This window comes from Xenopus laevis, chromosome 4L (genome assembly GCF_017654675.1).
Source record: "Xenopus laevis strain J_2021 chromosome 4L, Xenopus_laevis_v10.1, whole genome shotgun sequence".
Lineage (NCBI taxonomy): Eukaryota > Metazoa > Chordata > Amphibia > Anura > Pipidae > Xenopus > Xenopus laevis.
This window is the reverse complement of record NC_054377.1, coordinates 6,998,750-7,069,641: the sequence shown is the minus strand read 5'-3', so window position 1 is coordinate 7,069,641 and position 70,892 is coordinate 6,998,750. Positions and strand designations below refer to the sequence as shown.

General features: G+C 44.3%; 4 protein-coding genes across 6 annotated transcripts in view; 1 reads left to right on the top strand and 3 right to left on the bottom strand.

Moving 5' to 3' along the window:
• The window catches only part of LOC108713749 (synaptotagmin-13), a 9,660-nt gene extending 3,865 nt beyond the window's left edge, over positions 1 to 5,795 (bottom strand). Inside the window, exons 1-3 of one of the 2 annotated variants that reach the window (XM_018257304.2) lie at positions 5,415 to 5,795; positions 389 to 584; positions 95 to 232 (exon numbers count right to left, since the gene is read on the bottom strand). In XM_018257304.2, coding sequence (XP_018112793.1) covers positions 95 to 232; positions 389 to 584; positions 5,415 to 5,591 — 511 coding nt within the window. In that variant the 5' untranslated portion in view covers positions 5,592 to 5,795. The remainder of the gene's footprint in view (positions 1 to 94; positions 233 to 388; positions 585 to 5,414) is intronic. The other variant, XM_018257305.2, reaches the window with a different exon arrangement.
• Positions 5,796 to 12,038: 6,243 nt separating this feature from the next.
• Positions 12,039 to 21,427, bottom strand: accsl2.L (astacin like gene 2 L homeolog). Its single transcript, XM_018257019.2, has 13 exons — positions 21,163 to 21,427; positions 19,407 to 19,431; positions 19,066 to 19,146; positions 18,824 to 18,958; positions 17,899 to 18,016; positions 17,335 to 17,513; positions 17,110 to 17,191; positions 15,333 to 15,460; positions 15,018 to 15,133; positions 13,692 to 13,923; positions 13,099 to 13,217; positions 12,528 to 12,750; positions 12,039 to 12,118 (listed from the first exon to the last, which is right to left on the bottom strand). The coding sequence occupies exons 1-13, from the start codon at positions 21,229 to 21,231 to the stop codon at positions 12,105 to 12,107; spliced, it is 1,521 nt and encodes a 506-aa protein (XP_018112508.2). The 5' UTR covers positions 21,232 to 21,427; the 3' UTR covers positions 12,039 to 12,104.
• Positions 21,428 to 22,942: 1,515 nt separating this feature from the next.
• Positions 22,943 to 26,942, top strand: LOC121402899. Of its 2 annotated transcripts, none has more exons than XM_041589749.1 (3): positions 22,943 to 23,628; positions 25,877 to 26,044; positions 26,759 to 26,942. In XM_041589749.1, the coding sequence occupies exons 1-3, from the start codon at positions 23,436 to 23,438 to the stop codon at positions 26,800 to 26,802; spliced, it is 405 nt and encodes a 134-aa protein (XP_041445683.1). In that variant the 5' UTR covers positions 22,943 to 23,435; the 3' UTR covers positions 26,803 to 26,942. The 2 variants fall into 2 exon arrangements, with proteins under 2 accessions (XP_041445683.1, XP_041445682.1); XM_041589748.1 differs by having other exon boundaries at positions 22,944 to 23,628; positions 26,609 to 26,942.
• Positions 26,883 to 52,175, bottom strand: accs.L (1-aminocyclopropane-1-carboxylate synthase homolog (inactive) L homeolog). Its single transcript, XM_018257302.2, has 15 exons — positions 50,434 to 52,175; positions 37,300 to 37,823; positions 36,523 to 36,582; positions 34,936 to 35,006; positions 34,742 to 34,811; positions 34,461 to 34,527; positions 34,075 to 34,172; positions 32,307 to 32,384; positions 31,944 to 32,044; positions 30,675 to 30,764; positions 30,435 to 30,480; positions 30,172 to 30,313; positions 29,795 to 29,937; positions 29,158 to 29,311; positions 26,883 to 29,042 (listed from the first exon to the last, which is right to left on the bottom strand). The coding sequence occupies exons 1-15, from the start codon at positions 51,059 to 51,061 to the stop codon at positions 28,759 to 28,761; spliced, it is 2,556 nt and encodes an 851-aa protein (XP_018112791.1). The 5' UTR covers positions 51,062 to 52,175; the 3' UTR covers positions 26,883 to 28,758.
• Between the last annotated feature and the right edge of the window lie 18,717 nt (positions 52,176 to 70,892).

The following is a 70,892-nucleotide window of genomic DNA, read 5'->3' as shown; positions in this document are numbered from 1 at the left end:
ATACTTTAGGAGCTTGGATCTTCTAGATCTACATCATGTAGCATCATGCCTATTGAGGCTTCTGAATATTCCAAAGTATCCCTCACCAACTTACCTTCTAATAAAGACACACGCAGTTCTCTCCTCTGGTGGTCGTATCCCAGGGAGTAGTGAAGCTTTGGCATGGGGTTCAAGCTTTGGTTGAGCTTCTCCAGATATTCATTCTCAGGGGCCAGAGATTCTTCGCGCTTCTCTACAACAGATATAGAGAGACACACAGTCTTATACAAAGGCTAAGGCCCCCCCAATCCCACCCGCGTGGTCTGCCCATTCTATAGCTATAGTACTGTCTTTAAATGAGATGCCTCAGATAAAGGGTTGGTTTGGGAAATATCTATTTTTGTGATACCTGAATTTATCTTCTCTGAAATGGTTTCCACCTTTCTCTGTGGTTCCGTCTCCCCCGACTCTTCATCCTCTTTTGCCTTCAGTGTGTTTTCCTCATCACCCCCTACACTGGGGCAGGGCTTTTTGCTTCTGTAGATGTAGGGAAAGTGCAGTTTGGCTTGAGGATGGACCAGCTCAGTGCACTTGTATATACTCATCTGTCGGGGAGAGATGAAGGCCCCAGAGACTTTTTAGAATTCACCCCATTCAAGATATTAATTCCTCCATGTCTAAGGCTAGATGTATTTACAGTGAGAATGGAAACAGCAGTCCTGTCCTGCTTTATGGCAGCTGAGATTCTAGCTATCTGTATAACAGAACATTCTGTCCCAGTGGCTGCACAGATCCTATCTGATCCCCATTGTAAGCAGCAGTCCTGTCCTGCTTTATGGCAGTTGAGATTCTAGCTATCTGTATAACAGAGCATTTATTATGGTATAAGGAGTACAGCAGAGCAGTTCTGGAAACCCAATATTTACTTACATTAATGAGAAACAGTACCATCGCTGCATTGAACAAAGGTTCATATTTACAAGACGTGCTACTGACTTGATTCAGGAAATGAAAAAAAGATAAAGACAGGGATGGAAAAAACAAATCTGTTTCCATGAGAGGAATTTATGTGCCACAAAGTGGCCCTTGAAGGTCCCCTGAGTGTTTCCTATAATGAATTTCTGATTGACAGACAGAGAACTCCCATATCAATGAGCTGCGAGTCCTAATTTGCTCCATAGAAGGAAATTGGTTATTGCTGATATAGAGGGGAGGGGGGGTATTTGACCAAATCTGGCCCATGACTTGCCAACATTATAATGGGCACAATCGTCCAGTATTTTGTGCCACTTTTCACCAGTTACAATTATAGATGGAACATTGCACAGAGCTCACTATCCATGTCCCTTATTGGGAACAGCAGGGCTCTGAAAGGGTTAAAGCACGGCTGATCCAATGAGGTTTCATTCCAAACGCCCCTGCATCTTGTCTGTAGTCAATACGGCCACAGCTGCTGGGCCTGCAGTCCCCTGGGCAACAACCTCCCATTCCTTCAATGATGTACTCAACCCAACTTCAGTGGTCCCCAACGTTTTTTTGGCCCAGGGACTGGTGTAAAGGAAATTTTTTTTGCAAGGACCGAGAGGGGGGGTTGAGGGTCGGGGGGGTTGGGAGGGGGTCAGGGGGGTCAGCGGCAACTGCACATCCAATTCGGGCACTCTGGCGTTAATTGCAGGCAAGTCTCGTCGTCCCAGTTCACGACTGTCCGCGGCCCAGAACTGGTGGGGGACCCCTGTTTTAGGGTAACTACCCCCTACAGGCCTGGACTGAGAATTAAAATAGGCCCTGGCATTTCAGGTACATAGAGGCCCACTCAGCCAATACAGAGGCCCAACCAGCCCCAACCAGCCCACTAAATAGTGACTTTCTATGGCTCCTTATAGCAGCCCCTCTGGCATTTGCCACAGATTGCCAGTCCGGGCCTGACCCCCTAGATTTTACATGAGGTCCAGCGCAGAGAAGCGAATACCATTGCTAATCAGCAACACAACTGTACAAAGACGACCTGGAAGTACTGGTTCTGTAATGTAATTTCACCTCCACCCCCATTGTGTCTGCAGAGAAAATCTTAATTAACTGAAACACTTCCCCCCCCCGTTTGTGCTGGAAAAACAAGCAGAGCAAACGGCACAAACCTAATTCAGCAGGATCAGCCTGAGCTTTATTATTCCAAACCCCACAGCAAGGAGTTGGGGTGCATTCCCCAGAATCAATGCCCCTCGCTATCTTGTTTCTATCTCCTTAGAATCCCCCCCCATAAAGCTCAGCCATTGCCCCCCCCAAAATCTCCAGTGTCAGCTTTCCAGACTAAAATGGGTTAAAATCGTATTGAACGAGGGGAGCTACATGTTCATTTCAACTATTCGCAACCATCACGGAATGCGTTGCTTGGAAACTGTTCTGTCTGAAGGACCCCCACTCTGAGAGCCCTTTGAAGTGATGTCCTGGGACCCCCTGATTGCCGGATTCTGGGGGCCCTTGAGCAGCCGATGTCTGCGCTATAATTCATGGCTGCTCTTTGTCTGACTCATTCCAGTCCTCCCGGGCCCCGACCCACATTCGCTTTTTCCACGGGAGCCGCACGAGAAACGTATCTGTATTTACTGATTCTGCTGGCAGAGGAAATTCTTTTTTAAAGTGACACGAGAAAAATTGAACGGTGGCAATTTCCCCTTTAAAAAGGGTCTAAAAAAATCGACATTTGCCCCTAAAACTACAAATTGTGGAGCTGGTTCTACTAGTGTGGCCCCAGGCAGGGGCCAAGCCTAAAGGTCAATTGGGGTGAGATTTTTTCTTTTTTAGCAAACACCTCTCTGGCCAATGGGTTTCTTAAAGTTATTGGCCATAGGGTTTCCAGTTTTGACCTGGACAGCCTGGTTTTTTGAAGGACTTCCATAAAAACTGCCTTCTCCAAATTAGGAAAACCGGGCAGGATTCCCTATGATTTATGCGGGAATCACTGATCATAGCCTCGCCCTGATGTCACAGACCCACCCCATTGCATCATTGCCACCTTTCCCCCCCAACAAACTCTGGGGGGAGGTGGGGCTGTGAAGCGGCAGGGGGCGGGGCAGTGATGTAGAAAGGCACAGCCATGACTCAGTGGGGGCGGAACCGTGAAGTCAGGGGCGGGGCTATGATGTTGCGATTGCCAATTGGCTGATTGCTGCGTCAATCCTAGGAAATCCTGCCCAGTTTTCCTAAACTGGAAAATCGGGCAGCTAGTTTTGACCCGAACAGCCGTTCAAAAGACTAGGCTGTCTGGGTCAAAACCAAACAGGTGGCAACCCTACCAAAAGGTGGCAACCCTAGTCATCACCTTTAAATTAACTAGTTAGTATGATGTAGAGAGGGATATTCTGAAACAATTTGCAGTTGGTTTTCATTTTTTATTGTTTGTGGTTTTTGACTTATTCAGCAGCTCTCCAGTTTGTAATTTCAGCCATCTGGTTGCTAGGGTCCAGATGACCCTAGCAACCATGCATTGATTTGAATAAGAGACTGGAATAGGAATAGGAGAGGCCTGAATAGAAAGAGGTACAATAAAAAGTAGCAATAACAATACATTTGTAGCCTTACAGAGCATTTGTTTTTCCAGTGGGGTCAGTGACCCCCCATTTAAAAGATGGAAAGAGTCAGAAGAAGAAGGCAGCTAATTCCAAAACTATAAAAAAAAAAAAATGAAGACCAGTTGAAAAGATTCTTAGAATCAGTTATTCTATTACATAATATAAGTTAACTTAAAGGTGAACCAACCCTTAAAATATAAATTGGCTTAATATATCTCAGAATAAGCGTCTTCACTAAGGGGCACATTTACTATTGGTCGAATATCGAGGGTTAATTAACCCTCGAAGTTAAATCCTTTGACTTCGAATATCGAAGTCGAAGGATTTAGCGCAAATAGTTCGATCGAACGATCGAAGGAAAAATTTGAATCCATCGATCGAACGATTTTCCTTCAATCCCAAATTGCCTAGAAAGCCTATGGGGACCTTCCCCATAGGCTAACATTGGTGCTCGGTAGGTTTTAGATGGCGAAGTAGGTGGTCGAAGTTTTTTTTTAAAGAGACAGTACTTCAAATATCGAATAGTCAAACAATTTTTAGTTCGAATCGTTCGATTCGAAGTCGTAGTCGAAGATCGAAGTAGCCAATTCGATGGTCGAAGTAGCCAAAAAAAATACTTGAAATTCGAAGTATTTCTTATTCTAATCCTTCACTCGAGCTAAGTAAATGTGCCCCTAAATGTAGGGCAGCTTGGGAAGGGGAACCCAAATTATCTAAAAAGTTCATAAACCACAAATTGCAAATTGTCTTAAAGTTTCTCTGTCTATTATATACATGGGGGGAGGTCGGATCATGTTGCTCCCGTCCCATGCCAACAATTGAACCATAACAGGGGCCAATACAGATGGAGACGACCACATTAACTGCCCCTAACCAATAGGATCTGCCTGATAGACGTGTCTCTGTCCCTGGGCAGATACCGGTGGGTAGGCGGGTCAGATCGGATCAGAATGGAGGCAATACGGGTGGTTGGATCTCAGTACCGTATTAACGAATAGATGTGCCCGTGATCCCAAGGGATTTTTTACCCTGCCCTTCTGACTTTCTGCCAGATATTGATCGGGGAAGCCCATCGGCCCACGGCCAATAAGCTACAGCTTTTATCGGCCTGTGTATGGGGGCCTTAAGATGCCGCCACATACTGTAGCTGCACTTATTCATATGGGAGGGAGTTGCCATAGTGGAGTACATTACAGTATGAGGGTATTGATCTTATTCCTTCCTTGTATGTAAGTGGGTGATGTAATACAAAAACAAAAATTATAAATATATAATATACGACCCATGTGGATCTCCAAAACGCACATCTAGAAAATCTGGGAAGGATTGCACACTCCCTTTAGGAAAATGAAATCATATATTTATTACAGAGGAGAAACAAAAAATATCCAAAAACTACAAAAATGAAAAGTGAGCCCAACGCGTTTCGACCGTAGTGGTTTTCCTCAGGGGCACAAATAACAAAAAAGCAACAAAAAAGCAACAAAGAAAAAAGGCTTTTTTGTTATTTGTGCCCCTGAGGAAAACCACTACGGTCGAAACGCGTTGGGCTCACTTTTCATTTTTGTAGTTTTTGGATATTTTTTGTTTCTCCTCTGTAATAAATATATGATTTCATTTTCCTAAAGGGAGTGTGCAATCCTTCCCTGGTGATGTAATACAAGACATTTTGCCTTTAAAGGTCCCTAACAATGATTTAAGTTTCTACTGAACCCTGAAGGGGCAGGGGTTTGTTTAGACAGAAGATACAAGACATACAGCTGGGGGTAGGGGGACGAATAAATATGTGCTGCAGATTTTAGTGAATAAGTCCCATTCTGTTGCCCCCCACAGAGCAATGGCAGGAACACAAGAAGCTTCACGTACCTGTTGTCCTGATTGGAGGAGATTGGCCATTGTCACCGCAGTTCTATCCCCACCTGCCCAGGTGTATTTCTTCCTCCTCATCCAGCTGAATAGCAGAATTAAACTGCATAAAGCCAAGAAGATCCCAAGAACGGCCCCCACTGTGGCCCCCACTGCTATCATGGGCATGGGCAACATTGTAGGGACGGGGGGCAATGTGGAAGTTTATATGTCTGTGCCAAGGCTCCAGGTGAGGTGGCCACTGGCCATGGCTCTGCACCTGCTCAGGTATCTTGTATGTGCCAATGGGAGGCAACCGGGCACAGATGGGCAGAGAGAGCTGGAGTAGGTCTTCTCTATACAGCAGCTGTCAATGAATTGGGCTAGTGCTCTCTCTCTCTCTCTGACTCTCTCTCTCTGACTGTCTCTCTCTAGTTCTCTCTCTCTCTCCAGGAGAAAGGGGAGGAGCTCTATAGACGTCAGGTAACCTGCTCTTCTGTATCTTCCAGCCTCGGGCTCCTTCTCTTTAGCATATCCCAGCGGGACTGGAAATTCTGCTTCATTAGTCGCATCTGGAATGTCAGGGACGAATGAACGGTCTCTTATCCTTCGGGATCTGCACAGCCCGACCCACACTCTCATATCTGAGACTCTACTTGTCACGACTGAAATGTAAAGGGGAACCCAGGAACGGTTTTATTGCCACATAATAAAAGAAAATGTCATTCTGAGCAACTTCCCAATATACATTCATTAACGGCTTTTACGGTATCTGTCTGTCCTTGTCTGTGCTCCAGTTCTGACTCCTGAAACAATGTAGCAGAAGTCAGGTCTCTTCCAGCTGTCTTATACTAACTACATTGTTTCTGGAGTCATAACCAGCAGAGCAGCGAATTTAAAGAGCCTCACTTTTTGCGTTATTTGGGGGCCTCTGGCTGGACAGTGTACCCACTTGATGGTCATCAATGCATGCTGGGAAATGTAGTCTAGGAATATTAGGGGTAGAGAAAATCTTAAAGCCACGTTACTCAACTACAATATCCCCCCCACCCCCCAGCTGTCAAGGGTCCATGGCCCACTTCATACCAAAGGAGAACACCCCCTGTTCATGTGATCAGCTGTGAAAGCACTAAAGGGGTTGTTCACCTTTAAATTAACTGTTAGTATGATGTAAATAATGATATTCTGAGACAATTTGCAATTGGTTTTCATTTTCTATTATTTGGGGTTTTTGAGTTATTTAGCTTTTTATTCAGCAGCTCTGCAGTTTGCAGTAGCCATCTTGTTGCTAGGGTCCAAATTGCCCTAGCAACCATGAGTTGATTTGAATAAGAGACTGGAATATGAATAGGAGAGGCCTGAATAGAAAGATGAGTAATAGAAAGATGAATAATAATGAGTTTTTAGATGGGGGTCAGTGACCCCATGTGAAAGCTGGAAAGAGTCAGAAGAAAAAGGCAAATAAAAACTATAAAAAAATAAATAAATAAAGAAGACTAATTTAAAAGTTGCTTAGAATTTACTATTCTATAACATACTAAAAAGTTAATGTAAAGGTGAACCACTCCTATAAGCACTATATCTGCCCATGGAGAATTCTCCATTATATTTACAATTGGGAGAGATGATAGACAGACAGACAGACAGACAGATACCTGTACTTACAAATATTTGCCATATCTCTCCTACATCCTAACATTCAGCTCATTCTACAGCCCAGTTGGAAGTTGTCTGACCATTGCAAACTACAACTCCCATCAGCCTAGATGAGTATCACTCATGTATTATAAGGGATAATGTACCCCCTACTGTAAATGATAAGGATATTAGAAGTCACTGAGGGGTTGTTCTGTGACCATATAAAGACACAAGGCAGCAGGCTGAGTTATACAGGGAACTCTGAGTATCACTCATGTATTATAAGGGATAATGTACCCCCTACTGTAAATGATAAGGATATTAGAAGTCACTGAGGGGTTGTTCTGTGACCATATAAAGGCACAAGGCTGCAGGCTCAGTTATACAGGGAACTCTGAGTATCACTCATGTATTATAAGGGATAATGTACCCCCTACTGTAAATGATAAGGATATTAGAAGTCACTGAGGGGTTGTTCTGTGACCATATAAAGGCACAAGGCTGCAGGCTGAGTTATACAGGGAACTCTGAGTATCACTCATGTATTATAAAGGATAATGTACCCCCTACTGTAAATAATAAGGATATTAGAAGTCACTGAGGGGTTGTTCTGTGACCATATAAAGGCACAAGGCTGCAGGCTGAGTTATACAGGGAACTCTGAGTATCACTCATGTATTATAAGGGATAATGTACCCCCTACTGTAAATGATAAGGATATTAGAAGTCACTGAGGGGTTGTTCTGTGACCATATAAAGGCACAAGGCTGCAGGCTGAGTTATACAGGGAACTCTGAGTATCACTCATGTATTATAAGGGATAATGTACCCCCTACTGTAAATGATAAGGATATTAGAAGTCACTGAGGGGTTGTTCTGTGACCATATAAAGGCACAAGGCTGCAGGCTGAGTTATACAGGGAACTCTGAGTATCACTCATGTATTATAAGGGTATAATGTACCCCCTACTGTAAATGATAAGGATATTAGAAGTCACTGAGGGGTTGTTCTGTGACCATATAAAAGCTCAGGGTATTTTATAACATTCTGACAATAACTGTATCATAGAAGCTTGTTTTATCTATTGGATTATGCAGTCCTTTAACTCAAAGACCCTTCAAGTGACACTATTACCTGTGCTGTACGATGTTTTGAAGCCGGTAGCACTAAGAGCAGCATCTGTGACAAATTCTACCCGCATCACGTTTCCAGACACCACTAAAGATGGCAACTAATGGCTGCCGTATGCCTGGTCTAGTAGCAAAGGGGAAGACCTACTGACCCCGTCAAACACACGGATGTAGTCAGCAGTGCAGCCTGGGGTGGACTGAGCATCACAGAACCTGGAAAGATATAACAGTTATTCTGACAATTTTCATCCAGGTGATAAGATTTATCAGGTTCTCCAATCAAATACAGCCTTCTTTTAATTTTATTCCTAAGCAGAAGAACATCAGCCTCTTTCTTTCTCCTGACAACTTCCTTGACTACTTGCTGGTCAGACTGGTGGGAAACTGACCAGCAGGTGGCGCTGTTGTAACAAAATTCATTCATATTAACAGCACATGTATCCCTTAATATCTTGGAATTAAAAATAAATAAATAATGAATGTACATTGCAAAAGTGCTTAGAATAGTCCCCTCATCAATTTTACATTCACTTATTTTTAATGTTTTCTGTTCTGTTCAGTCGTGAGATGTGGGGCTGAAACCTAATACAGAATGTGCTGATCTGATGCTTTAAACAAGATGCCATCAGATTAGGTCAGATCCCAACAGCAGCCAATGGAGACCCCACAGGAGAGGACTTCATCATCATCATCATCATCATCAGGCCATTGTAGGCCTCAACCAACAGTATTTTTCTCCCATCTTCTTCTGTTTCTCTCCCCTTTTCCTTGACTCTCCAATTTTTATTTTCTATTCTCCCCCTTCACCCTCCCACATGCCTACATACATACAGTAGCTTCTCAATAGCCGAGCAGCCATAAAGTGATTCCTACTGTACAAAGCCCCATCATCCCTATTTTCCCCTATAAGAAACGTTTATGTCCTGTAATAAACTCAAAGATTGCACTTGGTCTCCTATCCCACTTCAGCTCTCCAGTTTGCAGGTTAAGCAGTCTGGTTGCTAAGGTCCAGATAACCCTAACAACTATGCACTGATTTGAATAAGAGATGAGAAAACTTAAAGCTGGAAAGAGTCAGAAGAAAACGGCAAATAATTAAAAAGAACCATAAAAAAAAAATGGGCCCCTCGCTGCCTTGCTCTGTATACGTTACATTCTGTAGCTTTACGTGCTGGTGTCTATATTTCCTTACACTAACCCACAGACTTTAATAATCAGTTCCAGCCTTGAGCAGCCGGTAATAAAGTCTGTAACGGGGTAATTATCTCTTATATGTCACAGCCCCACAATTAGCAATTTCTCAGCATTAACAGAAGGCCGTGCAACATGAACAGAGACAACTGAATTGCATCTCCATCTGAGCAAAGAGAATTCAAGAAGAAATCACACAGGAGACATTAGCGTTTTTAGATCTTGCATTGTATTGGTGGGTGGAATTGTAAAATATAAACAATTTCATCCAAATTTATTTGCAGAAATGATTCCAGTTTTATTGTGTGAAGACTGTTTCTTCCTGATTTTGATACTGTTTTCTGTAGGGTACACAGTGATGTAACTGCAGTCTCCTCTAGGGTAATATTCTTACAGCTCAATAAGTAGTATAATACACATGAAGCCTAATATTGTACAATATCAGTAGTGGGATAATAGTCTCTGGGAAGGGAGTGTGACTGTGGGATAGCAGGTATAGTAGGGAGAGATGGTGTCTATAGTAACAGTGGGATAATAGTCTCTGGGAAGGGAGTGTGACTGTGGGATAGCAGGTATAGTAGGGAGAGATGGTGCCTATAGTAACAGTGGATAATAGTCTCTGGGAAGGGAGTGTGACTGTGGGATAGCAGGTATAGTAGGGAGAGATGGTGTCTATAGTAACAGTGGGTAATAGTCTCTGGGAAGGGAGTGTGACTGTGGGATAGCAGGTATAGTAGGGAGAGATGGTGTCTATAGTAACAGTGGATAATAGTCTCTGGGAAGGGAGTATGACCGTGGGATAGCAGGTATAGTAGGGAGAGATGGTGCCTATAGTAACAGTGGATAATAGTCTCTGGGAAGGGAGTGTGACTGTGGGATAGCAGGTATAGTAGGGAGAGATGGTGTCTATAGTAACAGTGGATAATAGTCTCTGGGAAGGGAGTATGACCGTGGGATAGCAGGTATAGTAGGGAGAGATGGTGCCTATAGTAACAGTGGATAATAGTCTCTGGGAAGGGAGTATGACCGTGGGATAGCAGGTATAGTAGGAAGAGATGGTGCCTATAGTAACAGTGGGATAATAGTCTCTGGGAAGGGAGTAGGACTGTGGGATAGCAGGTATAGTAGGGAGAGATGGTGCCTATAGTAACAGTGGATAATAGTCTCTGGGAAGGGAGTGTGACTGTGGGATAGCAGGTATAGTAAGGAGAGATGGTGTCTATAGTAACAGTGGATAATAGTCTCTGGGAAGGGAGTGTGACTGTGGGATAGCAGGTATAGTAGGGAGAGATGGTGCCTATAGTAACAGTGGGATAATAGTCTCTGGGAAGGGAGTGTGACTGTGGGATAGCAGGTATAGTAGGGAGAGATGGTGTCTATAGTAACAGTGGATAATAGTCTGTGGGAAGGGAGTGTGACTGTGGGATAGCAGGTATAGTAGGGAGAGATGGTGTTTATAGTAACAGTGGATAATAGTCTCTGGGAAGGGAGTGTGACTGTGGGATAGCAGGTATAGTAGGGAGAGATGGTGTCTATAGTAACAGTGGATAATAGTCTGTGGGAAGGGAGTGTGACTGTGGGATAGCAGGTATAGTAGGGAGAGATGGTGTCTATAGTAACAGTGGATAATAGTCTCTGGGAAGGGAGTGTGACTGTGGGATAGCAGGTATAGTAGGGAGAGATGGTGTCTATAGTAACAGTGGATAATAGTCTCTGGGAAGGGAGTGTGACTGTGGGATAGCAGGTATAGTAGGGAGAGATGGTGCCTATAGTAACAGTGGATAATAGTCTCTGGGAAGGGAGTGTGACTGTGGGATAGCAGGTATAGTAGGGAGAGATGGTGCCTATAGTAACAGTGGATAATAGTCTCTGGGAAGGGAGTGTGACTGTGGGATAGCAGGTATAGTAGGGAGAGATGGTGTCTATAGTAACAGTGGATAATAGTCTCTGGGAAGGGAGTGTGACTGTGGGATAGCAGGTATAGTAGGGAGAGATGGTACCTATAGTAACAGTGGATAATAGTCTCTGGGAAGGGAGTGTGACTGTGGGATAGCAGGTATAGTAGGGAGAGATGGTGTCTATAGTAACAGTGGGATAATAGTCTCTGGGAAGGGAGTGTGACTGTGGGATAGCAGGTATAGTAGGGAGAGATGGTACCTATAGTAACAGTGGATAATAGTCTCTGGGAAGGGAGTGTGACTGTGGGATAGCAGGTATAGTAGGGAGAGATGGTACCTATAGTAACAGTGGATAATAGTCTCTGGGAAGGGAGTGTGACTGTGGGATAGCAGGTATAGTAGGGAGAGATGGTGCCTATAGTAACAGTGGATAATAGTCTCTGGGAAGGGAGTGTGACTGTGGGATAGCAGGTATAGTAGGGAGAGATGGTGCCTATAGTAACAGTGGATAATAGTCTCTGGGAAGGGAGTGTGACTGTGGGATAGCAGGTATAGTAGGGAAAGATGGTGTCTATAGTAACAGTGGATAATAGTCTCTGGGAAGGGAGTGTGACTGTGGGATAGCAGGTATAGTAGGGAGAGATGGGGCCTATAGTAACAATGGATAATAGTCTCTGGGAAGGGAGTGTGACTGTGGGATAGCAGGTATAGTAGGGAGAGATGGTGCCTATAGTAGCAATGGCATGGCCCCCAGATACATCAGGTGAGCACCAACAAGTATCAGTTGTGAGGCTGGTAAAGAATCAAGAATCCGATCTCCACAAGTGTCATTGGTCACTGCAGAACTGCACATTTATACTGCTGGTACTGAAATATAAAAAACACACAGAATGTTAGGGACTCTTCTGTATGAAAAAGGTATTTATTATCTGTTCTATTGTGGGTATACTGGCTGTGTACATATGGGAGTATATTGGAGCAGAAGGGAATGAAAGGGACAACTCCCTTTTTAATTTGATTGGTACAGCCTCCAGAATTCTAGTTCAAAGACCCAGGAACACACCAAATTCTAACTTTAGGGGCACTATGCATTTATATTACGCAACCAGGGCCAAAACCATGCACTATAATACTTTTATTAAAAAAAAACTTCAGTTTTAAAGATGGGTGGCACATTTATTACTCAACAGACAAGATTCGATGGGTGGCGCTATGGTATTTATATTGGCATTGGAAAGAGTGGACAGGATTATCAGGGTGACAGTCAGGCCCTCACCAAAATGATAGTCGGCGCTGTAGCCCAGATCGTTCATCCAGTGGTCACTGCGGAACTGCAGAAGAAGGACGTTGCCTGTGGACACGATGGTGGGGATTTTGGTATCCGAGCAGAACCTGCCCAATTCTGGTGAGCTGGGCCGGCTGCCATCATTGATTAGGAGATAATCATAGGAGCAGGAGAAGGAGTATTCCACTACGAAGACCATGAAGTTCAGAACAATCTAAAAAAGACAAAAATTAAGACTGACACTATTGGGTCAAGATTTTCTCCAAGAGTTGACACGGTTCTGATTCAATTCTGGGAAAGTTTAGGTTACACATTAAACCATGGTTTCAGTAAGCCACTTTTTCATATGCCCCACCTTCTCTTTTCGATTGTCCCATCATAGAGGAATCGAGGTTCTGCCAACCATTGTTGACATAACCTTGATAATCTTGGGTGTCACATAGATACAACCACATGAAATATTCAATTCATTGCATTCATTGTATACAGAGTCCCGCCTGCTGGAATCCCATTGGCCAATGAACCTAGACCAATGGGCAGTATCACAATTGCATTTTCCTACCTGATATCCTGGGGGCGCCCAAATCGTTGTCATGCAATGCACCAAGTTGGTGTACGGATTCGGATAACCCGGGGAGGTCACTGTCCCATTGTCATTTATATAGGTTCCACCACAATCCACTTAAAGAAAGAAGAAATATATACCAAATAAATATATATATTGTGCTGAGGCATTCAATATTATGTATAGGGAAGATGTAGACATTAGGAGAAGATGGAGACTGCAGGTCTGAGGTCAACTTGGAGATAGTAGGGCAAGATAGAGAGCAGATTTCTGGAGATCCAGTGGAGGTAGATTTATTCACATGAAGCTTAATGATAACATTTCACACCTACATGTGTAGCCTAAGACCTTCCTCGTTGAGGTATCTGCCATCAATTGCAGCAGGTCCAGACCCACCACTGATGGAGACATTTGGACAGGATGGAGACCAAAGAATACGATGGAGAAGGTAGCATAAGGTTATCAACAGTAGGACATGGAAATGCAGGAGATGAAAGTAGGATAAACGGTAGACGCAATGGCAAGAGGAGGCCAGTCAGGGGGAGCAGTAGGAAAAGGGCGAAGCAGAAAGCCATGACCAACGTGGGTACCTGAGCTGTAGAATGCACTGAATTCTATTTCTGATGCTCTTAAACCTCTCTCATGAACAAATTCCACCAGCAAGACTCCACCAGATGCCACCAGCAGAGGTAACTCCAGGCTGCCGCATGCCCTCTCCACCAACACTGGTGAGGATCTGCTGGGACCGTCATACACCATGATATAATTATCCGAACAGCCACCAGACGGCGAAAGGTTGAAAGCGTCAAAGTGCAACAAGGCCTACAAAAAGAAGTAAATAAAAACAGTTTAAGTTTGTTCATAGTCTGTACAGAGAGATCCCATAAAAACTATGGCAGCAGAGGTATTCCCCTGTACTAAGCACAATTCAGCAGGAACAGCCCCTAAGTTTGCTCATAGTCTGTACAGAGAGATCCCATTAAAACTATGGCAGCATAGGTATTCCCCTGTACTAAGCACAATTCAGCAGGAACAGCCCCTAAGTTTGCTCATAGTCTGTACAGAGAGAGCCCATAAAACTATGGCAGCATGGGTATTCCCCTGTACTAAGCACAATTCAGCAGGAACAGTCCCCTAAGTTTGCTCATAGTCTGTACAGAGAGATACCATAAAACTATGGCAGCATAGGTATTCCCTGTACTAAGCACAATTCAGCAGGAACAGTCCCTAAGTTTGCTCATAGTCTGTACAGAGAGAGCCCATAAAACTATGGCAGCATGGGTATTCCCCTGTACTAAGCACAATTCAGCAGGAACAGTCCCCTAAATTTGGTCATAGTCTGTACAGAGAGATCCCATAAAACTATGGCAGCATATGTATTCCCTTGTACTAAGCAAAATTCAGCAGGAACAGTCCCCTAAGTTTGGTCATAGTCTGTACAGAGAGATCCCATAAAAACTATGGCAGCATAGGTATTCCCTGTACTAAGCACAATTCAGCAGGAACAGCCCCCTAAGTTTGCTCATAGTCTGTACAGAGAGATACCATAAAACTATGGCAGCATAGGTATTCCCTGTACTAAGCACAATTCAGCAGGAACAGTCCCTAAGTTTGCTCATAGTCTGTACAGAGAGAGCCCATAAAACTATGGCAGCATAGGTATTCCCTGTACTAAGCACAATTCAGCAGGAACAGCCCCTAAGTTTGGTCATAGTCTGTACAGAGAGATCCCATAAAACTATGGCAGCATATGTATTCCCTTGTACTAAGCAAAATTCAGCAGGAACAGTCCCCTAAGTTTGCTCATAGTCTGTACAGAGAGATCCCATAAAAACTATGGCAGCATAGGTATTCCACAAAATAAATGATCAATATAAGAGTATATAGTGTCTTTGTTTAATTCATGGACACAGCACCTTATTTTTATTGACTCGTATAAGCCAGAGGCAGTTTGTTTCAGAGGGATGATCAGACACAAAGCTGTGAGAATCCAAAGATCCATTTACGCCTGTAAGTAGGTAAGTGCACAGCTCTGAAAAAGAAAACAATTACGTTACTGGACTGGGTAGACTGAGTGACCCCCTTTAATTACTCATTCGCTCTGTCTGTCCATATGTACTCAACGAACAGTCCAACTAACATCTTTATTCTGCTCTGTACCTATGGTGATACCTAGATATTAGAATATTTCTGCATATAACAGAGGCAGCTCCGCAATGCAGCCCACTTACTGCAGCCGTAAAGCTCTTTGACCTTGGAAACATCCAGCTGGCTCAGTCCATATCTCTGCCCAATATTAACAGTCGGATCAGGCTTGGGTCTGAGACTTGGCTGCCCGGATGTGTTGGAGAAAGCATACCTGCCAATGAATAAAGTACCTTGTTAACAACCAGCGAGTACCAGATCCACAAGATTATAGAACAAGAGCCTGTTTACCATTAAAGGCTAAGTAAAATTGATGAGAGTGCTATTCTAAGCACTTACATTCATTATTTATTTTCTTTTTAGTCCAAGATATTAAGGCAGTGATCCCCAACCAGTAGCTCGTGAGCAACATGTTGCTCTCCAACCCCTTGGATGTTGCTCCCAGTGGCCTCAAAGCAGGTTCTTATTTTTGAATTCCAGGCTTGGGGGTACGTTTTGCTTGTATAAAAACCAGATGTACTGCCAAACAGAGAATCAATGTAGGTTGACAGTCCACATAGGGGTTACAAAATGGCCTATTACAGCCCTTATTTGGCACCCCAGGAACATTTTTCATGCTAGTGTTGCTCCCCAACTTCTCTTACTTCTGAATGTTGCTCACGGGTTCTAAAGGTTGGGGATCCCTGTATTAAGGGATACATGTGCTGTTAATATGTATGAATTTTGTTCCAACAGCTCCACCTGCTGGTCAGTTTCCCACCAGTCTGACCAGCAAGTAGTCAAGGAAGTTGTCAGGAGAAAGAAAGAGGCTGCTCTGATGTTCTTCTGCTTAGGAAAGATTTGAGAAAGGTTTCTAATTTTATTCCTAAGCAGAAGAACTTGGTGTTACCCACCATGATACAATAAAGACACCTCTTTATACGTATCACAGTTGGAGCGCTGGTGGCTGAGCACACGGAGCTCATAGAGCTGATTGGGGAGACTGATTTAGTGGGGTGAATTCTCAATTTATTTCCAATATACTTTATTTTAAAATTGTGTACCATTTTTATAAGAAACCTGACTGTATGCAGTGAGATTCTCCCTTCATTTACTGCTGTGGATAGGAATTGTCAGACGGTCCCTAACTGCTCTGCAGGGAAACAATCATACTTATGAACAGCAGGGGGAGCCCTCGCCTTACGTCCCAGCCATGCAGAACTCAAGCAGCTTTGTTTGTTTCCCTGTAGAGCAGTCGGCGACTGTGTAGAGATTTGTATTGGATTTTATTTTTGCCTTTACATCCCCTTTACTGTTTCCAACTCCAGCTGCAGGGACAAAGATCATGGAGCCAGATTTAAACAGATAAACTGGGATTCTATTTGGAGGATTATTTTGCTGCAGCCACTGGTTCTGCAGATTTGGAGAAAGTTTGTATTAAACAATTCAAAAAACATAAAATCCACATTAGATCACATGACAACACAGGACCCAGTGCAGTCTGTATATTCTGATTATTAATCAGTATTGCTGTATCGGCTTCTGACAGATATTATTTGACTTGTGCTGTTTTGATCATTTATGACGATCCCTAAGCAGCCCAGACCACACTGAGCATGTGCACAGTCTTGGTCTTGCAAAGATGTATAACAAAGTTACAAGATGGTGACCCCCTGTGGCCAACTTTGAAAGCATAAATCATTTGTTTGATTAGGCTTGTGGTGCAGTAAGTTCATGTTTATGTTTAGTATACAAAATACAGTATTTCTAGCCGTATTCTATTTTAGACTTTACTTCTCCTTTAACTCCGCCAATAGGATTTTCTTCTCAAATTAAAACAAAGGTGTAGTTAGCCTTTAATGAATGAGCTGTATCTCCTCTTACCACCCATAATGCATCACAGAAGAGTAGTCATAGGAGAAATCTAGATTATCAGTGTCGACCATCTCAAAGCTGCTCCAGTCGGCTGCACAAACAAAGAACATGAGGGGTGAAAGCCAAAATGTTTTTTTTTTTTTAGATATTCTTCATTCAAATGCTCTCTGGTTGCCAATATCTCTGACCTTAGCAACCAGCTACAGTGATTAGAAGATACAGGGCAATACATACATTCCTGGATATACTGCCACAGGACATCGATGTAGGTGTCTCGGTCACTCCGGCTCTGCTCGTGGTAAAAGCCCAGAGCGTGATCCACCTCATGCTGAATGACCCCCCTAGACAGGCAGCCGCTGCTCATCAGTGATAGGGGCTGAGCCCCTCCGAACCTCCCGATGTAAGACCAGCACCTGAGATTGGAGAGAGAGAGAGATGGAGCATGCAGGGCATTAATTCCTTGCATATCATCGAGGGATTTGGTCACTTGTTCTTAGGGTTGCCAACTTGTCTGGTTTTGAACAGTATCATAAATGATTGCTAATGGATGAGATGGGTCTCCAAAGGCCAGGCTCTTAACCAGAAGCTAAATATCTCTCTATTGAGTTTTGATGAATGTCTGGGTAATACTTGACAAAGAAGTTCTATAAAGGTCTCAAGAGGAAGGAACCCGCCATATGGCTTGACATAATGAGAACTTCCAAAAACAGGCACTTGGATGCCACCACTTTCCTATGGGACAAAATCACAAACAACCTGTTCTGTCTTCACATTCTTTTGAACCCCAGCGGAACTAACCCAATGTCAGAGACGATGTCCAAGAAGTCTTCTTCTGTGGAGCGTTCCACGAGGTGGACACAGGTCAGGGTGTTGAACTCCAGCAGGGCGTCCCTGATGAAACTCTTCTCACTGTCACCTGGTAAGTCCCCAAAAAAAAAACAAAGTAGTTGATCACAGTTCCAAGTATTGGTTTATGAGTCAAAGGTAAAATGGGTATTAGGCCATGTAATACAATTGACCCACTTCGACATGGTCTATGTCCTACTTTATTAAATAAGGGCCTCCAGAGACCTACGTTCTTTTCTCCATCTCCAAGCCCAATGTTCAACTGGAACAGTCGTCAGATCCAAAGAAACTCTAGTTTTTATATGTTAATTTGACTTTAAGCCTACCTTCTGGTGTTTTAAGACCAGATAAACCTCAAATGTCCCTTCTTCACCTGCAGGGTGTCTCTGATGAAACTCTTCTCACTGTCACCTGGTAAGTCCCAAAAAAGCCAAAGTAGTTGATCCCAGTTGCAGGTATTGGTATATGTGTGAAAGGTAAAATGGGTATTAGGCCATGCAACACAATGGACCCACTTCAACATGGTCTATGTCCTACTTTATTAAATAAGGGCCTCCAGAGACCAAAGTTATTTTTTCCATTTCCAAGCCCAATACTCAACGGGAACAGTCACCAGATCCAAAGAAACTTTATTTTTTATATGTTACTTTGACTTTAAGCCAACTTTCTGGTGTTTTAAGACCAGATAAACCTCAAATGTCCCTTCTTGACCCAGTATTGAAGGTAACTGCTCTTATCTAGCATATATACTCATTAGTCAGAATTGCTGCCACCTCAATACTCAGTGCTGTGCCTTTGCCAAGCAGCTGACTGTGCTTTCTCACACTGACCTTCACCAATGCCCATTAGGGACACCTGTGACCGGTTCCACACTTACTGTAAGCAGAGGAGAGCCGGTAGGGGACCCTGACGGCGCCATCAGCTGATTTGGGCCAAAGACAGCTGGTACATTTGGTTGCACTGCGCCAACTCTCCGTGGCAATGTCTCCTTGCCACAGATTCTTGGTGGTGCCTGTTGGGGGAGACACAAAGTTAAATAGAGTGTAAGTTCCTCAACCTTGGAATTTACCAAGTTGGTTTAAGAACAATGCTAGACTAAACTGTAATTGCTCATTTTACCATTATTGGACTTAAGAATTTGGGAGAACACATCCTCATGGTGAGCGCCTTCATCTTCAGAGGCTGACTGCTCAGAGGCCACTAAAAAACAAATAAGGGCCATAAGGAGTATTCCATGAAGGAGAGAAAGAATCTTATAGAATTTTAAAGGTGGGTGTCTGAGTTCCAACCCAAATGGCTTAAAGTACCGGAGGTAGGAAAACAGAAAAATCACATTAAAATGCTCAGTAAGATATCCATGGGGGGTTCATTATAGAACAATTGCAGTGCCCACTTTAGAACCCATTTCCGTTCCTCAAGAAAAGTGAGACATCTGGGAATATTTTCGGTTTTCAACATACCGTCTACGCAATCCTTGTTCAACAGCTGCAAAAAAAATAATAAAAAAAGTGATCAAGGTGAATATAAGGAATGGATACAAAATAATCACAAACCCTACGTGTACCATAGGTATAAATAGATGAATCTAAAGAGGCAGCGTGCCAACTGATACACCTTCTGGGATTTAATCCAACTGCACAAACAGCGCCCATGTTAAACAGATTCTATATACAACATATAGAGTATATTTATATATAGAACAGCCAGATTATATATATATCAATTTGCTTTTGTGACTAGGCCGCCCCAAATAGGTTATTGACCCCGTAAATGTGTACTGACGACGGTTCAAGGAGAACCGAAATGCGTAGATGTGGGGGAATTTGCGAAAGTTTCAATAAATTCACTTGCTGTTAAATCTATGAGTGCTCCTAAATATTTTCTATTTTGTATATATATATATATAGATAGATATAGATATATATATATATATATATCTATATATATATATATATAGATATATATCTATATATATATATATATATATAGATATATATCTATATATACCGGTATATATATATATATTTTTTTTACAGGGTCAATAACCTGTTTGGGGCGGCCTATACACAACTCAATATTGTATTGCACAATTGGATATATATATATTATTATAAGCAGAGAATATTCTTCTTTAGAGGGGAAATAAACCTTCCCTAAAACTCTGCCAGTTTCACCCCCTAGCTCTCCACTTGCATTAGCCCCGCTGAGACTCTCTATGGATAGGGAAGCACATCTAATCTACCCCAGTGTTTAACACCAGCAGTAAGAGTCAGCTCTTGGGGTAGGACTACATGGAAGTTTTCGGTGCGATCCGACGCGCTGCAACAAGTCGCATGTGACAGAAATAAGGTAAGAGATAGAATTGTCGCATGGTGTCGCAGCGTTGATCCGACGCGACACGAATGTCGGATGCAGACGCTGCAAGCTGCAAAAATTCTATCTCTTACCTTATTTTTGTTGCAGCGCGTCGGAAACGCCCATGAAGTCCTACCCTTAGGGTCACCAAGCCCCACCTGGTCCGATCCAGAGTAGACTTAGGGCTCTTACTCATGAGCGTTTTTACCTGCGCTCCCCAGCATTCCGTTTTTCGGCGTTCAGCCGCAAAGGAGCGCAGGAATAGACGCATTTCATTATTTAAAATGGGGCTGTACTCACACAGGCGCATGTAGGCGCCGAACGCAGGTTGAGACGCAACATGCTGCATTTTTCCTGCGTTCGGCGCCTACACGCGCCTGTGTGAGTACAGCCCCATTTTAAATAATGAAATGCGTCTATTCCTGCGCTCCCCTGCGGCTGAACGCCGAAAAACGGAACGCAGGGGAGCGCAGGTAAAAACGCTCATGAGTAAGAGCCCTAATTCTTACACCACTCCCTTAAAACTGGGCCATATAAAACCCTGATCCTGCATGGCTAATTAACAGGTAATTTAGATGAATGCTGCCAGCTGTACTGGCTTTTGAGCCGCCCTGCAAAATGCATCTAAATTGATTTCTAATAAGGCATTCAGCATGTGACTCTGTCATACAGAGGGGCAGCAGCTTAATGTGCTTTCCTTTCCCCCTGACTCACAGAAAGAATATGGTGTATACAAGCCACTATACTTTGACACAATTAAAAAAATACATGAGAAGTTTAACTGAAGGGGTCAGTGACCCTACTAATAAAAAAAAAAGCCTTTCTACCCTAGGAACCCAAAGTGGGGGAAACATGACCTACCGGAGCAGGAGAAGTGCAAGTCACCAGGAGGCAGGACCATAGAAACCATTTGTATAAAACGCTGGCCATGGCTATTGACTGACCCAGAAGCTGCCATATGCCTCTCCCCCGACCCACATCTGACACTTTTATACCAGTCCCCGGTTCCAGTTTCCATGAATATGTGACGTTTTGTGTTGACGTTGACAATCGCAGCCAAATTCTTGTTTGCACGTTGTGTACTGATATGAGTCTATATATAGAAAACGTTGTATTTGGGCTTCTATTCCTGCTGTATCTTCATTTTCACTGATTCTATAGGGTGGCATTTATTGCTATACGCGGGGCCTTCACAATACAAAGACACTGGAGCTTATGAGGGACAACTGATTGGCTGTTCATCTTTAATGGAAAAAATTTAAGTGTTTTTAAAGTAATGAAAATATCATGTAGTATTTCCCTGCACTTGTAAAACTGTTGCGTTTTGACTTCTCAAAACTTAGCCAAAGACTCATGTAGGTTATAGGAGGTCCCCCATAGGCTAAAACAGCAATTCGGCAGGTTTAAAGTGGCGAAGTTTTTTAAAGAGACAGTACTTCGATTATCGAATGGTCGAATTTTCAAACATTTTTCTATTCGAATCGAATTTTGGCCTATTATATGGTGGAAGTACCCAAAAATTACTTTTAAATTCAACGTTTTTTTCATTAGAAATTTCACTTCGACCCATTGTAAATGTGCCCCTAAAAGTTAAGGTAAAGGTGAACCACCTCTTTAAGCAATGACTTACTCCAAACTTTTGCACAAGCCACAGTAAGGGCTCTTACAGACGAACGTTTTTACCTGCGCTCCCCTGCGTTCCGTTTTTCTGCGTTCAGCCGCAGGGGAGCGCAGGAATAGACGCATTACATTTTTTCCAATGGGGCTGTACTCACACAGGCGCGTTTAGGCACCGAACGCAGGTTGAGACGCAACATGCTGCATTTTTCCTGCGTTCGGCGCCTACACGCGCCTGTGCGAGTACAGCCCCATTGGAAAAAATGTATTGCGACTATTCCTACGCTCCCCTGCGGCTCAACGCAAAAAAAACGGAACGCAGGGGAGCGCAGGTAAAAACGCTCGTCTGTAAGAGCCCTAACAATTTGGTCAGATGCAAAGTTGGGGCAAAAGCTCACAGTGACCCAGGCAAGCCCCGGTAGCCTATGTTCCTTATAATAAAAGGAGCATAAGAATATGGAAACAGGGGCATAAAAAAAGGGGTTGTTCCCCTTTAAATGAACTTTTAGTATGATGCTGAGAGTGATATTGAAAGTTGCTTAGAATTGTCCATTCTATAACATACTAAAAGTTAACTTAATGGTGAACCACCACTTTTGCACACGCCACAGTAACAATTTGGTTAGATGCAAACCCGGGGCAAAAGCTCACAGCGACCCAGGCAAGCCATGTTTCTAATAATAAGGGGTGCATAATAATAATAATAATAATAATAATGATGATGATGAAGAATATTAATGTCCCAGGAGGTAGAGGGGCCCCATGAGGCCCTAATTCATATACAATTGCAGTAAATATTTGTAAAACACGTCAACCTCTAGATATTTCGGGGGCCCGAAAACGAATTTGCTTCTATATCGAATTCCAGAAGATGGAATAAAAAGGCACTGGTTCCCACCGCAGATTCCCAGTCCTGTGACCCACAGAATATAAATAAAGGAGTTATTTAAGGAATGTTTTTATGCTGAGCCTTGTGCAGTGGGTTCTGAGACTGTGGATACAGAACCTTCCCACTAACCCGAATCGAGTAGGAGGGGGGGACGACAATCCGGATTATTTCTAAAGGGCAAGCGTAGGAAGCGTTTTATATTCTGCTTTACGGGGGATTTTTTTTTTTTTTTTTTTGGTTTATATTTATATACAAACAGCAAGCGGAGGCGAGTGAATAACTGAGCGTTTCCTGTTCTGCTTTATTCTGCCTGCGTGAGACAGAGAAGAGTGAAGACCAAAAAAGGAATATATTAGTCTTAAAGCCCCGCTTGGTGCAAAGCAGAACGGATCAGGATTCCAAACATCCCAATGGCACCGGAGTGGCTCCAGGATAAACAATCGTTTGCTGGGAAAATCTGAGAGCTGAATATTCATCATCATCATCATCATTATTATCACAAGGGGTTTGGTGCCAGGCTGGGGATTTCCAAGCCAAGAACCAAAAAGGACTTTCCCTTCTTATTCACGGTGTATCAGTTTCTCTTTCCCCTGCATTTCAACATGTTGCACTAAGACAGGGGATCATCATGCCCAGGGCTCCGGAAAGGCTATCTGGTGCCCAAAAGCTACAAGCCATCGTGGGGTTGTTGGGGACCCTACATCTGATGGCCGCGGCCGTCACCTCCAACTGGTACAACAGGAAAGGATTGTGGCAAAACGATTCGCCGTCAGATCCCACCGACGTTACCCGGCTGACCATTCCCATGACCAACAGGCAGGGTGAGTTCTGCTGCACTTTTTCCATTTAAAGGGGTTGTTCCCCTTTAATTTAACTTAACATATGTAGTATTTTAGTATTATATTGCCGCGTAATGCATTCTCAAATCGCATCTGTTAAAGGGTTAGTTCCCCTTTAAATGAGCTTTAGTTATGATGTAGAGAGGGATATTCTGAGACAATTTGCAATTGGTTTACATTTATTATTATTTGTGGTTTTTGAGTTATTTAGCTTTTTATTCAGCGGCTTTCCAGTTTGCAATTTCAGCTATTTGGTTGCTAGGGTCCATACAATTCTAGCAACCATGCATTGATTTAAATGAGAGACTGGAATAGGAATAGGAGAGGCCTGAATAGAAAGAGGAGTAATAAAAAGTAGCAGTAACAATAAACGTGTGGCCTTACAGAGCATTTGTTGTTTAATTGGGGGGTTTGAAAGCTGGAAAGGGTCAGAAGAGCAAATAATTCAAAAACTATTAAAAGAAAAAGGAAAAAAACTAAGGCCTAATGAAAAGTTGCTTAGAATTGGCCACTCTATAAAATATTAAACGTTAATTTAAAAGTGAACCACTCCTTTAAGCACCGACTTACTAGGGTGTCCAAACTTTTGCACACACCACAGTTACAATTTGGTTAGATGCAAAGCCGGGCCAAAAGCTCACAGTGACCCAGGCAAGCCCCTGCAGACCATGTTTCTAATAATAAGAGGTGCATAAGAGACAAGTATATGGAAGCAGAGGCGTAAAAAGGGGGTGTTCCCCTTTAAATGAGCTTTTAGTACGATGTAGAGAGGGATATTCTGAGACAATTTGCAATTGAGTTACATTTTTTTATTATTTCTGATTTTTGAGATATTTCGCTTTTTATTCAGCGGCTTTCCAGTTTGCAATTTCAGCCATCTGGTTGCTAGGGTCCAAATTCCCCTAGCAACCATGCATTGATTTGAATAAGAGACTGGAATATGAATAGGAGAGGCCTGAATAGAAAGAGGAGTAATAAAAAGTAGCAATAACAATAAATGTGTAGCCTTTCAGAGTAGTCCACTTAAAGGGGAAACAGAAATGTTGTTTCATTGTTCCATCTGTGCTCGGCTGATCAAAGCTGAATTCTGATTGGCCGTTATGCCTGTTCTTTGCACAGTGTCACTGTATCTAGACTGCAGATATTAAAGGTTGCATTTTAGGAAAAGGCACCATAGAAAGTCAAAAATACAAGATATGAAATGCCAACGACAAAGCCGTGTGGATTAATTGGCTCCATTTAAGATGAACTTCCCCTTTAACAACAGAAACGAATTAGAAAGCAGATGTTTAGGGTCTGACCTCCAAGGAGCGTGAGATCTCATTTCAAATTGACTTATAATTGCAGAAGTATTTTTGAGCCCTTGATAAGGAAGCTCACATACAGAAATAAATATTAGTCTAATATTCTTAAAGGGGCGATTCACATTTAATTTAACCTTTAATATGTTATAGAATGACTGATTCAAATTTTTTATAGTTTTTTTTTTTTTACATATTTTCCTTTTTCTTCTGACTCTTTCCAGCTTTCAAATGGGGGTCACCGACCCCATCTAAAAAAAACAAATGCTCTGTAAACTCATAATGAAGGTTATCCCCTTTAAAGGGGTTGTTCACCTTTGGGTTAACTGTTATTATGATGTAGAGCGTGATATTGTGAGACAATTTGCAATTAATTTTTATTATTTGTGGTTTTTGACTTATTTAGCTTTTTATTCAGCTGCTCTCCGGTTTGCAGTTTCAGCCATCTGGTTGCTAGAGTAGAAATTCCCCTAGCAACCATGCACTGATTTTAATAAGAGACTGGAATATGAATAGGAGAGGCCTGAATAGAAAGATGAGTAATAAAAAGTAGCAATAACAATAAATTTGTAGCGCATTTGGATTTTTAGATGGGGTCAGCGACCCCTGTTTGAAAGCTGGAAAGAATTAGATGAAGAAGGCAAATAATTTAAAAACAACTGGAAACAAACAAATAATGATGACCAGTTGGACAGTCTTTAACATACTAAAAGTTAACTTTAAGGGAAACAACTCCTTTAATATACTAGGGGGGGTCATTCGCTAATAACTCATGGCAACCAATGAAATTTTTGCTCTTGTGTTTCTACCAGCAGCTGGCTGAAGGTTTGTCACTGGTTGGTTCCCATTAGCTCAGTGTTATTGAATGAGCCTGGTGAGGTTTCCATGCTTGGTCTATTGATCTTCTCTACCATTTTCCTCCCAACCAGTCAGAGGCGCTCAACTTTTCTTCATCGGACTGTCCACTGTCATGGCTGCTGCTGGCTTCTGTCTTTGCCTGGTTCTGCTGGTCTCTTGGAAGCCAACGCGGCGTTCCCAGGACGCTCGGCCGACCCCAAGCCCCGGGACCTTACTCCTGGCTGTGCTTCTACCAACAGGTTAGCCCATAGACCATTACTATGGATGATGAACCCCCATTGCTATCTCTAACAGACAGGGGAGTCACTACCAAAGGAAAGTAGGGGAACCCTAAAACATTTTTGTGGCCGGACCCGTTGACTTTACAATGTTGCTTTCCACTGATAAAGCCAGTGTCGGACTGGGCTGCCGGGAAACCGGGAAAAAATCCGGTGGGCCTTGGATGCCCCAGTCCGATCATGGAAAAAACTCCCCAACTTTGAAAGCCTCATTGAAGGTCCTCAGGAGGTCCTCTCACTAACTGCAGTAGAAGGAGGCAATGTAATAAGAGCCACAAAATTTGCACCAAGTCTGGTAACCCATAGCAACCAATCAGCAAACATCTGATTGGTTGTTATGGGTTATCAAGCACCAGGGCCGTAGAAGACTTAAAACCTCACATCTAGGCCCATCAATGGTCCACCCATCGGGTCTACTTCCCCAACTGTCACCCCATTGATCCAATATACTATCAACAAATATCAATTATGAACATCGGCGGAATATTATAAGACTAATTTTCCTCCTTTTTTTTTTTGCCCTAGGTTTGTTTTTTTTCTTAGGGTGGGCAGCGTTCACTTGGCAACGCTGGGAAGATATCCAGAACCAGCGAATATCCTTGGGTTACTCCTATTGGCTGGGGGCCCCGGCCTTAACCATGTTGCTTTTCATCTTACCCATCATTTATATTATAGACGAATGCACAGCCAGGGAAGAGTCCAAATCAGTCCGGGTTTAACCCCACCTATGGGGCACACAGAGATGCCTACTAAGCAATATGGCTGCCGGTTCTGAACAAAGAAGCAGAGCGCCGGGGGCTTGAGAGCAAACAAAACACCTTTATTCGGTTTCTGATATTGTGGCATCGGGTCTGGCAAAGAAAAACAACGTAAGACAGAAACGCACGTATGTGGATATAAACACGTAACAGAGAACTGACAGCTGAATGGCAATTTTGGATCCAAGGAACAGACCCAACTCTGTCGGTCATTCATAATAGACTCTAGAAGCGCTTCTAGATATTCATGGTAGTGCACAATTCCCGTCGGTCAGAATGCCGGAGCTTGGAGAAGGCTCTTTGCACAGGTCCGTTTCATCATTGAATGTGTCACATGATACAGACCCTTGCGGGTAGGGGAGCGGGAATAGGGGGGGGGGATTGCACTCTTTTTGTACTTAATAAAATAAGATCTATATAGTTTTGTTTAATATGAGATTCTAGTATTGAGAATAGTAACGCCATTAGAAAGCATAGGAAGAAGAAGATATGGATTTGAAGCTATGGTTTGTGCTATCCCTAGATTGTCCCTATGCGGTTACCTGTAGCAGCCAATCAGATCGTTGCCTCTAAGTATTGGTAGACTGATTAAAAAGAATTGCCCCTGCACCGGGTCGGGTACCTGCAGAATGATGGGGGATTCCGTCAGTCAGGCACCAAGGAGTCAGCAGAAGCCGAAATCTGGTAAATAAGGATGGGATTTGGCACATTCCCAATACCTGGTTGATCTGCCTCCCCAGAGTGATGTCACTTCTATTTCATAGTGATGTCACTCACAGGTTGCACAGTCTGCAGGGGGTACTGCCTCGCCCCCTTGAAAACCACTGTGCGTCAATTGGATAACAGGTCCAAAAGGGAGACTGGTGCAGGCTGGCTGGTCCAGGTTATGCATTTTAATTAGGGGTCCAGCTTGTATTTTAGGCTCAGGGGATAGAGAATAAAAGCAAAGGCAAAGTAAAATAAATCAAAAATCAAGGCTTATGGTCAAAACTGCCCAACCCGATCTGGCATGTATGGGCAAGCTTAAGTGTGGATATCTCTATAGCTCTATGGGGATTATGGCACCCTAGAGAACAAGGAGAGTCAGTTTAGAAGTTTGAACCACTAACCCACCCCGTAGACTATATATATAAACAGGTCTGCCCCATTGGTAAACTTGGGTTTCAGGCCAACCAAAACATTAGCACTGACACCCGAGTGTAGGGTCTCCAGAATGTCAAAATGACTTCAACCCTTTACCCACATGATGGCACTGAAGTTAGTCTGGAGGCTAGAAGGTACATGAATGACCACAGCACCCCCTACAGATAACGGACAACATGTCTGTATTCAGAGTAGAGCTGCCCAATGGGTGCCATGCCATACTCAAGCCCCAATCACATTGGTGATATCATAAACAAAGCCTATGGAGTACTGAGGGCTGTAAAAAAGCCTTGGAGAGTCATACCCAGGCCTCCAGTACTAGCAGTGGGCAGGGCTAACTCTCCTAACTGGCCCCTGGGTGTGGAGTGTTCCACTGTTCCATGCCTTTATAATATCATGGAAGCAAAAAGTCCAATAAAGCTGAAATCCCTTCCTAAATGTATATTTCATCGCTTGGTCTGGGGTGGGGCACTCACTAATTGTTCCATAAGCTGGTTGAAATTGTGCAGAGCAGTAATTCTGGAGCTAGTTCTTTAGGAAGACACATTACCATCCCACCCCACCACATGGGATGAAGTTCTTCTTGAAGTTCCTCCTATTTTGCTGAACAAGTGAATCTCAAGAGCCAATATCATTACATTGGCCTCTTAGGTGTAAACAGTAGAGCTGCCATTGATCAATCTAAGTCCCGTCTTTAATTCTCAGTTCCACCTTATTTTTCTGGAGAATTGTCCCTCTACGAGGGCCTCCAAGGATGTCACCTTCAACCTCTGCTCACTGCTTGCCCATGAACTTGCTGTAGACCTGGTAGACCTCAGGGTTTTGCTGCGCGAAGTTCTCAGCCGTGTTTCTTTGGAGCCAATCGGATGAGCGCAGCTGACTCTGAAGTTGGCTGATCAGGTCTCCTATGCCGGAGCTTGAGGAGGTCTCATGGTGACTAGATATGTAGATGACTTCATCAGTACTGTCAGCTTTTCCTTCCTCGTGCCCTTGGGTGTGGGTGTCCAACTGCAGCTCCCGCTCTCTTGCCTCCAGAACCTTGCGGATCCTCTGCATTCCTGCACAAATCAGATTTTATGTTATTTCTGGGCATCTGTGGTTCCTCATTCTACACATTCCATTGACCTTCTACTTAGGTGACCACTTATACGCTCAGCAGCTGATGGGACTTACCTAGCTGTAGGCGATGGGTCTTGTCGGAGAATATGACACGGAACCAGCCCGGCTCGCTGCATTCAAACGCCTTGCCACAAGACAGCAGCACTTTATTATCCAGAAAGAGTCTCCATAACATCACCTCCTCTTCAAAGGTGGGAGCCCGCAGGTACTGTAAAGGATACAGGGGGTTACATTGTAAGAAACTGGGCCAAACAGGGCTGTTTAGAGTAGGGATGCACTGAATCCACTATTTTGGATTCGGCATAACCCCCGAATCCTTCGCAAAAGATTCGGCCAAATTCTGAACCGAATCCTTATGCAAATTAGGGGTGGGAAGGGGAAAACATTTTTTAACCCCTTGTTCCCTCCCTGTCCCTAATTTGCATATGCAAATTAGGATTCGGATTTGGTTCAGCCGGCCGAATCTGAATCCTGCTGAATAAAGCCAAATCCCGAACCGAATCCTGGATTTGGTGCAACCCTAGTTTAGAGCCAAATATGTCCTCCAGCCCTTTACATGGAACACAAAGACCACGGGTCAAGAGTGCCACCAGTTCTTTTATGCCATGTTCCCTTGGGAAGTATGGAGAGCAGAAACACAAGAACCCCCCTCCACCCAACAACATTTTATGGTTTTCCGTCAGCAACTCACCTTTCGGAAATCGATCCAAATGAAAAACCCGGCTCCGCGGTTAAGGAAGGGGACACCCATGGAGCGGAGCTCCTCGGCTACATAAGACTGGGCGGCCCGCAGGCGCGTGTGATTCACCCTTAGGTAAACCTGGTTAATCCAGTCTAGCAAGGGAAAGAATATGGGATGTGCAGTGTTAAACACGACCAATAGCATTGCCACAATTAAGGCCTTTAGTATTTCTACTATTCCAGTAGACCTGAGAATATCAACAAATATGGTAACATTGGGCTCCTGTACAACCCCACAAGTACAGCAGCCCCGTGACACTACAAATGTCCCTATTAGGCCCCTGTAGGATCTTCACTTGGTTTAATGTAATGGGTTGATGGTCTCACCTCGATCCCGGAGCAGCTGAGCCATCTTATACTGGATGGGTCCACACACTCCATGGAAGTAGCAGAGAGAGGCCACCCCATTGCAGATGTCCTGGTTCTGAGAGTAGAGCGTCCCAAAACGAATTCCAGAGACGGCAAAGTCCTAGCAGAGAAGATACATGGAATTTAATGTCTTTATTATTAGGTACAAGGTACCAACACTTCCCAACCCTGGTCAGAACCAGCATTGGATCATATCAGAATAGATTGTTGTACAAGCTCACCTTGCTGATCCCCCACATTACGTGGGTCCTCTGAGGATCGGGGAGCCTAAAGGGTAACAGAGACAGGGTTAGCAGAGCACTGAATTATTAATACTGGGTAACGGTACGTGGCCTTTACATTGTATATAGGGGGTTATAACCACAAGGTGGAAGTGATGACAACAAAAACCCAGCGATAGGTCAATGTGGGTCCCAAGGTAAATGTCAGTAGGTCAGGAGGGGGTTAAAACGGGCTCTTACTTGTCCAGACTCAGGACACTGTGGAATGTTGTGGTTTCTTCAAAAACTGAAAGCATATAGATCTCATCCACTATAACGTGCAGGGAGTACCTGGAACAGAAGTGTTGTTACTACATACATAGTGAGATCCAGTTACTACATAGAGAGATCCAGTTACTTCATACGGTGATATTCAGTTACTACATACATAGTGAGATCCAGTTACTAAATGCATAGTGAGATCCAGTTACCACATACAGTGCCATTCAGTTACTACATACATAGAGAGATCCAGCTACTAAATGCATAGAGAGATAGTTACTACATACATAGATCCAGTTACTACATACAGTGCTATTCAATTACTACATACAGTGCTATTCAGTTACTACATACATAGAGAGATCGAGTTACTAAATGCATAGAGAGATCCAGTTACTACATACATAGATCCAGTTACTACATACAGTGCTATTCAATTACCACATACATAGAGAGATCAAGTTACTAAATGCATAGAGAGATCCAGTTACTACCTACATAGTGAGATCCAGTTACTACATACATAGAGAGATCGAGTTACTAAATGCATAGAGAGACACAGTTACTACATACAGTGATATTCAGTTACTACATACATGGAGAGATCCAGTTACTACATACATATTGAGATCCAGTTACAACATAAAAAGAGAGATGCAGTTACTACATAGAGAGATCCAGTTACTACATAGAGATATCCAGTTACTATATACATAGAGAGATCCAGTTACTCCTACATAGAGAGATCCAGTTACTACATACATAGAGAAATCCAGTTACTACATACATAGAGAGATCACATTACTACCTACATAGAGAGATCCAGTTACTACATACATAGAGAGATCACGTTACTACCTACATAGAGAGATCCAGTTACTACATACATAGAGAGATCATGTTACTACCTACATAGAGAGATCCAGTTACTACATACATAGAGAGATCACGTTACTACCTACATAGGGTGATAAGGAGAACCAGTTACTACATACATATAGGAATTCAGTTACTACCTACAAAGAGAGATCCAGTTACTACCTACATAGAGAGATTTAGAGGTCTATTGTAAATCTTTACCACTGCTTCTCACTTGCATACTACTAGTGTAATGGTTTTTGAATGAATAAATGATGATTTACTAATCATTCTGATTTTGCATGGAGGAGGGTTAGTGTTTAGCCCTGTTGCTGATCTGCACTGAGCACTTACACCCAACAGAAAATGAATATGTTGAAAGGCCGGTACCTTTTGGCAAACTCCAAGAACTCCAGCATTTCTGTCGCCGAGTAAACATCCCCCAGAGGATTGTGGGGGTTTATCAGGATGAGAGCCTTTACACTGCTGCCCTGTAACAAATACAATCATGAGCTACAGCCAATCAGGATGCCAGGGGGATTTATGACTCCATATTGCACTGGCATTGAATTCATAACCCTATAAGTAACCCTCTCTGTATATTACTTATATATATATATATTACATATTACACAGGGGTGGAGTATACTTTCTGGGGTACACAAGAACTACCCAAAGAATAAGGGCACATCGGGATCAACGCTCAAGTCTTTATCATTACAATGGACATGAAGGACAATCATAGAGTCTCACCTCTTCTCTCGCCGATTGTAGGGTGCTCTCTAGTTTCTGCACCGTGAGCTGGAAAGGACGGGCTGATGGCGCCACCACCTGGCAGAACAAAGAATTTCTTCAGTATCTGGTGGGCACCTTTGTCACTGCAGCTCCGCTAAGTATTGGATCAGTAAGCACTAGGGATGCACCGAATCCACTATTTGGAATTCGGCCGAATCCCAGAATCCTTCGTGAAAGATTCGGCCGAATACCGAATTTGCATATGTAAATTAGGGGTAGGAAAGGAAAAAGTGGAAAAAATTCTTCTTTTGTGATGTAAAGTCATGTGATTTCCCTACCCGCCCCTAATTTACATATGCAAATTAGGATTCGGATTCGGTTCGGCCAGGCACAAGGATTCGGCCGAATCCAAATCCTGCTGAAAAAGGCTGAATCCTGGCCAAATCCCGAACCGAATCCTGGATGCGGTGCATCCCTAGTAAGCACAGGACCCAAGCAGAGAATTTTATCTGAAGAATCTTGATATTGATCAAGGGCTGGACTAGACAGGTGGTTTAGCAAGGGGTGTGGCACAGAGTCTGTGACTCAAGCAGTGGGAGGGATTAGAAGACTCACATGGAATCTTAAAGAGACTAAAACACTATGATGGCAGTTTACAGGGGGTGAAGGGCAGGTAGCCTGATTGAGGCTTATGGAGGGTTAACAGATATGTTCTCCTTTAAAGGACCAGTAGCATCAAACATTTTTTTAAAAAAAATCGTTACTATACATAGAAAAAAAACCACCAAGACAAATTAAACTTTAAAATCGCTAAGTCTTTATTAAAGGGGATACTGTCATGGGAAAACATGTTTTTTTTCAAAACGCGTCAGTTAATAGTGCTGCTCCGGCAGAATTCTGCACTGAAATCCATTTCTCATAAGAGGAAACAGATTTTTTTATATTCAATTTTGAAATCTGACATGGGGCTAGACATTTTATCAATTTCCCAGCTGTGCTCTGATAAACTTCAATCACACTTTACTGCTGTACTGCAAGTTGGAGTGATATCACCCCCCTCCCTTTCTCCCCAGCAGCCAAACAACAGAACAATGGGAAGGTAACCAGATAGCAGCTCCCTAACACAAGATAACAGCTGCCTGGTAGATCTAAGAACAGCACTCAATAGTAAAATCCAGGTCCCACTGAGGCACATTCAGTTACATTGAGTAGGAGAAATACCAGCCTGCCAGAAAGTAATTCCATGAATGGGGCAGCTGGGAAACTGACAATATGTCTAGCCCTATGTCATATTTCAAAATTGAATATAAAAAAATCTGTTTGCTCTTTTAAGAAATGGATTTCATTGCAGAATTCTGCTGGAGCAGCAATATTAACTGATGTGTTTTGAAAAAAACATGTTTTTCCATGACAGTATCCCTTTAAGAAATAACTCACCGAAGCTCCACTTACACTGCTCTTCAGAAAAGGCGACCATCCATCATGCCGCGCTCGATTTCTTCTCCCTGGCTATCTCCTATAAGGAAGGCAGGGAGGAGAAATCGAGCGCCGCACGATGGATCGCCCCATCGCTTTCTGAAGAGGAGCGCAATTGTAGTTTGGGTCAGTTATTTCTTAATAAAAACTTTGCGATTTTAACATTTAATTTGTCTTGGTGTTTTGTTTTGTTTTTTTCTGTACACTAACGATTTTTTTAAAAAAAATGTTTTGGTCCTTTAACTGCTGCCCTATATGGATGCTGGAGGACTGAACCAATGATCCGAGCCTTAGAGAGGGGGCTCCTCACCTTACTCTCCAAATGCACGTAAACCAGCTTAATGCCGCTGTACAGGAATATGCTCTGGGTGATCCCTCCATAGAACGGTGTTGCTATCAAAATTGAATCTAAAAAAAAAAAAGCAATAAAATCAGCATGGCAAGGAGACTGGCACCCAAATATAAAGCCCAAGCAACGTACTTAAAGGGTTAGTTCACCTTGAAATGAACTGTTAGTATGATGTAGAGAGGGATATTCCGAGACAATTTGCAGTTTATTTAAATTTTTTATTATTTGTGGTTTTTGAGTTATTTAGCTTTTTATTCAGCAGCTCTCCAGTTTGTAATTTCAGCCATCTGGTTGCTAGGGTCCAAATTACCCTATGACATCAGAGACAGAACCACTGTTTGACTTACCTCCCGGATCACACAAAACCGCAGCCAGAGATGAGAAGAGCGAGCCACAGCCATTTAATATTACCACCTACAACGGAAAAAGCAAAGAGAATTTTAGAGTAGATGAGGTTGAAAAAAGACACTTCTCCATCAAGTTTCAGCTTGGCAAGTCAATAGGAAGCTTGTCCTTCCTCTATAATGGGGACAGTACCAAATCCCAAGCACAGACAACACAGGGGCCGGGGCAAAGTCTCTTCTGATCAAGGTTACAACTCCGCTCCGTTCTATACAATTATACTCACGTTTTCGCCGCTGAGAGGGGACGGGGCTTTGCAGTAATAGGTCAGGAAACGAGCGACCTCCTCCCTTAAACTAACGAACAGCAAGTGTTAACGAGAGACACAGACAGGAAGCGAACAGAGAAAGAATAGGAAGGAAAACTGGGAAAAAAGAAGGAAGTGACTATTACTAGAAAGTAATAAAAACAGTTACTCACAAACCATGGCCCTTCCAGTCGGGGTACTGCAGGAGTGGGGGCTCTATAACATTCATGTCACTCTGTGTCAGCTGCAAAGACACAAAAGAGAATTTGATTCATATGGCCGTCATCATTGTAAGCAGCAGTCCTGTCCTGCTTTATGGCAGCTGAGATTCTAGCTATCTGTATAACAGAGCATTCTGTCCCAGTGGCTGCACAGATCCTATCTGATCCCCATTGTAAGCAGCAGTCCTGTCCTGCTTTATGGCAGCTGAGATTCTAGCTATCTGTATAACAGAACATTCTGTCCCAGTGGCTGCACAGATCCTATCTGATCCCCATTGTAAGCAGCAGTCCTGCCCTGCTTTATGGCAGCTGAGATTCTAGCTATCTGTATAACAGAACATTCTGTCCCAGTGGCTGCACAGATCCTATCTGATCCCCATTGTAAGCAGCAGTCCTGTCCTGCTTTATGGCAGCTGAGATTCTAGCTATCTGTATAACAGAACATTCTGTCCCAGTGGCTGCACAGATCCTATCTGATCCCCATTGTAAGCAGCAGTCCTGTCCTGCTTTATGGCAGCTGAGATTCTAGCTATCTGTATAACAGAACATTCTGTCCCAGTGGCTGCACAGATCCTATCTGATCCCCATTGTAAGCAGCAGTCCTGTCCTGCTTTATGGCAGCTGAGATTCTAGCTATCTGTATAACAGAACATTCTGTCCCAGTGGCTGCACAGATCCTATCTGATCCCCATTGTAAGCAGCAGTCCTGCCCTGCTTTATGGCAGCTGAGATTCTAGCTATCTGTATAACAGAACATTCTGTCCCAGTGGCTGCACAGATCCTATCTGATCCCCATTGTAAGCAGCAGTCCTGTCCTGCTTTATGGCAGCTGAGATTCTAGCTATCTGTATAACAGAACATTCTGTCCCAGTGGCTGCACAGATCCTATCTGATCCCCATTGTAAGCAGCAGTCCTGTCCTGCTTTATGGCAGCTGAGATTCTAGCTATCTGTATAACAGAACATTCTGTCCCAGTGGCTGCACAGATCCTATCTGATCCCCATTGTAAGCAGCAGTCCTGCCCTGCTTTATGGCAGCTGAGATTCTAGCTATCTGTATAACAGAACATTCTGTCCCAGTGGCTGCACAGATCCTATCTGATCCCCATTGTAAGCAGCAGTCCTGTCCTGCTTTATGGCAGCTGAGATTCTAGCTATCTGTATAACAGAACATTCTGTCCCAGTGGCTGCACAGATCCTATCTGATCCCCATTGTAAGCAGCAGTCCTGTCCTGCTTTATGGCAGCTGAGATTCTAGCTATCTGTATAACAGAACATTCTGTCCCAGTGGCTGCACAGATCCTATCTGATCCCCATTGTAAGCAGCGGTCATGCCCTGCTTTATGGCAGGTTCTACACAAATACAAAGACAGGAGTGGGAGATTCTTCCTCCAAGATACAGGGATTATAATCTATCACTCAACATTGTTGTAGAATTTATATATAGAGGCCTATAGACGCATAGGGAAATGCCCTTAAATAACAAAGCTTAGCTTCACAACCGACTCCCGACCAGACAGACAATATGGCCGTTGCCTACCCGTTTGGACATCAGGTCGAAGCAGAGTTTATTCTCACTGGTGCCGAAGTTGATAATTCCCTGCAAGTGAAACAGAAAAAATTGTAATCTCCTGTCTCTGGATCTCTCTGGAGCAAATCATCTCGACTGCATTAAAGGGGTGGTTCAATTTAAAGTTAAACTTTAAGGGTAAGGCCACACGAGGAGATTCGGGGAGATTTTGTCGCCTGGCGACTAATCGCCTCGTCTTCTGAGCGACAATCTCCCCGAACTGCCTCAGCGTGTTTTCCCATAGGCTACAATGAAAAGTTCCCTGCGCTAAAGCACACGCGGCGATGCGTTTATTAATAGTCGCCCAAAGTTTCCTCCGTGAGGCAACTAAAATGGCTAGTTCTAAGCAACTTTTCAATTGGTTGCAATTATTTATTTTCTATAGATTTTAAATTATTTGCCAGTTGTCAATTCAGGCCTCTCCTATTCATATTCCAGTCTTATTCAAATCAATGCATGGTTGCTAGGGGAATTTGGGCCCTAGTTACCAGACTGCTGAAATTGCAAACTGGAGAGCTGCTGAATAAAAAGGGAAATAATAAAAAATTATAACCAACGGCAAATTATCTCGGAATATCACTCTCTACATCAAACTAATAGTTAATTTAAAGGCGAACAACCCCTTTCATTTAATTGACGTCAACCAATCGGAAGTCTTGTAAAGGGCATTGGATTTATAATGTAAATGTAAGTAGGGGGTTACACTCCGACTGTTCCACTAATAACTTTACTAACAGAGCGACTTACGTTGGGGTTCTTGTCCTCGTCGTACTTATCCTCATGGTAGGCTTTGTAACCCTCTTCGGATGAGCCACGGAAGCTGCTGAGGATATTTCCACGAGTGGAGAGATGGGGGCTGCTGAACTGGTTGCAGTTGTACATCTCGACCAGTTCCGACTCCTGAACATTCCTTGTTCCCGACCTGCTCATAGGCTCCGCCTCATGGGAGTAAACGGATTCTGTACTCGGGTGCTGACCACCATCACTGCCCTGTGGGCGCAACATTCCCAACATCTGAGCGAAAAGGCTAAACATGCGCAGCTCGTGCTGTCGGTCCAACTGCAGCCTCCGCTCCTCCAGACGCAACCGCCGCTCCTCTGCCTCCTGCTCCTGCTCCATCCGTCGCTCCTCCAGCTGCAGAAACCGCTCCTCCGACGCCCTCTGAGCCGCCAGCATCTGAGCAATGAGTTCATCCATCGACTCCCGTACTTTCCTCTTCCTCCAGAACCTCTGCTGCCCCGACGACCCCGCCATGTTGGACTCACTGAAACCTGAGGGGGAAATGAAGATGATAAATGATATTAATTAATAGGCCTGAAATATTAAATATTCATTTTTAGTCTGTTTTGCAGAATGACAGTAAAAAGGAGATTTTGTGTACTCACCGTTAAATCCTTTTCTCTTCAGTCACTTGGGGGACACAGGGACAATGGGGTATAGCTAGTACCATTAGGAGGCAGGACACAACTACAAAAAAGACAACTGGCTCCTCCCCCACTGGCTATACCCCCAGCAGGCTGGAGAAGAGCTCAGTTTGTACCAAAGTCAACAGGATATTACATAACTAAGTAAAAACTTTTCAAAAAAGCCAATAACAGTTAACAAGAAAAGGGAACTTGTCTGACGGAAGTGAAAGCCTCAATCCAGGGAGGGAAGCCCTGTGTCCCCCAAGTGACTGAAGAGAAAAGGATTTAACGGTGAGTACACAAAATCTCCTTTTCTCAACGTCAGCTTGGGGGACACAGGGACAATGGGGACGTACCAAAGCTGTCCCCTAACAACCGGGTGGGAAAAAAGAGGCTTATGTGGTGTCAGCCACCGCGGCCTGAAGCACTTTTCTGCCAAAGCGAGTGTCAGATGCCGCAAAGGTGTCAAAATGATAAAATTTTGCAAACGAGTGGACAGATGTCCAAGTTGCCGCTTTGCACAGCTGTTCAGCTGATGCCTGGTTTCTGAAGGCCCAGGACGTACTCACACCCCTGGTCGAATGGGCAGTGACCCTGGACGGAGGTGTTTGACCCCGGGCTTTGTATGCACCTTGTATAGCTTGTTTGATCCAGCGAGAGATGGATTGTTTGGTAGCCGATGCGCCCCGACGTGAGCCTGAGGGAAGTACCAGCAGGGAATCGGATTTGCGGAAGTCCTGAACTCTGAAGAGATAAAACTTCAAGGCCCGCACAGGATCCAGAGTGTGCAGTGCCCTTTCCTTCTGGTTTGCTGGAGATGGGCAGAAGGAAGGAACCACGATCTCTTGGTTTATATGAAATTCTGAGACCACCTTAGGTAGGAAGGATGGTATGGTACGAAGGACCGCTCTGTCATGGTGGAAGACAAGGTAAGGCGACTTGTAGGAAAGAGCGCTGATCTCAGAAACCCGTCTTGCTGTAGCAATAGCCAGGAGAAAAACAGTTTTCCAGGTCAGGAACTGAATGGCCACCGACCCCAGGGGTTCAAAGGGAGGAAGTTGAAGAGCCCGGAGCACTAACGTCAGGTCCCAGGTAGGTGTGGGAGCCCTGACAGGCGGAGTCACATGAGCCACTCCTTGCATGAAGGTTTTTGACGTCAGGAAGCAGAGCAAGTCTTTTCTGGAAAAGTACGGATAGAGCCGATATTTGAGATTTGAGGGAACCCAAAGACAGTCCAAGTGAAAGGCCCTCCTGCAGGAACTCCAGTAGAGATGGTAGAGAAAAAAGCCGGAAGTTAACCTTGCGAGTGAAACACCATTGACGGTAGGTGGACCAGACCCTGTGATAGGCCCTGGCTGAAACTGGCTTCCGTGCCGCACACATAGTGCGTGCCACGGCCCTTGAAAATCCCTTCTGAATTAGAATCTTGGTCTCAAGAGCCACGCCGTCAAGTTGAGGTAGGTCGGATTTGGGTGTAGGATTGGACCCTGAGTGAGAAGGTCTGGAAGAAGAGGCAGAGGCCACGGTTCTGCGACGGAGAGGTTGAGAAGGTCTGTGAACCATGCTCGTCGAGGCCACCTCGGTGCTATGAGGATGAGGGTGGACCTTTCCCTTTGAAGCTTTCTGATCGTTCTGGGAATGAGAGGAGTGGGAGGAAAGGCATACGCCAGGCGAAAGGGCCAGTTGGCCGTCAGAGCGTCCACGTTTAGGGCCAGTGGGTCTCTGTAACGAGCTAGGAAGGTTGGTACCTTTCTGTTGTGCCTGGTCGCCATGAGGTCCACCTCTGGATCGCCCCATCTGGAAGTTATTTCCTGGAATACTTCGTCCTTTAGTGACCACTCGCCTGGGTCCAGGGATTGCCTGCTTAGGAAGTCGGCTTCCCAGTTCAGCAGTCCCGGTATGAAGATGGCGGACAGCTGTACGCTGTGATTCTCGGCCCACTGGAATATGATCTTTATCTCGCTTAGAGCCGCCCTGCTCCTTGTGCCGCCCTGGTGGTTGATGTAGGCCACCGCCGTGGAGTTGTCCGACTGTATCTTCACCGCCTGCCCCGTCAGGTCCTGCTGCCAGTGGATGAGGCCCAGGCGAATTGCACGGATCTCGAGGAGATTGATCTGCAACGTCGTTTCTGTGAGGTTCCACTGCCCTTGGGCCGACCTGCCTTCGAGCACTGCGCCCCAACCGAAGAGACTTGCGTCTGTTGTGAGAATGCGCCAACTGGGGTCCCCGAGGTGTTTTCCCCTTGAGAGGTGAGTGGTGTTGAGCCACCACAGAAGGGACGTCCGAGTTTGAGGAGAGAGGAGTATCTCTTGTAGTAGGGATTTCCGTCTCCAGGTGCTGAGAATGTTCCACTGGAGCTCCCGGAGATGAAATTGGGCGAAGGGGACTGCTTCTATGGTGGAAACCATGACACCCAGTACTTTCATGCAGAACCTCACGGGATGTTTGGGCTTCTGCAGCAGTGACCGAACCAGGGCCTGGAGATGAACAATCTTCTCCTGAGGGAGGGAGATCCTCTGGGTCAGAGTATTGAAGTTCATGCCTAGAAAGTTCATGGATTGACTGGGGATTAGAGAGGATTTTTGTAGGTTGAGAACCCAACCTAGTTCCCGTAGCTTCGTCATGGAGACCTGAAGGGACCGCTGAGCCTCCTGGGGCGAAGGCGCCTTGATCAAAAGGTCGTCGAGATACGGGGTGATGGAGATCCCCTCGTTGCGGATCAGAGCAGTGGCAGCCGCCATGATCTTCGTGAAGACCCGGGGAGCCGAAGTGAGGCCGAATGGTAGACTTGTGAATTGGTAGTGGAAACTTTGGAAGGCAAAGCGCAAGTATCTCTGATGAGGAGGGAAAATGGGAACATGAAGATAAGCGTCTTTTATGTCGAGAGACATTAGGAATTGCCCTGGGGACATCGCCGCAATGACAGATCGGAGGGATTCCATCTTGAACCTTCTCGGACGAATGAGCTTGTTCAGTTCCTTTAAGTCTAGGATCGGCCGGACAGAGCCGTCCTTTTTGGGGACTATGAACAGGTTTGAGTAGTAGCCCGTGAAGTGTTAGTCTGGGGGGACAGGAGTAATCACGCCTGCTAGGAGGAGGTTGGAAATGGCCCTCTGAAAAGCTGTACGTTTGCCCGATTCTTGAGGGAGTCTTGACATGAAGAATCGGTGAGGTGGAAGAGACGAGAACTCTAGATGGTAGCCTTGAGAAACCACCTCGTGAATCCAGGTGTCCTGAACAAGAGATACCCACGTGTCTGCATAGTGGGACAATCTTCCCCCTATACAATTCGGCCCGGGAAGGACGGCGTCATGCGGAGGCAGTCTTGTCGGTGGGCTTTGAAGAGTGTTTTCGGTTCTGCCAGGGAGTTCGATGCTTGTTGCCGAAACGGCCCTTGTTCGAAAAGGAGTGCCTCGGGGGAGAAGATCTCGCGCTCTTGGTCTGAGAGCCACGAAAAAAACTTGTTCTTCCGAAAGGAGGGACGTGCTTTAGGTTGGGGAAGAAGGGTGCTTTTACCCCCGGTAGCTTGACTAATGATTTTATCAAGGTCAGGACCGAAAAGGAGCTTCCCCTTGAACGGAATGGAAGTCAGGGACTTCTTAGAGGAAAGGTCAGCTGACCATAGTTTCATCCATAAGGATCTGCGGGCTGCCACCGAGAGAGCGGAGGCTCTGCTGATAGCTTGAGTGGCGTCAAGTGAGGCCTCACACATGTAGTCATTGGCTTCCTTGATTTGAGATGCCAACTGAGCGAGTTCGTGACGTGGTGCTCCGTCCGCAATAGCGGTGAGGAGAGTGTCAGCCCAGGATTGTATGGCTCGGCTTACCCATGCTGTAGCCAGGACTGGTCTCAACGAGGACCCGGAAGCTGCGAATGAAGAGCGTAGCAAACTCTCTAACTTCTTGTCCATAGAGTCCTTGAAGGAGGACGCGTCAGGGACTGGTAAGGCCGTGTTCTTAGAGAGGCGGGACACTGGGGCGTCCACGGATGGAGGAGAAGCCCATTTTTCAGTAAGCTCAGGTGGAAAAGGATACAGCCTTAGGAAACGACGGTTTGTTTGAAAACGCCTCTCGGGTTTGTCCCATTCTTGTTGGATAATTTGATCAAGCTGGTTGTGGGACGGAAACATAGGTGAAGTCTTATTGCGTCGCTTGAAGAGAGATTTTGAAGACTCCGCACGGACCTCCGGTTCCTGAAGGTGGAGGGTTTCTAGCACCGAGGAAATAAGAGAGTCCACAGTGTCAGAGGAAATTCTAGAATCATCTTGGTCTGAATCTGAAAGAAGCTCCCCATCAGAATGATCTTGTTCGTCCCCGGAATCAGGAGGTGAAAAGATCCTAGGAGGAGAGTCGCTGTCATCTTCGGATGGGGAGGGGGCCCTGCGTTTGGAGGGTCTAGGTTTATGAGTGTCCAGGCGAGAGAGCAGTTTGTCTAGTGACTGCGCTAGTTTAGGAATGCCTGTGGCCAATTGGGCTGCCCACTCAGGTGCTGCTTGTACTCTGTGTGGAGAAGCTTCAGGGCTAGATACTGAGGGATCCCCCTGTGCCGCCTGATTCACCAGAGGTGGAGAAGGTGGTGAGGGTTCAGAAACCTGCAGTGTAGTGCACTGGTTGCATAGAGGAGATTTGTGCCCTGAGGGCAAATGTTTGCGGCATTTGGCACACGACAGAAAAGTGACCAGGGCTGAGGTTGCCCCCCTAGAAAAAAGGCTAGCACTGGGTCCCTCAGACATAGTGAAAAATTTTTGCAAGTGGGAATGCCTGGGGGAATAACCCAGTAATGCCTGACACTTAGCTGTAGTAGTAGGAGGATCAGTTGTCAATCCTGCAGTGGTGCCCTGTGTCTCCGCTCCAGAGTATAGCAGTCTGGGAGCAGCGTGGATATTCCCCTGTGTGTGATCCAAAATGGCGGCCGCTAGGTAGAGGAGCGCGCTTAGGATCGCGCGAGATCACAAAACCGCGGGCATTTACTTCCGCAACAGGGAGAAAGAAAGAAAGGCGCCTATCCTAAGAAAATGGCGCCCGTCTGTACTGTGCGCATGCGGAGCGCATCTAACCGCATCAGAGCGCATAGGGAAGATCACTGCGGCTGCTTGGCGAGCCGCGTATGTGGTAGGAGACCCGTGCGCTCCACTAGTAGAATCCTGTAGGGGAACCCCCTCCCTGCTCGAGAGGCTTAAGGGGAAGCGCAGAGCCAGGAAAACCCCCCTCTCACCTCTCCAATGAGGCTGCTAGGGGCTGAGGAAAAAATCCATTCTGCCCTCCATGGATAGGGGAGGGAGAAGGAAAAGGGGGAGAGAGAGCCCATTGGGACTTACCTGTCCTGGAGACCGCTCTCCCAGTACTGTCTGCCGGCCAGCCTGGTCTCCATCTGTAAGGGAAGGAGAGGAATTGGCTGGGTGGTCTGTGTGAAACACCTGTGACCCCAGAGACAGGTCCCACGTTGGAAGGTGCCAATGAGGTACTTTACGCAGTGTAAAGGTTCCAGCAACCCCCTGGTGTCAGCAAAAACTGACTAAATAATAAAATAAAAATTCTTCTGTCCTAACCTCCTGAGGACACAACTAAAACTGAGCTCTTCTCCAGCCTGCTGGGGGTATAGCCAGTGGGGGAGGAGCCAGTTGTCTTTTTTGTAGTTGTGTCCTGCCTCCTAATGGTACTAGCTATACCCCATTGTCCCTGTGTCCCCCAAGCTGACGTTGAGAAAACTACTTTTTATCTGACATGGTGGGGATGAGATAGGATCTGTGCAGCCACTGGGACAGAATGTTCTGTTATACAGATAGCTAGAATCTCAGCTGCCATAAAGCAGGACAGGACTGCTGCTTACAATGGGGATCAGATAGGATCTGTGCAGCCACTGGGACAGAATGTTCTGTTATACAGATAGCTAGAATCTCAGCTGCCATAAAGCAGGACAGGACTGTTGCTTACAATGGGGATCAGATAGGATCTGTGCAGCCACTGGGACAGAATGTTCTGTTATACAGATAGCTAGAATCTCAGCTGCCATAAAGCAGGACAGGACTGCTGCTTACAATGGGGATCAGATAGGATCTGTGCAGCCACTGGGACAGAATGCTCTGTTATACAGATAGCTAGAATCTCAGCTGCCATAAAGCAGGACAGGACTGCTGCTTACAATGGGGATCAGATAGGATCTGTGCAGCCACTGGGACAGAATGTTCTGTTATACAGATAGCTAGAATCTCAGCTGCCATAAAGCAGGACAGGACTGCTGCTTACAATGGGGATCAGATAGGATCTGTGCAGCCACTGGGACAGAATGCTCTGTTATACAGATAGCTAGAATCTCAGCTGCCATAAAGCAGGACAGGACTGCTGCTTACAATGGGGATCAGATAGGATCTGTGCAGCCACTGGGACAGAATGTTCTGTTATACAGATAGCTAGAATCTCAGCTGCCATAAAGCAGGACAGGACTGCTGAAAGCAATACGATTGCTTACACTTCCATATGATTATTTTAAAGATGAATTTTCCCTTTATGGACTTTTTCTGCTCTTTTAGGCCAGTTGTACTAAAGCAGAATAATCCTCAAAAGCAAAAGTCACAAATGTGCACATTCTTTGTCTCCTTGCCAAAAGGTCTGAATAAACAAATGTAAGATGATATATGAATCTTTCCATTCTTGGCTTTTACTGAATGGGCTGCTCTGTAATTCCACTGTACAGCACAATCCACAAAGAGGCAGTCAGTGTGAGCTGGCGGAATGGAACGGGGGTAAAATTCCGTATAATAGAACCAAATGCAGTCTGCTCACTCCCGAAACACATTGGCAGCCCTTATACAGCTAACCTGTCTTCTCTCATTTTCTTAAACTAAAGGTATATATCATGGAAATCTGTGTATACTATTTAGTAAATAAATATTAATATTTATAGTAATAGAAAAATTTTACAGCAGTCCTGCCCTGCTTTATGGCTAAGATTCTAGCTATCTGTATAACAGGTTAAGGAACAATGAGTTACATGTTGGCCAAGGAGACAGTAAGAAGCATTTCTAATAATGAGTTTCTATAGATAGAGGAATAGAGATTATACTTACAGATAAACCCACCTGAGAAAGATTCCCATTCAGTGTAGAAAGTACAGGGCAGAGTAGTTAAGCACTCGGCAAGGGCTGGGGGCCCCCAACTGAAAAACGCACAGTGTTTGGGAAATGTTCCAGCAGAAAGAGGACGTCCTCTGTGATTCCCAGGGGGGCCCAAAGGAACATTTACTCTCCCTTTCAGGAATGTTTCATAGCTATTATTTACTTCTTACGTAGGAGTAGAACAGAGCAACCAATGTCCTCTCTGCAAGGAAAGCGGGGAAAGGGTGCAAGTACGGGGGACCCCCAAGAACCCAAAGGAGCAGCCAATGAATGTAAGGGGTTGTGAGAACAAAGTTATCATTTATATTAGAAGGGTCTGTAATAGTGAGACTTTCTTTTGACTATAGTAACAGTGGGATAATAGTGTCTGGGAAGGGAGTGTGACTGTGGGATAGCAGGTATAGTAGGGAGAGATGTGTCTATAGTAACAGTGGGATAATAGTCTCTGGGAAGGGAGTGTGACTGTGGGATAGTAGGTATAGTAGGGAGAGATGGTGTCTATAGTAACAGTGGGATAATAGTCTCTGGGAAGGGAGTGTGACTGTGGGATAGCAGGTATAGTAGGGAGAGATGGTGTCTATAGTAACAGTGGATAATAGTCTCTGGGAAGGGAGTGTGACTGTGGGATAGCAGGTATAGTAGGGAGAGATGGGGTTCTATAGTAACAGTGGTAATAGTCTCTGGGAAGGGAGTGTGACTGTGGGATAGCAGGTATAGTAGGGAGAGATGGTGTCTATAGTAACAGTGGATAATAGTCTCTGGGGAAGGAGTGTGACTGTGGATAGCAGGTATAGTAGGGAGAGATGGTGTCTATAGTAACAGTGGATAATAGTCTCTGGGGGATGGGAATAGGGAGGGCTATAGTACAGTGGATAATAGTCTCTGGGGAAGGGAGTGTGAACTATGGGATAGCAGGTATAGTAGGGAGAGATGGTGCCTATAGTAACAGTGGATAATAGTCTCTGGGAAGGGAGTGTGACTGTGGGATAGCAGGTATAGTAGGGAGAGATTGTGTCTATAGTAACAGTGGATAATAGTCTCTGGGAAGGGAGTGTGACTGTGGGATAGCAGGTATAGTAGGGAGAGATGGTGTCTATAGTAGCAGTGGGATAATAGTCCTCTGGGAAGGGAGTGTGACTGTGGGATAGCAGGTATAGTAGGGAGAGATGGTGTCTATAGTAACAGTGGATAATAGTCTCTGGGAAGGGAGTGTGACTGTGGGATAGCAGGTATAGTAGGGAGAGATGGTGTCTATAGTAACAGTGGATAATAAGTCTCTGGGAAGGGAGTGTGACTGTGGGATAGCAGGTATAGTTAGGGAGAGATGGTGCCTATAGTAACAGTGGGATAATAGTCTCTGGGAAGGGAGTGTGCCTGTGGGATAGCAGGTATAGTAGGGAGAGATGGTGCCTATAGTAACAGTGGGATAATAGTCTCTGGGAAGGGAGTGTGACTGTGGGATAGCAGGTATAGTAGGGAGAGATGGTGCCTATAGTAACAGTGGGATAATAGTCTCTGGAAGGGAGTGTGACTGTGGGATAGCAGGTATAGTAGGGAGAGATGGTGCCTATAGTAACAGTGGGATAATAGTCTCTGGGGAAGGGAGTGTGACTGTGGGATAGCAGGTATAGTAGGGAGAAATGGTGCCTATAGTAACAGTGGATAATAGTCTCTAGGAAGGGAGTGTGACTGTGGGATAGCAGGTATAGTAGGGAGAGATGGTGTCTATAGTAACAGTGGGATAATAGTCTCTGAGAAGGAGTGTGACTGTGGGATAGCAGGTATAGTAGGGAGAGATGGTGTCTATAGTAACAGTGGGATAATAGTCTCTGAGAAGGGAGTGTGACTGTGGGATAGCAGGTATAGTAGGGAGATGGTGTCTATAGTAACAGTGGATAATAGTCTCTGGGAAGGGAGTGTGACTGTGGGATAGCAGGTATAGTAGGGAGACATGGTGTCTATAGTAACAGTGGGATAATAGTCTCTGGGAAGGGAGTGTGACTGTGGGATAGCAGGTATAGTAGGGAGAGATGGTGTCTATAGTAACAGTGGATAATAGTCTCTGGGAAGGGAGTGTGACTGTGGGATAGCAGGTATAGTAGGGAGAGATGGTGTCTATAGTAACAGTGGATAATAGTCTCTGGGAAGGGAGTGTGACTATGGGATAGCAGGTATAGTAGGGAGAGATGGTGCCTATAGTAACAGTGGATAATAGTCTCTGGGAAGGGAGTGTGACTGTGGGATAGCAGGTATAGTAGGGAGAGATTGTGTCTATAGTAACAGTGGATAATAGTCTCTGGGAAGGGAGTGTGACTGTGGGATAGCAGGTATAGTAGGGAGAGATGGTGTCTATAGTAACAGTGGGATAATAGTCTCTGGGAAGGGAGTGTGACTGTGGGATAGCAGGTATAGTAGGGAGAGATGGTGTCTATAGTAACAGTGGATAATAGTCTCTGGGAAGGGAGTGTGACTGTGGGATAGCAGGTATAGTAGGGAGAGATGGTGTCTATAGTAACAGTGGATAATAGTCTCTGGGAAGGGAGTGTGACTGTGGGATAGCAGGTATAGTAGGGAGAGATGGTGCCTATAGTAACAGTGGATAATAGTCTCTGGGAAGGGAGTGTGCCTGTGGGATAGCAGGTTATAGTAGGGAGAGATGGTGCCTATAGTAACAGTGGGGATAAATAGTCTCTGGGAGGGAGTGTGACTGTGGGATAGCAGGTATAGTAGGGAGAGATGGTGCCTATAGTAACAGTGGGATAATAGTCTCTGGGAAGGGAGTGTGACTGTGGGATAGCAGGTATAGTAGGGAGAGATGGTGCCTATAGTAACCAGTGGGATAATAGTCTCTGGGAAGGGAGTGTGACTGTGGGATAGCAGTATAGTAGGGAGAAATGGTGCCTATAGTAACAGTGGATAATAGTCTCTAGGAAGGGAGTGTGACTGTGGGATAGCAGGTATAGTAGGGAGAGATGGTGTCTATAGTAACAGTGGGATAATAGTCTCTGAGAAGGGAGTGTGACTGTGGGATAGCAGGTATAGTAGGGAGAGATGGTGTCTATAGTAACAGTGGGATAATAGTCTCTGAGAAGGGAGTGTGACTGTGGGATAGCAGGTATAGTAGGGAGATGGTGTCTATAGTAACAGTGGATAATAGTCTCTGGGAAGGGAGTGTGGACTGTGGGATAGCAGGTATAGTAGGGAGAGATGGTGTCTATAGTAACAGTGGGATAATAGTCTCTGGGAAGGGAGTGTGACTGTGGGATAGCAGGTATAGTAGGGAGAGATGGTGTCTATAGTAACAGTGGATAATAGTCTCTGGGAAGGGAGTGTGACTGTGGGATAGCAGGTATAGTAGGGAGAGATGGTGTATATAGTAACAGTGGGATAATAGTCTCTGGGAAGGGAGTGTGACTGTGGGATAGCAGGTATAGTAGGGAGAGATGGTGTCTATAGTAACAGTGGATAATAGTCTCTGGGAAGGGAGTGTGACTGTGGGATAGCAGGTATAGTAGGGATAGATGGTGCCTATAGTAACAGTGGGATAATAGTCTCTGGGAAGGGAGTGTGACTGTGGGATAGCAGGTATAGTAGGGAGAGATGGTGCCTATAGTAACAGTGGGATAATAGTCTCTGGGAAGGGAGTGTGACTGTGGGATAGCAGGTATAGTAGGGAGAAATGGTGCCTATAGTAACAGTGGATAATAGTCTCTGGGAAGGGAGTGTGACTGTGGGATAGCAGGTATAGTAGGGAGAGATGGTGTCTATAGTAACAGTGGGATAATAGTCTCTGAGAAGGAGTGTGACTGTGGGATAGCAGGTATAGTAGGGAGAGATGGTGTCTATAGTAACAGTGGGATAATAGTCTCTGAGAAGGGAGTGTGACTGTGGGATAGCAGGTATAGTAGGGAGATGGTGTCTATAGTAACAGTGGATAATAGTCTCTGGGAAGGGAGTGTGACTGTGGGATAGCAGGTATAGTAGGGAGAGATGGTGTATATAGTAACAGTGGGATAATAGTCTCTGGGAAGGGAGTGTGACTGTGGGATAGCAGGTATAGTAGGGAGAGATGGTGTCTATAGTAACAGTGGATAATAGTCTCTGGGAAGGGAGTGTGACTGTGGGATAGCAGGTATAGTAGGGAGAGATGGTGTCTATAGTAACAGTGGATAATAGTCTCTGGGAAGGGAGTGTGACTGTGGGATAGCAGGTATAGTAGGAGAGATGGTGCCTATAGTAACAGTGGATAATAGTCTCTGGGAAGGGAGTGTGACTGTGGGATAGCAGGTATAGTAGGGAGAGATGGTGCCTATAGTAACAGTGGGATAATAGTCTCTGGGAAGGGAGTGTGACTGTGGGATAGCAGGTATAGTAGGGAGAGATGGTGTCTATAGTAACAGTGGGATAATAGTCTCTGGGAAGGGAGTGTGACTGTGGGATAGCAGGTATAGTAGGGAGAGATGGTGTCTATAGTAACAGTGGATAATAGTCTCTGGGAAGGGAGTGTGACTGTGGGATAGCAGGTATAGTAGGGAGAGATGGTGCCTATAGTAACAGTGGATAATAGTCTCTGGGAAGGGAGTGTGACTGTGGGATAGCAGGTATAGTAGGGAGAGATGGTGTCTATAGTAACAGTGGGATAATAGTCTCTGGGAAGGGAGTGTGACTGTGGGATAGCAGGTATAGTAGGGAGAGATGGTGTCTATAGTAACAGTGGATAATAGTCTCTGGGAAGGGAGTGTGACTATGGATAGCAGGTATAGTAGGGAGAGATGGTGTCTATAGTAACAGTGGATAATAGTCTCTGGGAAGGGAGTGTGACTGTGGGGATAGCAGGTATAGTAGGGAGAGATGGTGCCTATAGTAACAGTGGATAATAGTCTCTGGGAAGGGAGTGTGACTGTGGGATAGCAGGTATAGTAGGGAGAGATGGTGTCTATAGTAACAGTGGATAATAGTCTCTGGGAAGGGAGTGTGACTGTGGGATAGCAGGTATAGTAGGGAGAGATGGTGCCTATAGTAACAGTGGATAATAGTCTCTGGGAAGGGAGTGTGACTGTGGGATAGCAGGTATAGTAGGGAGAGATGGTGTCTATAGTAGGTATTGAGTAAAAGGCTTTGGAAAGAGACCTGGATATGCGTTGTAACAAGGAAAATAGTGCAACAGTAATCTTTGTATTAGTAGTAACCATCCTCATCCTGAAGCCCTTTACTTGAATAAGTTCAACAACTGTTGAGTGGCCACAGGCAGAAAAAAACGAACTTAGGAAAATAAGGGGCCTATACATTTCCCTCAGGACAATATGCCACTATATATAGTTACCTCCATCAGAACTATACTGAACATTACTCTGTCCTTACCTGAGGGGGAGATGCTCACTTCAGCTGGAATTTCCACCCTTGATATCGGAGAATCAGGGGGCCCTCTGTCCAACATAGCCCTGTCTTCCTCCTCTTGCTCCCCCCCTGAGTCCTGGATGTAAGACATGGACGGTGGAGGCTCTGGGGTCAAACACTGCACATCTGACTGGACTTCCTCACACTTGACCTCCAGAAGTTCTGGGTGCTGTGTGTGTCCATACTGAGCGAAGGGGTGGTGGAACCCGTCAGACATGGTTCCCTGTAGCAGAGGCTGAGACAAAACTCCTGTTCCCAAGGATGCGTATGAGAGGGTCCGGCGATGTGTCAGCACCCTGTCCATAACTTCATAGAACTTCCATGCTCTCCCACTGCGTAGGGTCTTGTTGTTATCCTTCAGCCTCCGATATTCCAACTTCATCTTTTTAATCTTCTCCCGGCACTGGTCTCCGGTGCGGTGTATCCCTTTCTCCCGCAGCACGTCGGCAATGCGGTTGAAGACATGTTGGTTCCTAAGGCAGCTCTCCAGCTCCATCTGAACAGACTCATTGCCCCAAAGCTGGAGAAGTTCCACCACCTCCGGGTCTGACCAGTTACTACCCCGCTCATACTTTTTGCCCCGGAAATCCATACTTGGATGCAAGGACTTCTATTCAACTAAAATATTTGTTTTAGGCTGACCAAATAATAACCACCAACTACAAAGGAGGGTCAGTTTCTATCTTAGAACAGGAGAATAATCGTCCCATTGCTGATCATCTCATGAAGGTTCCTCAAGTTTCAACTCAAAATGTTTCCTTTCATTTAGTCTCACGAAGGTTCCTAATATTTCATCTCATGAAGGTTCCTCAAATTTCATCTCAGGAAGGTTCCTCAAATTGTATCTCAAGAAGGTTCCTAATATTTTATCTCAGGAAGGTTCCTCAAATTGTATCTCAAGAAGGTTCTTAATATTTCATCTCAGGAAGGTTCCTCAAATTGTATCTCAGGAAGGTTCCTAATATTTCATCTCAGGAAGGTTCCGCAAGTTGAATCTCAAGAAGGTTCGTCAAATTGTATCTCATGAAAGTTCCTCAAGTTGTATCTCAAGAAGGTTCCTCAAATTTCATCTTGGGAAGGCTCCTTGAGCTTTATCTCAGGAAGGCTCCTCAAGTTGCAGACAAGTCTAAAAATCTTAGTCTTATTTTACCTTTTCAGCTGCGGGGATATTGGTCATAGGAACTGACTTGTTTATCCACCATAATCACCTAAGCAGAGAACCTATTAGTAGACAAAATATCCTTTATATTGGCAGCTATGGAGCAGGTTTCTATCTTTTTCCTGAGTTCTTGACTCGCTAGATAAGAGTTCTAGATCACCTGAATCCAGACTGTGTATTGTAGTTCCCTTGGGGGCTGTAGTTCTGATCTGGAATGTGCATTTGGCACTTTTAGGTAAATATAAGGTTTGGGAGGGTTAAATTCTTTAGAATAAAACTGTCAGTTATGGGCTGGGAGGGGGATGGGCTCCTTTTGGCACGGTTTAGAGGATCCGGGTGAGTTCAGCCTCGTTTCACCCGTTGGTTCCCGGGTCTGTAGCTCCGGTTCTGGCCCGCTTGTACCCAGCACGGTTCGGCCTGGATCGGCTCGGTCCGGATTGAGAGAGGTCGGGCGCAGCACGTTTCACATCCGGGTCGGTGCACATGCGTGCTGTCTGTATTCCGGGATAACTTTGGACCGTGTCAGTCATTGTGTAGCCGGGCTGGGAGGGACAGAGCCACCCTCCCCCTCCCACGTGTTTGGCGACACCTGCTGGTGAGAGGCGGGAGTTACAGGGAAGCGGAGGAAACCAGAAGTGTCAGTAGGAAGGACTAAAAGTGTCAGTAGTGAGACAACCTCCTCCCATTGACTATCCAAGCATTCTCTGCTGCCTACTGACTGTACTCTTCAATAACCCAACCTGCAGGGGGCATAGGTCTGGCTCTCTCTTGCACTGTAGCACTACAGCTCCCAGAATCCTCAGCTGTTCAGTTGTGTCTGTCTATTTCTTGCCTGGCAGTGCCCTCGATCTGCATATTCTGGCAAATATCCCATGCATCGCTGTAAACTGTCAGCTGCCCTTGACCAGCGCACCTAATTGCCAGCCCTAACTGTCATCCTAGGCAGGTGCTCTCAGTTGCCTATATATATATAATATATTCAGTGTCGGACTGGGACACCAGGGGCCCACCCAAAATCCTTAGACCAGGGGCCCACCATAAAACCTTAGACCAGGGCCCCACTCTCAGTACTAATATTCTTCATCTCCTCAATCAACCTCTATTCTCCTAGTCTGTTCTCTTTATACTATAATCAATTATTCCATATATTTAGCCTCTTTGTTCTCACAGAAATAGGGAATGGCCATGAAATAGGCCAAAAGTTTAGCAACATGAGGGCCCACTGACACCTGGGCCCACCGGGAGTTTTCCTGGTATCCCGGTGGGCCAGTCCGACGCTGTATATATTGTACTCTCAATGTTCAGCTGGACCATTGCTTTGAGTTAACTTTAAGTATGTTATAGAATTGCTAATTCAAAGCAACTTTTCAATTGGTCTTCAGAATTTATTTTTGATAGTTTTTGTATTATTTGCCTTCTTCTTACTCTGTAAGGCTACACATTAATTATTATATATATATATATATATATATATATATATATATATATATATATATATATATATATATATATATATATGGTTATTATATTCTTGGTCCTGTCCCTACTGACAGGAGTTTATAAAAAAAAAACTCAAGGCCACGCCCCTGATAATAGTCAGCTCTTCTGACTAAGAAGGATTTACTTTGGCGGATCAATTTCGATTGGAAGTTCATCCCGTTTATTTCTCCTTACCTCCAGGATCAGGAAGCTCTATATTTGAAGCTAAGTATTTTCTATGTTTTTCCCCTTTTTTTATTTTATAAACTGTGTATATTTTTGAATGTGTGTCTTTTTGTAACATCTTTGTTCATTTGCTCTGTTGTACCTTTTATAATATTAAATATAACATTTAATAAGTTAGTCTTTGATGCTCTAATGGGTAACCATTTGAATGCTGGCGGGAAGAGCGTGTGTTTCAGTTACATTAACCCTTGAACTGCTGGAGTACCTGGTTTGTTTCTTCGCCAGTGGGAGAAGTCTGAAAGTGGTGGCAGCAAGTTTTATGGGTGTTGGGTGGTGTTTGGGTGGTGTTTGGGGTGCTTTGCACTAGTGATTGTGAGAGACTGAGCTAGTGACCCCTGATAGCCACATCTGTCACATACACCTGGAAATTCCGTAACGGCAGTTTGGAGTGAAAGCTGGTTAGTGGGATAGTGAATACTGGGGATGAAAGAGAGTGAGTAGAGATTATAATAAGAGAGAAGGGTGCCGAGTTGCCACCCGGCCCGTATTTTACCGGTATTACAAATTTACCGACAATGCAGTTGCCGGTAATTTGTAATACCCTTTAAAAAAAGCTCTTGGCCTGCCCCCAATTCTCGCAGAACTTACCTTTTTTTCCAGCGCTGTGGACATCGCTCCGCCCCTTTTGTGGCACGCCATGTGGCCCCGCCCCTTTTTACATCACAGACCGCCCCCTTTTTGTGCCCGCCCCCCACTGGCCGGTAACCTTTTTCAGTAAAGGTGGCAACCCTATGTATATATTATATATATAAAGATATATAGATTATAATGAGGTAGTAGGATATGGAGGGCAGACTAGGGGTCCCCAACCTTTTTTACTCATGAGCCACATTCAAATATGGCCTGTGATTGGCTATTTAGTAGCCCCTATGAGGACTAACAGCCTACAGGAGACTCTGTTTGGCATAACACCTGGTTTTTATACAACCAAAACTTGCCTCCAAGCCTGGAATTGAAAAAAAAGCCCCTGCTTTGAGGCCACTGGGAGCAACATCCAAGGGTTGAGGAGCAACATGTTACTCATGAGTCACTGGTTGGGGATCACTGGTGTAGATATTATCATTAGGAATTAGGGTGGAGATGGAAGGAGTGAGTAGAGATTATAATAGGGGAGTAGGGTGTTTGGGGAAATGAGTGAGTAGAGATTATAATGAGGAAGAAGAGTGTGGGGTGGAGAGAGTGTAATAGGGGGCAGGGCCATCATGAAAAATCAAGTGGCCCCGCCCACCTGAGTCACCAAGCCCCACCACGGTTAAAAAACCACACAGACTTAGGCACTAAAAATAATCAGGGTCCCCTTATAAGTTAAAAAAAAATGTTGACACCAGGGCCCCCATAAAAGTTTTTTTTTTTAAAAAAAACATTGGCGCCAGGCCCCCCCTTACAAGATAATAAGAAACATTGGGACCCCAGGGAATTTTTTTAAAAAACAAAAAACATTGGTGGCAGGGGCCTATAGAGTATTAAAATAATACATTGACGGCCAGGGGTTTAATACAATAAAAAAAAAAACACACACATTGGTGTTCAGTAGAGTTGAACTTGTGGCTTCAGGACTTCAGGTTCAGCTTTTTTTTATGACTTGGGGTCTTTTTGCAACTTCGGTACTTCAACTTCGGGTCTTCAGCTGTTTGGGTTTTCGACTCTTCGGGACTTCGCCGGCTTGGCAATCAAGGGGGGCCCGGCTACTTCGAAAGGTGCAGAACAGCCGGGCCCCCCTTTAGGCTCTGGGCCCAGTACAGTAGTACCCCCTGTGCCCCCCTGATGGGGAGTATGGTGCTGGGGGGGGAAAGAAGTGAACAGACATAATAAGGCAAATGCATATGGAGTAGTGATGTGTGGGACAGCCAGATACTCGCAGGTTGGGCAGGTTCAAGTTGATCTCTTCTCTCTCTGCTCTCGACCTTAGACTGTTGGTTTCCTGTTTATAAGCTTGCACCCCCCCTTTTGTGACATCACTGATGGGGTGGGTCACTGAGGGTCTATAAATGGAGGGGACAGGTCAAGTTTTTCTCAACCCACGTAATATGGTTAATATTAGATTATATATTGCCCTCTGTGCAGCACTCATTTTGTACAACACCACCCACAGCCATGTTTGTGGAACACCATATGCACCGTATTCACAGCTGTATCTTGATTTGACATGCCCTGATTTTAAGTTTTTATGCACTTTAAACTTTTTTTACACTATTTTTACATTGAAAAGCCTAAAAGAGGGGTTGTACTGTACATACTGTAGACCATACATGTACAGCAGTGTATTACAGCACATACAGGCTGTTTTTTTTGTATAAAACAATATAGTTCCCTGTGTGTATTACACCATATGTAGCCTTGTGGCCTTATGCACAACTGCCCGTCGCATGGAGATCAAAGATTTAAGAAGAGAACATTAGTTCCCCTTTAATGCAAAAAATACCTTGGTGATTGACTTATACTTCCCACATTATTCCTGCAGGGGGCGCAGTTGCACTTTAAATCAACAGTCTGGTGTTTTGCCAGTCCAGTGGGGTTTATAGGCAGGAACCCTGCGAGACTGGAGCACTGACCTGAGCAGAAACGACTCCAAACAGAAAACAAGAGTCAACAGATTCCATACCAGAACTAGGTAGATCAGACACAATTCCATATTTTCATAGCAGTTGAGGTTGAAACGAGACCCCCTGGACTATGAGCTAGCAATCTACACAAATCCATGTGAAGGCTTTTCTCTGTTATTTGCTTTGCTGCTCGTTATTTCATTTATTTCTTCTGACCACAAAGAACTGGAGGCAGATTATCACCTTTATCTGCACAGGTATGGGACCTGTTAACCAGATCTGGGGTCTTTCCGGATAACGGATCTTTCTGTAATTTATAGCCTACTAGAAAATCCTTTAAACATTAAATAAACCCAATAGGCTGGTTTTGCTTCCAATAAGGATTAATTATATCTTAGTTGGGATCAAGTACAAGCTACTGTTTTATTATTACACAGAAAAAAATAATTTTTTAAAAATTTGGATTAGGAAGTCTATGGGAGATGGATAACGGTTTTCCGGATAATGGATCCCATACCTGTACTAGCATCTTCTAGTGGGTCCAGAGAAAGCCAAATGCAGATATTAATTAAATATCTCTCTAAAGCCTTTGGAATATGATCTTTCCTTACTCCAAAAGGGCAACCAGAACCCTTGAGTTGAAGACTCCCTTATCTTAAAGCATAAGTAAACCTTTAAAATAAGGGAATGTAAAATTGATGAGGGGACTATTCTAAGCACTTTTGCAATGTACATTCATTATTTATTTTGTTTTAATTCCAAGATATTAAGGGATACATGTACTGTTAATATGAATGAATTGTGTTACAACAGCGCCACCTGCTGGTCATTTTCCCACTAGTCTGACCAGCAAGTAGTCAAGGAAGTTGTCAGGAGAAAGAAAGAGGCTGATGTTCTTCTGCTTAGGAATAAAATTAGAAATCTCTCTCAAATCTGCCCCTAGTATTGGGGTGCCACTTAGGCTGTTTTGCATTGGGCAACAACCCAAGACTGGGGGAGACAGCGCAGAGACCAGAGACGCTCTGTTTTCTATCAGAGGAGACAGATTATTGCTAGTGGGCCGAGACTCAGGGACTGTCTCTGCTGGGGACACAGGACAATAAATCAGTCATCACATTTTAATTTTAACCGGCCAAGAAACCCAGGGAAGCACAGCCAAAATTATTTCTCCTTAAAGGGAAGATATTTATAAACAGGGTTTTGACGTTTATTTGGTCTCCTTAAATGGGCAGCAAAGAGTAAGGAGAGACTTATCTGTACTTATCTGTAGCACTACTCCAGGTATTTGCGCCCTATAGATACTCACACAATAAGGGGGCGTTTACAAAGTGCAGGGCAGGGTGGAAAGTGGAAAAAGCTGCCACAAACTGTCATGTTAACTGCACTTTTTTGAATTGCCCCATGAATACAGTGCAGCCTGGATCTATCAGCTCTGTATTCATGTGGGATGGGCAGTGGCATGTAGGCACTTGGGTGGGTGGGCAGTTAGGTCTATTGGGTGGATGGGTGGGATTACGGGAAGGGCCAGTTGCAACAGGGGTAGTAGGGGGCCCCAGTCCAAACCAGCAATCGGGTGGTTAACTTTTAGTATGTTATACAATGGCAAATTCTAAGCAACTTTTCAATTGGTTTTATTTTTCTCTATTTTATAGTTTTTGAATTATTTGCCTTCTTCTTCTGACTCTTTCAAACCAGGGTCGCTGACCCCATCTAAAAAAAAAACAAATGCTCTGTAAGGCTACAAAATCTATTGCTATAGCTACTTTTTATTCTTCCTGTTTCTTTTCAGGCCTCTCCTATTCATATTCCAGTCCCGTATTTAAATGAAGGCATGGTTGCTAGGGGAATTTGGACCATAGTAACCAGACGGCTGAAACTGCAAACTGGGAGCTGCTAAATAAAAAACCACAAATAATAAAAAATAAAAACCAATTATAACTTGACTCAGGATGTCACTCTTTTTACAACGTACTAGAAGTGAATTTATTAAAGGTGAACAACCCCTTTAAGCATACTGGATACAAATCTGAAGCTTAGAAGCAGGGGGGCTGCAGGAATTGTTCCCACTCTGAGCCGGTTGAGTGATATTAATAGCGACTTGGCATCAGTCTAATTGTGGCATCTGTGGGACGACTTGTATTTCTGATTCTCACAGTGACTGGAGTGTGTGTGATACGCGGTGCAATTCCTCTCACTGCCACTGGGGGGAGACATGTAACAAGGGCACCTGGCCAGTCAGGCTCGACCTGTTCCAATATAAACATCCAGGTGGGTTCATGAACAGGTTCCTAAAGGCTTTAAAGATCAGTTATTATTATTATTATTATTATTATGATTAACATTTATTTATATAGCACCAGCATAATTCGCAGCACTGTGGGATGAGAATGGGTGTGGTTTACTAAAATGGGTGTGGCTTGGTGGGATAGGGTGTGGCTTAGAAGTTACAGAAGGGGCCCAGATGCTTGGACTGAATTGCAGGCTACAATCAAAGGGTGGGCCTAGATTTTTTAAAGGAGAAGGAAAGCTTATAGCCAATAGATTAGCCACAATAGTGTAGCTATAACACTATATTTATTCTGCAGAATGCTTTACCATACCTGAGTAAACTGCTTTAGAAGCTCTCTCTGTTTGTTTAGGATAGCAGCTGCCATATTAGCTTGGTGTGACATCACTTCCTGAGTCTCTCCCTGCTCACTCATAGCTCTGGGCTCAGATTACAGCAGGGAGGGAGAGAGGAGCAAACTGAGCATGCTCAAGCCCAAGCCCTGGAGGTTTAAGCTGAAAACAGGAAGTCTGATACAGAAGCCCATGAGTACACAATAGAAGGAAAGAAATGTGCTGTTTCTTTTGACAGAGGACTCAGAGCAGCATTACTTTGAGGGGTTACTGGTGTATTTATATAGGCCTTTCTTAGCTTACATAATTTTAGCCTTTCCTTCTCCTTTAAGTTGTGCTCCTGGAGAGGACATTTAACCTGTGGACCCCCTTCCACCCCTATATGAAGCCCCTTGGTCTACAGAAAGCTCCACTGTTGGATTGGGCAAGATTTCTGTGCGAGTGGAGGAGCCAAGGGAGCGACATGTTCCAGCTGCCAAGAGCTTGTTTACACATCCCTGCAAGTCCAGCACTCCATGTGCCTTGTGTCCCATCCACTTATTAACTCTGTGTAATCTGATCATTCACCCGACACCCTCAGCTTGGGGGGTCACAGCCAAACCTGTCACTGGGGGAGGGGGGGTAAATAAACTTATTTGTAACCCTTTTCCTGCTGGGGAAAGAAAAGGACTCATCTCAGCTGCTGCAGAACCTCTTGCACAGTCATCTGTCAATCACTCTTCTGCTCAATTTTAAAGTTATCTGCTTATGAAATAGCTATTGAAATTAATCTCTGCACCGCTGCTTCTGACACCTGAACCCATACCTCCCAATATTTTGGAAATAGAAAGAAGGACAAAAAAATTTGTCGAAATTTGTTTGACCACGCCCATTTGTGTGACCGCACCCCCTAATTACCATGTCCATTTTTAAAAATTTGGCAGGTAATGAAAGTTTGAACAAATTTGTGTTTTTTATGTGTTATTACAGTTTTGCTAATGAAGGTGAATTGCCCTTTAAGCTGCGAGTCAGTATACCCCAAGAGACCTGCTTATCTTAAAGGGATTCTGTCGTGGGAAAACATGTTTTTTCCAAAACGCATCAGTTAATAGTGCTGCTCCAGCAGAATTCTGCACTGAATCCATTTCTCAAAAGAGCAAACTGATTTTTTTTATATTCAATTTTGAAATCTGACATGGGGCTAGACATATTGTCAATTTCCCAGCTGCCCCCAGTCATGTGACTTGTGCCTGCACTTTAGGAGAGAAATGCTTTCTGGCAGGCTGCTGTTTTTCCTTCTCAATGTAACTGAATGTGTCTCAGTGGGACCTGGATTTTACTATTGAGTGTTGTTCTTATATCTACCAGGCAGCTGTTATCTTGTGTTAGGGAGCTGTTATCTGGTTACCTTCCCATTGTTCTGTTGTTGGGCTGCTGGGGGGGGGGAGGGAGGGGGTTATATCACTCCAACTTGCAGTACAGCAGTAAAGAGTGATTGAAGTTTATCAGAGCACAAGTCACATGACTGGGGGCAGCTGGGAAATTGACAATATGTCTAGCCCCATGTCAGATTTCAAAAATTAAATATAAAAAAAATCTGTTTGCTCTTTTGAAAAATGGATTTCAGCGGAGAACATGTTTTCCCATGACAGTATCCCTATAAATTGTTACAAAAGTATCTAAGTATCTATTCTGGGCTCTCTGCCAATAGCCAATTACGTTTAAGAAACTTTGTATCTTTTTCTGGCTGTTCAGTGCAGGAGATCAAAGATAAAATCAGGATATTTCACTGACAAACCCGGGACTTTGGGTTCAGCTTTCAAATGATGGGGGTCACTGACCCCATCTAAAAAAGGAAATGCTCTGTTGTATTGTTACTGTTACCTTTTATTGCTCATCTTTCTATTCAGGCCTCTCCTATTCATATTCCAGTCTTTTATTCACATCAGTGTGTGGTTGCTAGGGTAATTTGGATCCTAGCAACCAGATGACTGAAATTGCAAACTGGAGAGCTGCTGAATAAAAAATGAAAAATCACAAAAAATTTAAAATGAAAACCAATTGCAAATTATCTCAGAATATCCCTCTCTACATCATACTAACAGTTCATTTAAAGGTGAACAAGCCCTTTAAAGGGGGTGCAGATGTTTCCCATATTCTTTCTGCCTGCGTGGAAGGGGTTAAATCTCTCTCTCTCTCTCAGCGAATGCCAGGAAAACAAACCAGCAGCAACAAATATAAATAAACAAAAAAAAATGTGGATTTCCATGGCAACCTCTTAAAGTTCTCCAGGCGAAGAGGCACGAGTTTTTATCCAAATATTTTCCTACAGGGAGTCTCTGTTCTCCGACACAGTCTACAAATGCCTTTGGCTCCCGGGGGGCTGCGAGTAAATTGCCTGTATGACCCCCACCAGCCTCACAACAGCCTCAGCAGATATAGTGTTGGTTATCAGAGGGTGCTGGGAGTTGTATTTGGGCACCTGATGTATTGCGACTGACCAGGCACTCACCCGTAGCCACAGCATCTAATCAGCATGGCAGCACCAGCATCCAGGAGTGATGCATATTATAAAAGTGGCCCTTCTACTGCCTTCTCTCTTTTAAGAGTGCAGCCACCCAGGTGAAGAATAACCCAGAAACCATAGCAGTCTTTGCGGGGAGGCTCCTGGCCAGAGATAAAAGACTACCTTTAAAAGGGTTCTTCACCTTTAAATTAACTGGTAGTATGCTGTAGAGATTGATATTCTGAGACAATTTGCAATTGGTTTCCATTTTTTATTAATTGTGGTTTTTGAGTTATTTAGCTTTTTATTCACCAGCTCTCCAGTTTGCAGGGTCGGCAGTTTGGTTGCTAGGGACCAAATTCCCCTAGCAACCATGCATTGATTTGAATACGAGACTGGAATATGAATAGGAGAGGCCTGAATAGAAAGTGGAGTAATAAAAAGTAGCAATAACAATACATTTGTAGCCTTACAGAGCATTTGTTTTTTAGATGCGGGTCAGTGAAGAAGGCAAATAGTCAGACGAAAAGGGGAAATAATTAAAAAACTATAAATAATGAAGACCAATTGAAAAGTTGCTTAGAATTGTACAACATACTGAAAGGGATACTGTCATGGGATAAAATGTTGTTTTTTTCAAAACACATCAGTTAATAGTGCTGCTCCAGCCAGTGGCGTAACTAGACCCTTTAGGGCCCTGGTACAGAAATTTACAACTGGGCCCATCTGACATTTAAAGGAGAACTAAACCCTAAAAATGGATATAGCTAAAACTGCCATGTTTTACATAGAGAAATTATTGCACGAGGCTAAAGTTTCAGCTTGTCAATAGCAGCAATGATCCAGGACTTCAAACTTGTCACAGGGGGTCACCATCTTGGAAAGTGTCTGTGACACTCACATGCTCAGTGGGCTCTGATTGGCTGTTGAGAAGCTAAGCTTAGGGCTCGTCACTAATTATCCAGCAGAAAATGAGCTTCCCTGGCTGTAATATAAGCTGATGCTACAGGTTTGCTGATTATTAAATTCTGATGCTAATTGCACTGGTTTCTGTGCTGCCATGTAGTAATTATCTGTATTAATGACTAATCAGCCCTATATTGTGACATTTCTATTCTATGTGTACTGTATATTGTGAGTGGCTCCCTAAGCTCAGTAAGTGACAGCAGCACAGAGCATGTGCAGTGAATCAGCAGAAAAGAAGATGGGGAGCTACTGGGGCATCTTTGGAGACACAGATCTTTACTGCTAAAGGGCTGTGGTTGCCTTGGGCTGGTACAGAAGCACAAAACATAATGTACAACATTTCTAGTTACTTCTTTAGTTTAACATTTCTTGTCCTTTAATACAATGATGCAGAAACTGATGTTAATGTGTTAGGAATCTTAGATAGGGGTAGGGACTGATGGGTATGTGATAGGGCCCTTGAGTGTAAGCTAAATACGCAGGGATTGATGTGGATGTGAATGTGATAGGGACCTTAGCTTGTAGATTGTTGGAGAGAGAGAAATTTATTTGCACACATTTTATACACACACTGGTACTTAATCAGCTTTAAGAATTGCATTCCATTTAATCAACTTGTAATACATTAATAGGTTAAAAATTCATGTTACACTTCATTAAAAATAAAAAACATAAATAAAAAAACAATTCAGCGAGCATTTAATTTTTTTAATCAATTTTTAATTCATTCATTGTAAGCACTCCACCACCCCCATCACAGTAAAATAATTCATAGCTTAACTAGGGGTAGAGAGATAGAGATGGGCATTAAGATTTAAAAAAAAGTAGGGCAGCAAACTTAGTGGGGAAGTTAAGAGACCATAGGGGTTAAATGTAAAATGAAATGAAAGAAGTTGTTGGAGGACACCCAGGGTTACACAATACATGTGGGTTATGCGGGGGTCGTTCACCTTTAAATTAAAGTATGATTTAGAGAGGGATATTCTGAGACAATTTGCAGTTGGTTTAAATTTTTTAATATTTGTGATTTTTGACTTTAGCTTTTTATTCAGCAGCTCTGCAATTTGTAATGTCAGAAGTCTGGTTGCTAAGGTCCAAATTACCCTAGCAACCATGCTACCATTGATTTGAATAAGAGACTGGACTATGAATAGGAGAGGCCTGAATAGAAAGAAGAGTAATAAAAAGCAGCAATAACAATACATTTGTAGCCTTACAGAGTGTTTGTCTTTTAGATGGGGTCAGTGACCCCCATTTGAAAGGTGGAAACAGTCAGAAGAAGGCAAATAATTCAAAGTCTATATAAAAAATAAATAATGAAGGCCAATTGAAAAGTTGGTATGAATTAGCCATGCTATAATATACTAAATGTTAACCACCGCTTTAAGGCCCACATATTTCATGAACCCCCCCCCCCAAATGTTTGCTCACCAGCACTGTTGTAGGAGTCAGGCAGATCAAATCTTCCATGGAGAGAACTGTCAGAGGAGAAAATAAGAAGGCAGCAATATCAGGCCCAGTGGCCAAACTTGACCAGCGGATCGGATTTATAACAGGCAGCCACAGCCCCGATTCACCCACCGCACCAGTAATCCACAGCATTCTTCCTCCATGACGCTGATCTCTGATTCCCCGACGTGAAGGAGTCGGACGCCGGCCAGTCATTGACATCAGGTGGAGTAGTGTAGCAGCAGCGCAGCAGCATGGGGCCCACTAAGTACAGCGGGGGCCCATAACTGTGGGAGCGGACAATGCGCGCAAAAACCAGACAGCAGCTCAAAAAGTGCGGACAGTATCTGGTCATGGGGGGCGGGGCCCAATCGGGCATGCAGCAGGGCTCGGCGGGGCCCCATTGGGGGTGCAGGGGCTCGGCGGGCCCTGGCGCCGTTGCACCCTTCACACCCCTGGTAGTTCCGCCACTGGCTCCAGCAGAATTCTGCACTGAAATCTATTTCTCAAAAGAGCAAACAGATTTTTTTATATTTCATTTTGAAATCTGACATGGGGCTAGACATTTTGTCAATTTCTCAGCTGCCCCATGTCATGTGACTTGTGCTCTGATAAACTTCAGTCACACTTTAAAAATCACAACAGAATCCCTTTATGGGTGAACCACCCCTTTAAGGGTAGAGGCACACTGCTATTTGGGGGAGGGAGATTAGTTGCCCACCGACTAATCTTCCCAAACTGCCTCCCCGCCGGCTAGAATCAAAATCGCCGATGGGATGGCATTCAGAGAGATTCGTTTTCTGAAGTCGCCCGAAGTTTCCACGTGAGGCCACTTCAGACGACTTCGGAAAATGAAGAGCTCTGAGTGTCATCCCGCTGGCGACTTAGATTCTAGCCGGCGGGGAGGCAGTTCGGGGAGATTAGTCGAAGAAGAGGCGATTTGTTACCGGGCGACTAATTTCCCCGAATATTCTCCTGTTGGATTTGCACAGGACTAAGAAGAACATAGAGTTAACCAAGGGACAGGATATGATCTTTCATCGGACTACATTTCCCAGCATGCTCAGCAGTAACAATTTCATGGGAAAACCGTAACACAGAATACTAGGACGTTGATTTTGATTGGACTCCATCTCCCAGCATGCTAAGCAACAGCCGTCTCTGTAGAGCGATGATTGAGACTACAGATGAGCATAAGCATGTACTGTATATAGTACTAATTACATCTACACGTATTTGCATTGCTTTTAAAAGTAGTTCTTTGAGGCCTGGGATGTGATTTACTAACAAGGTTTTCTCCATCTCTCTGCAGTAAATACACAGATCAAAAGAAAACCCGATGGCGCAGTATCAATGGTGCCGGTGCTTTTATAAGAGCAATGTGAATTCTACATTGGCACATACGGGGTTAAGTGCTTGAATTCCCATCTGTTTAAATAAACAGAACCTTATTTACAAACATTTTTGATGAATTTCTGCAGAATAATCAGCAGCCAAAGAAAGTCACAGGACACAGCCCTGTTGCCCCGGGCAAAATAATTTCTGTACAGTAAAACCTTAGTCTCTCCCGGAGACTTTCCTTCCTATTAATCTTCCCAGCGAGACTATTTTATTCATAAGCAGGGTTACTTTCCCTTGAATGTCTTATAAATGTTCAGTAAAATGGTTTATTTTCCATATAGTTTGTTTATTTTTAACAGTCACCCTGCTATAGTTCCAGGGGTACCCAGGGTACAAATAATCACTCACCCCAAATCTCCCCCTAACTGGCCTTCAGGCTGGGCCCCCTTAGCTCATAACAAAGTTACAGATATATAGAAACATTGGGGTAACAGTCACCCTGCTATAGTTCCAGGGGTACCCAGGGTACAAATAAACACTCACCCCAAATCTCCCCCTAACTGACCTTCAGACTGGGCCCCCTTAGCTCATAACAAGGTTACAGATATATAGAAACATTGGGGTGTCACCCTGCTATAGTTCCAGGGGTACCCAGGGTACAAATAAACACTCACCCCAAATCTCCCCCTAACTGACCTTCAGACTGGGTCCCCTTAGCCCATAACAAGGTTACAGATATATAGAAACATTGGGGTGTCACCCTGCTATAGTTCCAGGGGTACCCAGGGTACAAATAAGCACTCACCCCAAATCTCCCCCTAACTGGCCTTCAGACTGGGCCCCCTTAGCTCATAACAAGGTTACAGATATATAGAAACATTGGGGTAACAGTCACCCTGCTATAGTTCCAGGGGTACCCAGGGTACAAATAAACACTCACCCCAAATCTCCCCCTAACTGACCTTCAGACTGGGCCCCTTAGCTCATAACAAGGTTACAGATATATAGAAACATTGGGGTAACAGTCACCCTGCTATAGTTCCAGGGGTACCCAGGGTACAAATAAACACTCACCCCAAATCTCCCCCTAACTGACCTTCAGACTGGGCCCCCTTAGCTCATAACAAGGTTACAGATATATAGAAACATTGGGGTGTCACCCTGCTATAGTTCCAGGGGTACCCAGGGTACAAATAAACACTCACCCCAAATCTCCCCCTAACTGACCTTCAGACTGGGTCCCCTTAGCCCATAACAAGGTTACAGATATATAGAAACATTGGGGTGTCACCCTGCTATAGTTCCAGGGGTACCCAGGGTACAAATAAGCACTCACCCCAAATCTCCCCCTAACTGACCTTCAGACTGGGCCCCCTTAGCTCATAACAAGGTTACAGATATATAGAAACATTGGGGTAACAGTCACCCTGCTATAGTTCCAGGGGTAACCAGGGTACAAATAAACACTCACCCCAAATCTCCTCCTAACTGGCCTTCAGACTGGGCCCCCTTAGCTCATAACAAGGTTACAGATATATAGAAACATTGGGGTAACAGTCACCCTGCTATAGTTCCAGGGGTACCCAGGGTACAAATAAACACTCACCCCAAATCTCCCCCTAACTGGCCTTCAGACTGGGCCCCTTAGCTCATAACAAGGTTACAGATATATAGAAACATTGGGGTAACAGTCACCCTGCTATAGTTCCAGGGGTACCCAGGGTACAAATAAGCACTCACCCCAAATCTCCCCCTAACTGACCTTCAGACTGGGCCCCCTTAGCTCATAACAAGGTTACAGATATATAGAAACATTGGGGTGTCACCCTGCTATAGTTCCAGGGGTACTCAGGGTACAAATAAACACTCACCCCAAATCTCCCCCTAACTGACCTTCAGGCTGGGCCCCCTTAGCTGATAACAAGGTTACAGATATATAGAAACATTGGGGTAACAGTCACCCTGCTATAGTTCCAGGGGTACCCAGGGTACAAATAAACACTCACCCCAAATCTCCCCCTAACTGACCTTCAGACTGGGCCCCCTTAGCTCATAACAAGGTTACAGATATACAGAAATAACAGATTTTTAATAGAAATGAGTTTGTCGGAAGTTAAATAAAAGGGGATGAAGCAGCGAGGGATAAAATAAGTAAAATATTCCGGTTCCAATGGATTCGGCGGAACTAAATGAAAGCGTTGAATGTGCGTCAGGATTTACTGACGGATCCACATCAAAGCCGTTCCCTCGTGCCGTGTGTTTATAAGAGACAATGCCCGACTTGTTCAGAGAAACATCTGATGAGATTTCAGGGGACAGATTAGCCAAACCTTCTTGACTACTACAGCGTGAGCCCCCAGGCACTGGCCCCTCTATACTAAACATACTAAAGAAATCATTTATTAATCATTATTGCATTTTCCCTGTCCCCATGTAACAAAAATATGTTTTTTTTGTTTGTTTTATGAATCCACAACATTTGGTATGGATACTGACTTCTGAAACATTGTTTCAAGAGTCGGAACCAACAGTGCAGGAAGGGGCAAGATGTCCCTTCTTATTTGCTGATTTAAAACACCTTCGGGTCCAAGGATAATGGCAGGCCTGTAAATCATTCAACACGTTATTGGATGTCAAATTCTTGGCTAGAGGACAGCTGACTTCTGAAACATCGTTTCAAGAGTCAGAACCAACAGTGCAGGAAGGGATACAATCTGACTTCTTATTTGCGGTTTTAAAACACTTTTGGTTCCAGAGCAACGCCAGGCTTGTGAGGCTGTGAATCATTCAAAGCATTATAGGGAGTTGAATTCATGGCTGGAGGACAGCTGACTTCTTAAACATTGTTTCAAGAGTCAGAACCAACGGTGTAAGAAGGGGCAAGATCTACCTTCTTCTTTGCTGATTTAAAACAATTTAGGGTTCCAGAATGATTCCAGACCTGTGAGTCATGCAAAGCATTATTGGGAATCTGATTCTTGGCTGGAGGACAGCTGACATCTGAAACATTGTTTCAAGAGTCAGAACCAACAGTGAAGGAAGGGATACAACTTGCCTTCTTGTTTGCGGTTTTAAAACACTTTTGGTTCCAGAGCAATGTCAGGCCTGTGAATTATGCAAAGCATTATAGGGAGTTGAATTCAGGGCTGGAGGACAGCTGACTTCTTAAACATTGTTTCAAAAGTTAGAACCAACAGTGCAGGAAAGGACACAATTTTTTCTTCTCATTTGCGGATTTAAAATACTTTTGGGTTTCAGGATGATTTCAGACCCGTCAATTATTTAAAGCATTATAGAGAGTCAAATCCATGGCTGGAGGACATCTGCCTTCTTAAACATTGTTTCAAGAGTCAGAACCAACGGTGCAAGAAGGAACAAGATCTACCTCCTTCTTTGCTGATTTAAATCAATTTAGGGTTCCAGAATGATTCCAGACCTGTGAGCCATGCAAAGCATTATTGGGAATCTAATTCTTGGCTGGAGGACAGCTGACATCTGAAACATTGTTTCAAGAGTCAGAACCAACAGTGAAGGAAGGGACACGATTTGCCTTCTTTCAGGTGACATTTCTATTCTATGTGTACTGTATATTGTGAGTGGGTCCCTAAGCTCAGTAAGTGACAGCAGCACAGAGCATGTGCAGTGAATCAGCAGAAAAGAAGATGGGGAGCTACTGGGGCATCTTTGGAGACACAGATCTTTACTGCTAAAGGGCTGTGGTTGCCTTGGGCTCGTACAGAAGCCAAAAACATAATGTACAACATTTCTAGCTACGTCTTTAGCTAAGCTTTAGTTCTCCTTTAAGACAATAAGCACAATAGTTCCCCTTTAATGAGTTAGAGCTACTGCACATTCCCATAACCTGTTGCTTGTAATTTTTGGCTGAGATTCCCTCCCTTCCCATCCCTCCCGGCTGTGACTGCCATTGTCTGAGACGTTGGTGCTACTAACTGGCGGCTAATTAGCCTCAAAATGGGCAAAATGCGTGGGCTCTGATTAGATTTGCTCTCTCTCTCTCTCTCTCTCTCTCTCTCTCTCTCTCTCTCTCTCTCTCTCTCTCTCTCTCTCTCTCTCTCTCTCTCTCTCTCTCTCTCTCTCGGCTGGGTGACGTCACAGGCACTTGTCTTTTTGCAGAGCGTCCCATTGGGGATGGATAATCCTAGGACACAAAGTACTCTGTGTGGGTAGTGAATTTACAGAAGCAACAATTTTTGTACATGAACAGCCTTGTGCTGCTGCTGGATCCCCAAGCAGTGCCAGCCCCAGGGGCTGCAAAACAGAGCGCTCATTCTCTCGCTCGCTGCTCCGCAGGAAACACACAATGCTCTGCGCTGAACACAAGACAAGGCTTGTTATCCATATATATAGGAAATTATAAACGGTGAGGAGTGATGTCATTTCTGTCACATGACTCACTAAAAGGTGTGTATTATAAAATATAAAGTACCCCCTATTGTAAAATATAAGGATATTATAAGTCACCGAGGAGTTCCATGACCATATAAAAGGTTCCTTTTGTACAGGTCATGGAACTCAGGGGTTACTTCTAATATCCTCATATTTTCCAACAGGGGGTACTTTATTTATTATAATACACACCTTTTAGTGAGTCATGTGACAGAAATGACATCACTCCTCACCGTTTATAACTGATGACATCACTATTGGGAGCTATAACAAAGGTTCGATTTTAATGATTAATAATGATTTTTAGGTTATGTTTAAATAAGGCACCTGGGGCATAAATTCATGGCCCTAGGCCCCCCAGCAACATATTTTTTCTTCCCTTCTCACCCATGGCCAGATAATTTGTTCCCCCACTTCCCCATAGTCAAGTAGTCTGTTCCCCCCAGAGGGTCATATAGAATTTAAAATACCCAACATTATGAAAGGGATATGTGTGCTGCACACACCCCCCACCTGTCAGCCTTCATGACACTTGCATGGTGTCCCTGGTGGGCCTAATGGGTCCCCCCAGTATTTAACCACTCCCCTTTATAGGGGATACACCATTGGCATCTGTAATGAGACACCAATAGTGTGTTGGCCAAGTTCTTCCATCAGCAGAAATGTCTACCGTAGACCCAGTCCTACATTTCCACAATGTTCCTCAGCCTAGCTCCCGAGGTTCTCCTTCTTTCTGCCTGAATACAATCTTTCATTTCTTGTAATCGAATTTGGGTTAGCAACAAAATCCATAGCTATCCAAAGCCAAGGCCTTGCCCAACAGCCAACACTTTTGTTTCTTTGTATTGGGTTTCCATAACTCAACCAAACCCTGCCATTGCCCCCTGAGGTGCACAAACCATTACCAGATCTTGGATATTGGAACTGTCAAGTGTTTTCAAACGTTTGTATGAGGGGTGCTGTGGATTTATTTTATACAGATAAAATGAGGTGGGATTTGGAGCTATGGGAAACCACACTGGCTTTTGGGAGAAGGCATCAATACAACAAGCTGGACCAAAAGTTGGACCGTAGATGACATAGAAGGTTACACATGCAATTGACAGCGCCACCAAAAGAATATCTTCTGAAAAACGTTATTCAATTAAGGGTTCCCTCGGGTCAGAACCCATAATTGAATAAAGACTGTTTAGAAGATGTTCCTTTGGTGGTGCTGTCATTTGGATCCATGAGCAGATGGACCTGACCATTGTGTGACTTGCACCCATCACTAAATATACTCCCTAAAAAGTGCTGACAAAAATTGTTGTGTGACATAGAAGGTTCGCCCAACCACAGGCAGTCAGTGTCTATTTGAAAAGCCAGTCAAGTTCATGATGGTGGCCATAGACTCCACCTCTCCACCTCTTCATCTACAACCCTTACACCATCCCAAAAGAATCATCATCTTTGCCCTCAGCCCAGAAAGGGTTCAGGTTACCAACTGGAATTTGTGTAGAAAAACAAATTACCAGAGGACCTTCCACAATCAGACTCTGCCTTGACTTCTCTTCTTCATCTTCATCTTCTCCTTCTTCTTCTCCTTCTCCCAAGCTCTTGTCCTTTGCTGGACGACTAACTTTAAGTCTAATTATGGGCAGAATACTGAAGAAACTGAGTATATTTTTGAAAGTGCATTTCTGTCTGGATTCCAAATATCTGGATATAGATTCCATTAATTCCATTCTTA

Coding starts and splice junctions, on each gene's coding strand:
- accsl2.L (XM_018257019.2), bottom strand. CDS start 21,231: ATGGCCAGCGTTTTATACAAATGGTTTCTATGGTCCTGCCTCCTGGTG. Junction 19,147..19,406: donor GAACAAGGATTGCGTAGACG/GTATGTTGAAAA, acceptor TTTGTTTTTTAG/TGGCCTCTGAGCAGTCAGCC. Junction 18,017..18,823: donor CCGGCTCTCCTCTGCTTACA/GTAAGTGTGGAA, acceptor GGGACTTACCAG/GTGACAGTGAGAAGAGTTTC.
- LOC121402899 (XM_041589748.1), top strand. CDS start 23,436: ATGCCCAGGGCTCCGGAAAGGCTATCTGGTGCCCAAAAGCTACAAGCC. Junction 23,629..25,876: donor TCCCATGACCAACAGGCAGG/GTGAGTTCTGCT, acceptor CCTCCCAACCAG/TCAGAGGCGCTCAACTTTTC. Junction 26,045..26,608: donor GGCTGTGCTTCTACCAACAG/GTTAGCCCATAG, acceptor TTTTTGCCCTAG/GTTTGTTTTTTTTCTTAGGG.
- accs.L (XM_018257302.2), bottom strand. CDS start 51,061: ATGGATTTCCGGGGCAAAAAGTATGAGCGGGGTAGTAACTGGTCAGAC. Junction 35,007..36,522: donor TCGACCTGATGTCCAAACGG/GTAGGCAACGGC, acceptor GTGTCTTTGCAG/CTGACACAGAGTGACATGAA. Junction 30,314..30,434: donor TAATGTGGGGGATCAGCAAG/GTGAGCTTGTAC, acceptor CTTCTCTGCTAG/GACTTTGCCGTCTCTGGAAT.